The 62,141-nt window shown below is 44.3% G+C and overlaps 1 protein-coding gene across 4 annotated transcripts; it reads right to left on the reverse strand.

Annotated features, from left to right (window-relative positions):
• Positions 1-1,471: 1,471 nt before the first annotated feature.
• Positions 1,472-51,405, reverse strand: prodh2 (proline dehydrogenase 2). Of its 4 annotated transcripts, none has more exons than XM_031805123.1 (11): positions 51,333-51,405; positions 21,275-21,540; positions 20,360-20,550; positions 18,371-18,497; positions 17,601-17,672; positions 13,590-13,670; positions 10,827-10,970; positions 7,446-7,612; positions 3,058-3,168; positions 2,808-2,896; positions 1,472-2,076 (listed from the first exon to the last, which is right to left on the reverse strand). In XM_031805123.1, exons 1-11 carry the CDS (start codon positions 51,379-51,381, stop codon positions 1,895-1,897), a joined length of 1,479 nt encoding a protein of 492 aa, XP_031660983.1. In that variant the 5' UTR covers positions 51,382-51,405; the 3' UTR covers positions 1,472-1,894. The 4 variants fall into 4 exon arrangements, with proteins under 4 accessions (XP_031660983.1, XP_031660984.1, XP_031660985.1 ...); XM_031805124.1 differs by having other exon boundaries at positions 1,483-2,076; positions 21,275-21,719; positions 51,333-51,402; XM_031805125.1 differs by having other exon boundaries at positions 1,483-2,076; positions 21,275-21,716; positions 51,333-51,393.
• Positions 51,406-62,141: the final 10,736 nt, after the last annotated feature.

The following is a 62,141-nucleotide window of genomic DNA, read 5'->3' on the forward strand; positions in this document are numbered from 1 at the left end:
TTTGTAATTGTGGGGTATTGTGGGTAGATTTGGGTTAGATGTGTGGGTAGATTGATGAGGGAATGCACTGTATAGGACCCACCCCCCATCCTGGGATATGGATGCCTGATGAAGACCTAAAGGTCAAACCATAGTAACATTAAAATCACCTGGGAGCATGAAGAATCCAGCCACGCAGCCATTTTGTTATTTTTATAGACGTGTGAACAATCGTACTTACGCTGGAAATAGAATGCATGGAAGTGAATGAGAGAAAACAGACGGGGTCGCGAGCATCAATGGTGTCACAAGCCTATAGCACGTCTTGTTAGGCAGCTAGTTTATTTTTCTTGCATCTTCGCTGAGCAGTGCTGGTTAAATGATTTGTCAGAAATGGACTGTTTATGCATTGCTACTTCTGGAATTGTAACATGTACAATTAAAACGTGTCTATTTATTGATGATAAATTAAACTGCAAGCCTACATGATGTGTAGGCTAATCTCAGAAACCCAGAACTAAAGTCTTGCATAACTGACTCAGATGGTAGATTAAGTTGTGGGGGGAGTTTAGAAAAGCGTTAGAAAAGACACTAGAGCGAGGAGCAGAAGCAGCGTGGTAGCTCCACCCCCATCTCTCTGCAAGCTTCAGGCTATGGGCCAAATGTCCCCCTCCTCTTCAATCTGCACACAAGTGTTATGATAATGATAGTTTGTCGACACGTATGGTTTGTCTGGACTTGTGGCTAGATGGCGTAGGCCTTGCACCTCTATCCAGTTGTCACGTCAGGGACTACAGTAGTTGAGAACTGTACCATTTTAGCTAAGCCTAACCCTTTTCCTAACCCTAACCTCATTCTCCTAACCTGCTGCGTTAGTTCTCCTGATCTGCTATGTAAACAAACCATCAGTATCACCACACCGGATACTGTTCCACAACTTCCTCATTAGTCATCGCATCCCACAGTCAGATGCTATGGTACCATTTGTCCAAGAAAGAGTATGTGTGGGCTGGTAGTGGTTATGAAAAACAGGGTAGAAATGCATGAACGCAACAACATTCTACATTTATCAACTGGATTGGGTTTGGGAATTATGTATCACGTTGTCAATGTAAGTTGTTGACCGTGTGGTTATTGTTGATTACAGCCAACTGCCAGTTCAAACAAAGTGCATGGTTGTTAACGGTTTGAATGAATCCAATCTGGTCTAGAGATTGAGTGGGTTGTTTGTAGAAAGGGAATTAGAGAAATTGTTATCATCTAACTTACTTTACATTTTTGTATAGTTAAAACAAATGTGTATAGTTAAAACATATATTGGGCTGCAGCCTGCAGGTTCTGGTTTATCTGACAAATAAGCTACCGATTTGAAAACAATGCAACAGCCGACCTGTGTTGATTTCAATCATGTGCGTATAGACTAGGCAACGGCTGGAAATCTTGAGAAATTAAAATTCAGGTGTTTTAAATTAAAAAAATTAAACAATTGAAAAACATTTTACATAATTTGCTTATCCTTTATTGAAAAATCAGTAAAAAGTAGATGGCCTTTTTTAAATGATTGAATAAGTGTTTCAGTTTACTTCCTGAATTGACTGTCTTTAATGCAAATTTAGCCCACACCATCCCCGCTTCCCCGTCGTCCCTACCCCTAGCTTCCCCGTCGTCCCTACCCCTAGCTTCCCCGTCGTCCCTACCCCTAGCTTCCCCGTCGTCCCTACCCCTAGCTTCCTCGTCGTACCTACCCCTAGCTTCCCCGTCGTGCCTACCCTTAGCTTCCCCGTCGTCCCTACCCCTAGCTTCCCCGTCGTCCCTACCCCTAGCTTCCCCGTCGTCCCTACCCCTAGCTTCCCCGTCGTCCCTACCCCTAGCTTCCCCATCATCCCTACCCCTAGCTTCCCTGTCGTCCCTACCCCTAGCTTCCCTGTCTGAGCCCCTGCCGCAGCCTCCTGTGGAGCTCCAGTCTCAGGAGGTCTCTCTCCTTGCGGATGCCCTGCAGCACGGTACGGTTCTCCTGGGCACGGCGCACCAGGTAGGGCAGGGTGTTGTCCACCGAGCCATACGGCACCGACTTGTACACCAAGTAACCCTGCTGGGCTAGGGGGAGGAGATAGGGGGAGAGGTGGAAAAAAGAGACACAGAAGCAAAGGACAGAGAAAGACAGAGGGAAAGGACAAGGAGATAAAGAGAGGGGGTTGAGGGGACAGTGGGAGGACAGGAGAAAGAGAGAGACAGATGCAGGAGAGAGAGACAGAGAAAGGACAAGGAAGTTAAGAGGGAAAGGTTAGAGGGGATGGGTGGGGGAGAGGAGACAGAGAGGAGAAGAAGAGGGAGAGGTTATAGAGGATGGGTGGGGGAGAGGAGACAGAGAGGAGAAGAAGAGGGAGAGGTTATAGAGGATGGGTGGGGGAGAGGAGACAGAGAGGAGAGGAAGAGGGAGAGGTTAGAGAGGATGGGTGGGGGAAAGGAGACAGAGAGGAGAAGAAGAGGGAGAGGTTATAGAGGATGGGTGGGGGAGAGGAGACAGAGAGGAGAGGAAGAGGGAGAGGTTAGAGAGGATGGGTGGGGGAGAGGAGACAGAGAGGAGAGGAAGAGGGAGAGGTTAGAGAGGATGGGTGGGGGAGAGGAGACCGAGAGGAGAGGAAGAGGGAAGGATAAAGAGAGGCAGAGAAACAAGGAAAGATGGATATGTGAAGAAAAAAGTAAATATTGTGCACAACACTACCTTAATCTGTGTAGCTAAGCAAGGAAAGGCAGAATAGAGACTTGAGTTTCCTTGATGATACACTTGAATACAAGTTGCATTTGAAGGGAGAAAGGAACCTTACCGAGAGTGAGAGACACATGGTCACACATCCCCAACAGTTGTCCAAAACACACAGATCCACCATCTTTGTCTATTCCCAGCTCTCCCATCCTTAGGACAGATGTCACAATACCAATTCAATGTCATGTAATGCATGTGCTGCATTAGAGGCTTTACATAACTTTTACCTCTGGGGCTCTTGAGCCAAAAGAGGGTCCCCTAAATGGACAGGAATATCTCTAAATTTGAGGTAAAACATTTGTGAATCTTACCGTTGAACTGCACGCCTGACGGACTCCTCGTTGTGCGTGGCGACTATGATCCGATAGCGCTGAGGGTCCCGGGAGATGAGCTCCAGCAGGATGTCCAACGAGCCATTATAACTGCAGGAGCACAACAACATTATGGAGAGCCACAATGGCATGTTGTGACATGGCATTATCATATCAATGATATTTCTAAATGAACACATCATAACAAAAACATTCATGGTTAAAAACATTCCCAATAATCAATCCTTTTTATGCGAAATGTTCACTTCTGTTTCATGGATTTGAAAAGAAAAAACTGTTATAAGAGATATGGTGGAAACTCCCTCTAGTCCAGGCCAATCCAGTGCTTCATTTCTGCCGATTGTTCCGGTAGCATGGTGGTGGCAGCGTCATGCTCTGTGTGTAAGGGCCGGCGCTGGAGATTCGAAGCAGGTAGGGGGCGCTGACATTTAATATGGAACAGACAGGTAGCAAAACAGGAACAGTGCCAGCACATGGGTAAACAAGGACATATGACAACCAATGCTGCAGCCGGGAACAGAGCGGGGAACCAGACTGATATAGGAGGGGAATGACCCAGATGATTGAGTCCAGGTGAGTCCAATGAGCGCAGATGCGCGTGACTGGGAAAGGCAGGTGTGCGTACTGATGGTGGCAGGAGTGCGTAATGCTGGGGAGCCTGCGCCAAGGAGGGAGAGCGGGAGCAGGCATGACAGTACCCCACCCTCTAGAGGCGCCACCCGGCGTCCCACCTGGGCGAGCCTGACGGGCCGGCAGAGACACGGGCGCAGAGCAAGCCTAGTGGTTAGAGCGTTGGACTAGTAACCGGAAGGTTGCAAACCCCCGAGCTGACAAGGTACAAATCGTCGTTCTGCCCCTGAACAGGCAGTTAAACCCACTGTTCCTAGGCCGTCATTGAAAATAAGAATTTGTTCTTAACTGACTTGCCTAGTAAAATAAAGGTAAAAAAAAATAATAATAATAATTTTTTTAATGAAATAAAAAACCCGGCTGGGCGTAAACTGTAATCGCTGCCAAAAATGCTTAAACAAAGTATTGAGTAAAGGGTCTGAATATTTATGGAAATTATGTAATTTGAAAAAAACAAATAGTCCAGGTTTACACCAATCCAGTTCTTAATTTGAGGCAGAGGTTATTGGGAGGGCCAGTGGGGTAAGTAACTGATCTTGACACAGGTCTTGGTAGTGGTGGTCAGCTAGTGAAGAGGTTCCTACGTAATCACATTATGTAGCCTAGGCTAGTCGTCTCCCTACTGAATTTGAATTGTAGGAAAGCCAAATCAAAAATGGATAAGACAAGGCAATCGAGTTTGATGACATATTTCAAGTTCAGAAATTCAGAGAAAGATGTTGAATCGAACCCAGAACAAGCCAGAGAACTGTCAGTGGCAATGCCTTAGCTAGCAGCGCTGCTAATACCGGCAGTTCAGCATCACCACCGGCACCTCCACTAGCTCGTAGGCCTACTAGCGAGTCAGACTCAGTGGGCGAGGGAGGCGGGGAGTTAGGGGGATGGGGGCATCCACTGACAAAGTGCTCGAAGGAGGTGCAATTTGCAGTTTAAGAACAAGCAAATGTACAGTACCAGTCAAAAGTTTGGACACAAAAGACATCAAAACTATGAAATAACACATATGGAATCATGTAGTAACCAAAAAAGTGTTAAACAAATCAAATATATTTCATATATTTCATATTGGAGATACTTCAAAGTAGCTACCCTTTGCCTTGATGACAGTTTCATTCTCTCAACCAGCTTCATTCAGTAGTCAACTGGAAAGCATTTCAATTAACAGGTGTGCCTTGTTAAAAGTTCATTTGTGGCATTTCTTTCCTTCTTAATGCATTCGAGCCATTCCGTTTTGTTGTGACAAGGTAGGGGTGGTATACAGAAGATAGCCCTATTTGGTAAAAAACCAAGTCCATATTATGGAGAGAACATCTCAAATAAGCAATGAGAAATGACAGTCCATCATTACTTTAAGACATGAAGGTCAATCAATCTGGAAAACGTCAAGAACTTTGAAAGTTTCTTCAAGTGCTATGATGAAACTGGCTCTCATGAGCACCACCACAGGAAAGGAAGACCCAGAGTTAATTAGAGTTAACTGCACCTCAGATTGCAGCCCAAATAAATGCTTAACAGAGTTCAAGTAACAGACACATCTCAACATCAACTGTTCTGAGGAGACTACGTGAATCAGGCCTTCATGGTCGAATTGCTGCAAAGAAACCACTACTAAGGTACACCAATAATAAGAAGAGACTTGCTTGGGACAAGAAACACGAGCAATGGACATTAGACCGGTGGAAATCTGTCCAAATTTGAGATTTTTGGTATCAACCGCCATGTCTATGTGATACATGGGTTAACAGTTGATCTCTGCATGTGTGGTTCCCACCGTGAAGCATGGAGGAAGAGGTGTGATGGTGTGGTGGTGCTTTGCTGGTGACACTGTCAGTGATTTATTTAGAATTCAAGGCACACTTAACCAGCATGATTAAGCCACAGCATACCAGAATACCATAGCATTCTGCAGTGATACGCCATCCCATCTGGTTTGCACTTAGTGGGACTATCATTTGTTTTTCAACAGGACAATGACCCAACACACCTCCAGGCTGTGTAAGGGCTATTTGACCAAGAATGACATTGATGGAGTGGTGCATCAGATGACCTGGCCTCCACAATCACCCGACCGTAACCCAATTGAGATGGTTTGGGATGAGTTGGACCGTAGATTGAAAGAAAAGCAGCCAACAACTATCTCAGCATATGTGGGAACTTCAAGACTATTGGAATAGCAATCCAGGTGATGCTGGTTGAGAGAATGCCAAGAGTGTGCAAAGCTGTCATCAAGGCAAAAGGTAGCTACTTTGATTTGTTTTACACTTTTTTGGTTACTACATGATTCCATGTGTTTTATTTCCTCATGTTGATGTCTTCACTAGCATTCTACCATTTTGAAAAGTGTATAAATAAAGAAAAACCCTTGAATGAGTAAGTGTGTCCAAACTTTTGACTGGTACTGTATAACCCCTGACTTGTCATGTATAGTTAATAGTTGGGCTGTACAACGTGCAAGAAGGTAGGGAGCTCGAAAGGACTGGAGGGATTAAACTAGCAAAAGAGTGGGTGGGATGTATAGTAAATTAACATCCTAAACTTCAGAAGTAAAAAAACAAAACAACGAAGAGCCCTCAGAAAAAGGTTTTTGAACAAGCCTCGAACCAAGGCGCATTTGGTGGTAGCAAACCTTGTAGATAATGGCAAAGAGGACACCCACTCTGAGAAAATAGACACTACAGCCAGAGTCTTCAGAACAACCTTAGAAGGAGGCTAAAAGTTATAGCCACAGGCTCATGGCTTAGATTAAGACATTGACTGACAGGAGTTAAATGGACTTGACACGGGGAGAGTCATTGTGGGAGGTTTTGAAAACCAAGGTAGAATTTAATTTTTTCTTTACAAACTTGTTTGGTATTGTGAAGGTAATCTGAATGTGTGCTTCATATTATCACATAGGCAGGAGGCCTATATATTCTCATGTGTGTGTTCTGCTGTAGCCTACATTGATTTATTTTATTTGAAGTTCTGATATTGTGATATTTGTTCTACTGCGACATTGATGTCATGAAAATGATATGAAATTGGGCTCTTGTGAACCCCACAGCTGAGTGTGTTGCGGGTGTTCTGCAGTGTCGCCTAAAAATGTTGCCGTATGTTGATGTCTAGAAAATAAAGAATATAAGAAATTTGGACATGTCTAAGCCCCGCAGCTATACTCAAGTACGTGGGCATACTGCAGTGACATCTAAAATGCTTTGAATTAATCAGCACCTGTCCGTTTCACCACAATAGACAGCAGGCTACATGGATGTGTTCTCAATCTGCTACGCTGCCACGTTGTGTCTGACACTTTTTACCTCAATGTGGTCCCGGAACCTCAGAGCCCTCCAGATACTCCCCACCCCTCTCGCGCTCACTATGTGTTCCCGGAACCTCAGAGCCCTCCAGATACCCCCCCCCACCCCTCTCGCGCTCACTATGTGGTCCCGGAACCTCAGAGCCCTCCAGATACCCCCCCCACCCCTCTCGCGCTCACTATGTGTTCCCGGAACCTCAGAGCCCTCCAGATACCCCCCACCCCTCTCGCGCTCACTATGTGTTCCCGGGACCTCCCGATTTACAAATTAAGCACCGCACCGCACCAATGGTTTAATGCATGGGGAGGAGTGTATACACAGGTGCAGACTTGAGGAGAAATAACTGATTATTTGGACATTGGTTATTTGAATGTCGGGAGCACCACTCCGTAATATAACATCTTTCGTCACCCCAAAAACCGACATGGACAAGAGAGTTACCTGTCATTGGTGTGCTCCCAGGATTCGTGAACAGGTTCTGAACACCCCTCACTATTGGCCAGTTTCCTTTCTTTGTCCATGTACGCCCCTCTCACAAGCTTCACACCCAGACAGAAGGACTCGCTGATGGACAGGCGGACGTCCTCGAGCAGGAGAGACCGCGATTCCTGAAGGGAAAGGAAGACAGAGGGGGGAGAATCAGAGAGAAAGTAATGAAGGGCGAAACAGAGAGAAAGAGAGAAGACAAATTTGCAGGTATTGTATTAACCACAAGCACAATTACATTTGATAGGAAAAGCATATGGTAAAACGTGAGTAAAAGGTTGTTAAAAGGTTGGAGTCATTAAAACTAGTTTTTCAACCACTCCACAAATGTCTTGTTAACAAACTATAGTTTTGGCAAGTTGGTTAGGACATCTACTTTGTGCCTGACACAAGTCATTTTTCAACAATTGTTTACAGACAGTTTATTTCACTTACAGTTCACTGTATCACAATTCCAGTGGGTCAGAAGTTTACATACACTAAGTTGACTGTGCCTTTAAACAGCTTGGGAAATGAAAAATGATGTCATGGCTTTAGAAGCTTCTGATAGGCTAATTGAGACCATTTGAGTCAATTGGAGGTGTACCTGTGGATGTATTTCAAGGCCTACCGTCAAACTCAGTGCCTCTTTGCTTGACATCATGGGAAGATCAAAATAAATCAGCCAAGATCTCAGAAAATAAATGGTAGAACTCCACAAGTCTGGTTGATCCTTGGGAGCAATTTCCAAACACCTGAAGGTACCACGTTCATCTGTACAAACAATAGTATGCAAGTAAACACCATGGGTCCACGCAGCCGTCATACCACTCAGGAAGGAGACACCTTCTGTCTCCTAGAGATGAACGTACTTTGGTGTGTGAAGTGCAAATCAATCCCAGAACAACAGCAAATGACCTTATGAAGATTCTGGAGGAAACAGGTACAAACGTATCTATATCCACAGTAAAATGAGTCCTATATCGACATAACCTGAAAGGCCGCTCAGCAAGGAAGAAGCCACTGCTCCAAAACCGCCATAAAAAAGCCAGACTACGGTTTGCAACTGCACATGGTGACAAAGATCTTACTTTGTGGAGAAATGTCCTCTGGTCTGATGAAACAATAATAGAACTGTTTGGCCATAATGACCATCGTTATGTTTGGAGGAAAAAGGGTGAGGCTTGCAAGCTGAAGAACACCATCCCAACCGTGAAGCAAAGGGGTGGCAGCATCATGTTGTGGGGGTGCTTTGCTGCAGGAGTGACTGGTGCACTTCACAAAATAGATGGCATCATGAGGATGGAAATTATGTGGATATATTGAAGCAACATCTCAAGACATCAGTCAGGAAGTTCAAGCTGGGTCGCAAATGGGTCTTCCAAATGGGCAAAGACCCCAAGCATATTTCCAAAGTTGTGGCAAAATAGCTTAAGGACAACAAAGTCAAGGTATTTGAGTGGCCATCACAAAGCCCTGACCTCAATCCCATAGAACATTTGTGGGCAGAACTGAAAAAAGTGTGCGAGCAAGGAGGCCTACAAATCTGACTCAGTTACACCAGCTCTGTCAGGAGGAATGGGCCAAAATTCACCCAACATGTTGTGGGAAGCTTGTGGAAGGCTACCCAAAACGTTTGACCCAAGTTAAACAATTTAAAGGCAATGCTACCAAATACTAATTGAGTGTATGTAAACTTCTGACCCAATGGGAATGTGATGAAATAAATAAAAGCTGAAATAAATCACTCTCTACTATTATTCTGACATTTCACATTCTTAAAATAAAGTGGTGAGCCTAACTGACCTAAAACAGGGCATTTTTACTAGGACTAAATGTCAGGAATTGTGAAAAACTGAGTTTAAATGTATTTGGCTAAGGTGTATGTAAACTTCAGACTTCAACTGTAAACAGAGCATTGGGAAAGTATTCAGACCCCTCGACTTTTTGTTACGTTACAGTTTTATTCTAAAATAGATGTTTTGTATCCTCATCAATCTACACACAATACACCATAATGAAGAAACAAAAGCAGTTTTAAGATACCCCCACCCCCCCAAAAAAATCAAGTGGATTCAGACACTTTACTCAGTACTTTGTTGAAGAACCTTTAGCAGTGATTACAGCCTCAAGTCTTTTTGGGTATGACACTATAAGCTTGGCACACCTGTATTTGGGGAGTTTCTCCCATTGTTCTCTGCAGATTCACTCAAGCTCTGTCAGGTTGGAGGGGAGTGTCGCTGCACAGCTATTTTCAGGTCTCTCCAGAGATTTCAAGTCAGACCCCGGACATGAACCCGATTGAACATCTCTGGAGAGACCTGAAAATAGCTGAGCAGCTGGGCCCCTCAAGGACATTCAGAGACTTGTCGCAAAGCCACTCCTGCGTTGTCTTGGCTGTGTGCTTAGGGCCCAGCCCCTGTTGGAATGTGAACCTTCGGCCCAGTCCTACCTCCTGAGCACTCTGGAGCAGGTTTTCATCAAGGATCTCTCTGTACTTTGCTCCATTCATCTTTCCCTCCACACTGACTAGTCTCCCAGTCCCTGCCGCTGAAAAAAAAATCCCACAGCGTGATGCTGCCTCCACCATGATTCACCGTAGGGATGGTATTGGCCAGGTGATGAGCGGTGCCTGGTTTCCTCCAGAGTTGATGCTTGACATTCAGGCCAAAGAGTTCGATCTTGGTTTCATCAGACCAGAGAATCTTGTTTCTCATGGTCTGAGAATCCTTTAGGTGCATTTTGGCAAACTCCAAGTGGGCTGTCATGTGCCTTTTACTGATTGGTGGAGTGCTTCAAAGATGGTTGTCCTTCTGGAAGGTTCTTCAATCTCCACAGAGGAACTCTGGAGCTTTGTCAGAGTGACCATCGGGTTCTTGGTCACCTCCCCAACCAAGGCCCTTCTCCCCGATTGCTCAGTTTGGTCGTAAGTCCAGCTCTAGGGAGAGTCTGGTGGTTACAAAGCTTCTTCCATTTAAGAATGATGGAGGTCACTGTGTTCTTGGGGACCTTCAATGCTGCAGAAATGTTTTGGTACCCTTCCCTAGACCGGTGCCTCAACATAATCCTGTCTTGGAGCTCTACGGACAATTCCTTTGACCTCATGGCTTGTTTTTTGTTCTGACATGCACTGCCAACTGTTGGACCTTATATAGACAGGTGTGTGCCTTTCCAAATCATGTCCAGTCAATTGAATTTAACACAGGTGGACTCCAATTAAGTTGTAGAAACAAACAAGGATGATCAATGATAACAGGATGCAGCTGTACTAATATTTTGAGTCTCAGAGTCAGGGTCGAAAAAGTGAAGGGGTCTGAATACTTTCCAAATGCACTGTAAATCTGAAAACTAGACTACCTTAAGGTAACACTGGTAGGTGTTCCAGATCCAGGCGCCATCTTGGTTGAACTTCTTCATCATGGCCATGGTGACGAGTGAGAGGGCGGGGTTCATGTATGTATACTCTGCGTCGACCAGAACTCGCACTTTGTTGGCACTGGCCTGAGAATGAAACACATACAGCAATGAAACTTTGGTAACACTTTACCTAAAGTGATTCTTACGTCTATAATGTGTAGGCCAGGGCTCCCCAACCCTGTTCCTGGAGAGCTACCGTCCTGTAGGTTTTCAATCCAACCCCAGTTGTAATTAACCTGATTCAGTTGATCAACCTAATTATTAGAATCAGGTATGCTAGATTAGGGTTGGAGTGAAAACCTACAAGACGGTAAGCTCTCCAGGAACAGGGTTGGAGACCATGACCATGTAATTACAAAGCAGATAGTATGTTAGTACATGTGAATACAATGTTGTAACTACAGCTATTAATGAGTAGTTACATACATGTAACTGCCCAAATAAAGGAAACACCAACATAAAGTGTCTTAATAGGGTGTTTAATAGGGTGTTGTGCCACCATTAGCCAGAGCAGCTTCAATGCACCTTGTATTAGATTCTACTAGTGTCTGGAACTCTATTGGAGGGATGCGACACCATTCTTCCATGAGAAATTCTTTCATTTGGTGTTTTGTTGATGGTGGTAAAAAATACAGTCTCAGGCTCCGCTCCAGAATAAGTGTTCAATTTGGGTTGAGATCTGATAACTGAGACGACCATGGCATATGATTTACATTATTTTCATGCTTATCAAACCATTCAGGGACCCCATCTACTCAAGTGTTTCCATTATTTTGGCAGTTACAGTTGAAATCGGAAGTTTACATACACCTTAGCCAAATACATTCAATCTGTTTTTCACAATTCCCAACATAATCTAAGTAAAAATTCCTTGTCTTAGGTCAGTTAGGATCACCACTTTATTTTAAGAATGTGAAATGTCAGAATAATAGTAGAGAGAATGATTTATTTCAGCTTTTATTTCTTTCATCACATTCCCAGTGGGTCAGAAGTTTACATACACTCAATTAGTATTTGGGAACATTGCCTTCAAATTGTTTAACTCGGGTCAAACATTTTGGGTGGCCTTCCACAAGCTTCCCACAACAAGTTGGGTGTTTGTAGGCCTCGTTGCTCGCACACGCTTTTTCAGTTCTGCCCACACATTAAAATGAGTCCTATATCGACATAACCTGGAATTGAGGTCAGGGCTTTGTGATGGCCACTCCAATACCTTGACTTTGTTGTCCTTAAGCCATTTTGCCACAACGTTGGAAGTATGCTTGGGGTTATTGTCCACTTGGAAGACCCATTTGGGACCCAGCTTTAACTTCCTGACTGATGTCTTGAGATGTTGCTTCAATATATCCAAATATTTTCCCTCCCTCATGAAGCCATCTATTTTGTGAAGTGCACCAGTCCCTCCTGCAGCAAAGCACCCCCACAACATGATGCTGCCACCCTTTTGCTTCACGGTTGGAATGGTGTTTTTCGGCTTGCAAGCATCCCCCTTTTTCCTCCATACATGACAATGGTCACTATGGCCAAACAGTTCTATTGTTGTTTCTTCAGACCAGAGGACATTTCTCCAAAAATAATGATCTTTGTCCCCTTGTGCAGTTGCCAACCGTAGACTGGCTTTTTTATGGTGGTTTTTGGAGCAGTGGCTTCTTCCTTGCTAAGCGGCCTTTCAGGTTATGTCGATATAGGACTCATTTTACTGTGGATATAGATACGTTTGTACCTGTTTCCTCCAGAATCTTCATAAGGTCCTTTGCTGTTGTTCTGGGATTGATTTGCACTTCTCGCACCAAAGTACGCTCATCTCTAGGAGACAGAACACGTCTCCTTCCTGAGTGGTATGACGGCTGCACGGTCCCATGGTGTTTATACTTGCATACTATTGTTTGTACAGATGAACGTGGTACATTCAGGCGTTTGGAAATTGCTCCCAAGGATGAACCAGGCTTGTGGAGGTCTACAATTTTTTTCTGAGGTCTTGGCTGATTTCTTTTGATTTTCCCATGATGTCAAGCAAAGAGGCACTGAGATTGAAGGTAGGTCTTGAAATACATCCACAGGTACACCTCCAATTTGACCACATGCATTCAGACTGAGTTTATTTTATTTTTAAAGGGACAGTGCACATTTATCAACGTTTCACATTAATCAATTGACTTAAATGATGTCAACAAGCCTATCAGCAGCTTCTAAAGCCATGACATAATTTTCTGGAATTTTCTAAGCTGTTTAAAGGCACAGTCAACTTAGTGTATGTAAACTTCTGACCCACTGGAATTGTGATACAGTGAATTAAAAGTGAAATAATCTGTCTGTAAACAATTGTTGGAAAAATGACTTGTGTCATGCACATAGATGTCCTAAATGACTTTCCAAAACTATAGTTTGTAATTTGTGGAGTGGTTGAAAAACAAGTTTTAATGACTCCAACCTAAGTGTATGCAAGCTTCCGACTTCAACTGTATCTGTAGGTACAAGGGCTATTTAAGGTAAAGTTTTATAGACTCTTTTACATCTAACTTCATGACAGGAATATCATTGCATGTGGTAAAAAATATTACGGGGCACATGGTGCATTGAATTTAATGTGTAAAAGAAGATACACTACAGGACACATGGGGCATCTAAGTATAAAAGTATAAATACATGTATGCGGACAATATTTCTGAATTTATGAAAATGCATATTTTTTTCTCTCCATACCTCTCCCACTTTGTTGAGCCTCTGAAGGCCGCACAGGAAATGTGTGTTCTCGCTCTCCTGTAAACCGGGGAAGCTGATTGGCTGTGAGAAACAGGACCAGACAGTGGATCAGTCATCACTCTAGACCAGGTATTCCCAAACTACATAAAAATGTGATACACATAATAAGCCCAGCTAGCATGGACACTGACAGTTGTGAATCTGATGCAGCCGAAGAGCTACTGTCCCCTTACCCAGGAAAGCACCGAACAACAGACGGGGACATTGGACCATCGAAGACGCACAAATATGATGAGAACTACATTGATTTGGGGTTCACTTGGGAGTAGTACCTTTCCTCAGTGTGTGTTATATGTTCAAAAGTACTATCTCACAACTCGATGAAACCTTCACTCTTGCGCAGACATTTAGAAACAAAACATGCGAATTTGAAAAATAAGCCACAGGAGGTTTTGGAGTGAGAATTAAGACGACTTTTGAGTAGTAAGACATGTATAAAAGCAACAGATACCATTAATAAGAAAGGGGCCAGAAGAGTCTTATATGGTGAGCTACCGAGTGGCTGGGACAGGCAAGCCCCATACTATTGTGGAGGACTTAATTCTTCCTGCTGCCACATATATGGCTGGGATAATGCTGGGGGAAAAGGCCCATCAAACTATACAGACAATGCCTTCATCAAACAACAAAGTTTCACCACGCATCAGTGACATGGCTGGAGATGTTAAGAAACAATTACTGCTTCACATACAAGCCAGTGAATTCTATGTGCTACAGCTGGATGAGTCAACACACGTGGCGGGCCTGGCACAGCTCCTGGTATATGTCCGTTACATTTATGGGAGGTCAATTAAGGAAGATATCCTCTTCTGCAAACCACTGGAAACCAGGACAACAGGAGAGGATATTTTTAATGTACTGGACAGCTTTGTGACATCAAATGGACTTGGTCAAGATGTGTTGGTATCTGTACTGGTTGCACAAAAGACATACAGAAGTGCGCTGGTTATTGACATGTTTTTTTTTTTTAATTGAGAGACTAGCTTAAAGTTTTCTTTACTGACCATAATTTTCACTTGTCTGACCGCTTGCATGATGACAAGTTTCTCACACGACTGGCCTATCTGGGTGATGTTTTTTCTCGCCTGAATGATCTGAATCTAGAATTACAGGGACTCTCCGCAGCTATATTCAATGTGCAGGACAAAATTGAGGCTATGATTAAGAAGTTGGAGCTCTTTTCTGTCTGCATTAACAAGGACAACACACAGGTCTCTCCATCTTTGTATGATTTTTTGTGTGCAAATTACCTCAAGCTTACAGACAATGTCAAATGGGATATAGCGAAGCACCTGAGTGAGTTGGGTGCGCAATTACGCAGGTACTTTCCCGAAATGGATGACACAAACAACTGGATTCATAATTTTTCATTATTATCCAATATTTTGTATCTTCAAAGTGGTAGGCATGTTGTGTAAATCAAATGATACAAACCCCCCAAAAATCTATTTTAATTCCAGGTTGTAAGGCAACAACATAGGAAAAATGCCAAGAGGGGTGAATACTTTCGCAAGCCACTGTACCTATATGAGGGTGGATTCTCGGCCCTCACTAGCATGAAAACTAAATACAGACAAGACTGTGTGTGGAAAATGATTGAAGACTGAGACTTTCTCCAATACAACCCAACATTGCATAGTTATGTGCATCCTTTCCAGCACACCCTTCTCATTAACCTGTGGTGAGTAATTCACAATTTTCGATTAAAAAATTAGGTTTTATATGTAAGATGTTTAAATAAAGAGCAAAATGATTGATTATTATTATATTATTATTTGTGCCCTGGTCGTATAAGAGCTCTTTGTCACTTCCCACGAGCCTGGTTGTGACAAAAACTCACACTCATTCTTATGTTTAATAAATGTATCGTATAGACAAAAAGTCACACTCATTCTTATGTTTAATAAATGTATCGTATAGACAAAAAGTCACACTCATTCTTATGTTTAATAAATGTATCGTATAGACAAAAAGTCACACTCATTCTTATGTTTAATAAATGTATCGTATAGACAAAAAGTCACACTCATTCTTATGTTTAATAAATGTATCGTATAGACAAAAAGTCACACTCATTCTTATGTTTAATAAATGTATCGTATAGACAAAAAGTCACACTCATTCTTATGTTTAATAAATGTATCGTATAGACAAAAAGTCACACTCATTCTTATGTTTAATAAATGTATCGTATAGACAAAAAGTCACACTCATTCTTATGTTTAATAAATGTATCGTATAGACAAAAAGTCACACTCATTCTTATGTTTAATAAATGTATCGTATAGACAAAAAGTCACACTCATTCTTATGTTTAATAAATGTATCGTATAGACAAAAAGTCACACTCATTCTTATGTTTAATAAATGTATCGTATAGACAAAAAGTCACACTCATTCTTATGTTTAATAAATGTATCGTATAGACAAAAAGTCACACTCATTCTTATGTTTAATAAATGTATCGTATAGACAAAAAGTCACACTCATTCTTATGTTTAATAAATGTATCGTATAGACAAAAAGTCACACTCATTCTTATGTTTAATAAATGTATCGTATAGACAAAAAGTCACACTCATTCTTATGTTTAATAAATGTATCGTATAGACAAAAAGTCACACTCATTCTTATGTTTAATAAATGTATCGTATAGACAAAAAGTCACACTCATTCTTATGTTTAATAAATGTATCGTATAGACAAAAAGTCACACTCATTCTTATGTTTAATAAATGTATCGTATAGACAAAAGGTCACACTCATTCTTATGTTTAATAAATGTATCGTATAGACAAAAAGTCACACTCATTCTTATGTTTAATAAATGTATCGTATAGACAAAAAGTCACACTCATTCTTATGTTTAATAAATGTATCGTATAGACAAAAAGTCACACTCATTCTTATGTTTAATAAATGTATCGTATAGACAAAAAGTCACACTCATTCTTATGTTTAATAAATGTATCGTATAGACAAAAAGTCACACTCATTCTTATGTTTAATAAATGTATCGTATAGACAAAAAGTCACACTCATTCTTATGTTTAATAAATGTATCGTATAGACAAAAAGTCACACTCATTCTTATGTTTAATAAATGTATCGTATAGACAAAAAGTCACACTCATTCTTATGTTTAATAAATGTATCGTATAGACAAAAAGTCACACTCATTCTTATGTTTAATAAATGTATCGTATAGACAAAAGGTCACACTCATTCTTATGTTTAATAAATGTATCGTATAGACAAAAGGTCACACTCATTCTTATGTTTAATAAATGTATCGTATAGACAAAAGGTCACACTCATTCTTATGTTTAATAAATGTATCGTATAGACAAAAAGTCACACTCATTCTTATGTTTAATAAATGTATCGTATAGACAAAAAGTCACACTCATTCTTATGTTTAATAAATGTATCGTATAGACAAAAAGTCACACTCATTCTTATGTTTAATAAATGTATCGTATAGACAAAAAGTCACACTCATTCTTATGTTTAATAAATGTATCGTATAGACAAAAAGTCACACTCATTCTTATGTTTAATAAATGTATCGTATAGACAAAAAGTCACACTCATTCTTATGTTTAATAAATGTATCGTATAGACAAAAAGTCACACTCATTCTTATGTTTAATAAATGTATCGTATAGACAAAAAGTCACACTCATTCTTATGTTTAATAAATGTATCGTATAGACAAAAAGTCACACTCATTCTTATGTTTAATAAATGTATCGTATAGTGTGTGTGTGGCAGGCTTACAATGATGAAAAAAAAATACATTTGAGAGTGCGCTGACCCTGGTGCTAGAGGGGGTACACAACTGGAGGTTGAATGTTTGAAGGGGTACGGGACTATGAAAAGTTTGGGAAGCACTGCTCTAGACTTATAAATAGAGAGGCATCTGAACATCTCACAAAATGGCTCACCCACCTCTCCGTCCATGGCTCTGACTAGGAGGTCTAGGTCATACTGTTGTTCTGAGAGCAGGGTTGAAAGCTTCACCTAAGTACAAAGGGAAATGTGTCAACAGAGATCTGGGCCCGCATTTATCAAGTGCCTCAGAGTCGGATTTCTGATTCAGGATCGGTTTTGCCACTTAGATCATATTGAATTATATTATTATGGACAGGGAGGACCTGATCCTGATCCAATATCGTCCCTTTATTGGACGATATTGTTAATAAATAATAGAGAGCTAGTTATACACAAGAGCTAGAATGGTCCCAGACCTGTTTGTGCGCTTACAATTTCAGTCCTTGTCAAGGTAAACATTGTGTGTCATGACAACAAGAAGTTGGTATGATAGCACAAACAGACGGGCACTCAGGCTACACAGGAATGTAGTGTTTCTTGCTTAAACAATATCTTGCACAAGGACAGGAAGACAGCAGGGCTGGGGTATATGGGGTATATTCCATTTAAATTCAGTCAATTCTGGATGCAAACTGAAATTCCATGATTAAAATGTGGAACTGTATTGAAAGGGAATTGGCCCCAACCCTGCAGGATAGTACAATTAAAATGATGTAGTCTTTAAAGGTCTAATTAATACCATGATTACACACAATGGAGAAAGATTGTTTCAATAGAAAGGCATTCACTTACAAAAAGATGGAAGAAATAAACTTAACAAACAAAAAAGCATGAACTATGCTCCTCGCAGAGTAAAAGGGTTTTAGTCAAGTAAGTCATACACTTACACACAGCTCTGGACTGAGCAAGGCAGTGATCTTCAGCTGCATCATGGGATCTTTGCTCCATGCATTGCTATGGGACATGTCGACGCATTCCAACATGGACGCCAGGTTGTCGTTGTACCGTCGCTCCCTGTTGACAATTGATATTTGACCACATGCATTCAGACTGAAAGTTATTCCATATTTTTGTATTATTATTTGAATTTTGTTTTGCCCCTTTTCTCCCCAATTTCGTTATATCCAATTGGTAGTTACAGTCTTGTCTCAACACTGCAACTCCCGCCACAAGGAATCGCTAGAGCGTGATGGGACAAGGACATCCCGGCCAGCCAAAACCTCCCCTAATAAGGACGATGCCAATTGTGCGCCACCTCATGGGTCTCCCGGTTGTGGCCGGCTGCGACATAGCCCGGGATCGAACCCGGGTCTGTAGTGACGCCTCAAACACTGCGATGTATTGCCTTAGAGCGCTGCGCTACTCTGGAGGCCCTTCAATATTTCTGAATGAAAACAAACATTGAAAAAAGTTTAATAGATCTTTATCATCAATTTATGTAAAGTGCTGCATGAAACCCATGTAATTGCACTGCGTATGGTAGCCGAGCATTGCCAGCATAAAACCTTTTTCACACCACTGAGCCAAACTGAACTGAGCCTGGTTACATATCTTTAACTTATTTTGTACATAACATTTTTTTTTTCATTTAACAAGTCCGAAGAGCCCAACGTGAACGACATACTACTTTCCTGGGAACAGGCCCAAATCCCCGTCATTTGTGTGAAGAGACAATGGAGAAAAAGAGGACGAAGGTCAGGCTGCCTTCTGAGAATTCGTATGCGATCGAATAAACCTTCCGTTCTTCTAGCTAACGTGCTATCATTGGAAAATAAAATCGACGACCGACAAGGAAGATTAAACTACCAACGGGACATTAACAACTGTAATATCTTATACTTCACGGAGTCGTGGCTGAACGATGACATTATCAACATACAGCTGGCTGGTTATACGCTGTATCGGCAGGATAGAACAGCAGCCTCTGGTAAGACAAGGGGTGGCGGACTGCATATATGCAAACAACAGCTGATGCACAATATCTAAGGAAGTCTCAAGGCTTTGCTCACCTGAGGTAGAGCATCTGTTCCTAGAACGTCATTGTAAATAAAAATTTGCTCTTAACTGACTTGCCTAGTCAAACAAAGGTTAAATATTTTTTTTATAAATCTCGTGATAAGCTGTAGACCACAGTGTATACCTAGAGAGTTTTCAGCTGTATTTTTCGTACTACAACCGGCTCCGACGCTCGTCAGATGTGGCAGGGCTTGCAAAACAAAGGGAAGCACAGCCGCGAGCTGCCCAGTGACACTAGTCTACCAGATGAGCTAAACTACTTCTTTGTTCGCTTCGAGGCAAATAACACTGAAACATGTATGAAAGCACCAGCTGTTCCGGATGACTGTGTGATCACGCTCTTCCGCAGTCGATGTGAGTAAGACCTTTAAACAGGTCAACATTCACAAGGCCGCAGAGCCAGACGGATTACCAGGATGTGTACTGCGAGCATGCGCTGACCAACTGGCAACTGTCTTCACTCATATTTTCAACCTCTCCCTGTCCGAGTCTGTAATACCAACGTGGTTTAAGCAGACCACCATAGTCCCTGTGCCCAAGAACATTAAGGTAACCTGCCTAAATGACTACTGACCCATAGCTCTGCTACTGACATAGCAGGTCATGGCTCACATCAACACCATTATCCTAGAAACCATAGACCCACTCCAATTTGCAATAGACCCACTCCATTCTCCAATTTGCATTGCAAACTGCATTGTTGGTTAGGGGATTGTAAGTAAGCATTTCACCTGTTGTATTCTGCGCTTGTGACTAATACAATTTGATTTGATCCACAATAGTTAAACTATCCAAGCCCAGAAGTACAGTTTAGCACGCTAGTGTGGAAAGGGGTTTAACATAGAAATATGATGTCTAACCCAGTGCTCTCTCCCAGGTCCTCTTCAATGGGCACAGCCAGCATGGGGCGGAGTCCCAGGGAGCTCATCTTCTCCATGGAATGGGTGATCTCGCCCTCGCTCTCCCCGGCCACAAACTGAGCATATACAGAGGGCCGCAGGAACAGGGCAAACCCTCTTTTCCCGAGCAGAGTCCGCGCTACAGACATGAGCTGAGAGTGGGAGAAAGAAAGAAAGAAAGAAAGAAAGAAAGAAAGAAAGAAAGAAAGAAAGAAAGAAAGAAAGAAAGAAAGAAGAAAGAAAGAAAGAAAGAAAGAAAGAAAGAAAGAAAGAAAGAAAGAAAGAAAGAAAGAAAGAAAGAAAGAAAGAAAGAAAGAAAGAAAGAAAGAAAGAAAGAAAGAAAGAAAGAAAGAAAGAAAGAAAGAAAGAAAGAAAGAAAGAAAGAAAGAAAGAAAGAAAGAAAGAAAGAAAGAAAGAAAGAAAGGAAAGGAGAGGATGAGTGAGTCAGGTACAAATAAAGAGATAATTCTGTCTAGAGGTAAAGAGAGGGGGATATAAAAATAGGGTTAGGGTTAGGAGTATGAGAGGCAGAGAAAGAGTGGGCTCTGATTGACAGGGAGGGAAACCGAGACGGGCAAGCATACTTGACCTTTATACATTGACAGACACATTGAGTGCAACAGTGTAAGCATTTGACTGTCTGCACTCAATCACTTACTGATTGAGTTCCAAATGGCACTCTATTCCCTATATAATGCACAACTTTTGACCAGAGCCCTATGAGCCGGTGTCAAAAGTACTGACACTCACTCATTCACTCACTTCACCACTCACTCATTGCCCTCAATTCCTCTCTCTCTCATCCCTTCCCTGGTTCATACTGCTCATGTAGTGTATATCTCTTCTCCCCTCCCTCCCTCCCTCCCAGTATCTCACCTTCCCACAGTTGTTGACCAGCACTGGGACAGAGCAGAGTTGGAACACCCCTAATGCTCGGAGCAGTTCCCCAAAGCTCTTTACCCTGAAGGCGCTGGGGTCCTCAAAGTTCAACGCCACGGGGAGGGCGTCCGCTGCCAACCGCTCCACCGCCTTTGGGGCCGCAGTACCCAACAGCCTCAGCGACAGGAAGTGATGCAATGATGGGCGAAGCAGTGGAGACCTCATCATCGCTGATGGAGGGCGTCTGGATGGACCCGACGTCTCTGTAGATGTGTGTATGTGAACAATGTGCCTGTTAATATGTGTGTGTGCGTGTCTGTGGTGTGTTTACTTTCCTTGCTTGCGTAGTTGTGTTGACTCCCTTTGCCTTGACCGCTTGTTCAGCAGTCTGACAGGGTCACACATACATAAACAAGTGAAGATACCCTCAGCTGAGAACCTGCTGAAAGAGAAGAATGAGGGGTAGAGAACATGTCAACACATACAGATACAAGTAAACATTGACCATCATCACAGTACAGCAATTCACCATTTCTATCCAAGAGTAAACATTGACCATCATCACAGTACAGCAATTCACCATTTCTATCCAAGAGTAAACATTGACCATCATCACAGTACAGCAATTCACCATTTCTATCCAAGAGTAAACATTGACCATCATCACAGTACAGCAATTCACCATTTCTATCCAAGAGTAAACATTGACCATCATCACAGTACAGCAATTCACCATTTCTATCCAAGAGTAAACATTGACCATCATCACAGTACAGCAATTCACCATTTCTATCCAAGAGTAAACATTGACCATCATCACAGTACAGCAATTCACCATTTCTATCCAAGAGTAAACATTGACCATCATCACAGTACAGCAATTCACCATTTCTATCCAAGAGTAAACATTGACCATCATCACAGTACAGCAATTCACCATTTCTATCCAAGAGTAAACATTGACCATCATCACAGTACAGCAATTCACCATTTCTATCCAAGAGTAAACATTGACCATCATCACAGTACAGCAATTCACCATTTCTATCCAAGAGTAAACATTGACCATCATCACAGTGCAGCAATTCACCATTTCTATCCAAGAGTAAACATTGACCATCATCACAGTACAGCAATTCACCATTTCTATCCAAGAGTAAACATTGACCATCATCACAGTACAGCAATTCACCATTTCTATCCAAGAGTAAACATTGACCATCATCACAGTACAGCAATTCACCATTTCTATCCAAGAGTAAACATTGACCATCATCACAGTACAGCAATTCACCATTTCTATCCAAGAGTAAACATTGACCATCATCACAGTACAGCAATTCACCATTTCTATCCAAGAGTAAACATTGACCATCATCACAGTACAGCAATTCACCATTTCTATCCAAGAGTAAACATTGACCATCATCACAGTACAGCAATTCACCATTTCTATCCAAGAGTAAACATTGACCATCATCACAGTACAGCAATTCACCATTTCTATCCAAGAGTAAACATTGACCATCATCACAGTACAGCAATTCACCATTTCTATCCAAGAGTAAACATTGACCATCATCACAGTACAGCAATTCACCATTTCTATCCAAGAGTAAACATTGACCATCATCACAGTGCAGCAAGAGTAAACATTGACCATCATCACAGTGCAGCAAGAGTAAACATTGACCATCATCACAGTACAGCAATTCACCATTTCTATCCAAGAGTAAACATTGACCATCATCACAGTGCAGCAATTCACCATTTCTATCCAAGAGGCTGATAATGAGTATCCCTCCATACACACATTACATTTACTTTCCACTTGAATTAAAACTTTGACAATTGTACATTATTAGAAATCCATGCCTATTAAGTGAACTGTTCATTTACCCAAATGCGAGTAAACTAAGCCACAAATATGAATTGCTCTGATCGAGATTAGTGGTGGGCACCAATATCGATAATGTTTGATATTGATATGAGCAAGGCATAACGAATAGTTTTATGTAAAAAGCATAAATGAAGTCCAGTCTGGTGATAAAGAAAATATTTGTCACCACAGATGGTTTGTTTACATAGCAGGTTAGGATGATTAATGTGGTAGGTTAAGTGAATGAACATGGCAGGTTAGGAGAATGAGGTTAAGGTAAGGAAAAGGGTTATGGTTAAGGCGTCAGCATGCTTCAGTTCAGCTGGCGCCTGGCTGAACTCGGCAAGCCGAACCAAACGAGTGTAAGACCTTTGCTTGAGAAACGAGAAAAAATTGGCAATAGTACTGTTTTTCCATTTTGAGACACCGTAGCCAGTATACACTTCCGCAGAACTAAACTCAATAAATTAATTTTGACGTTTTTACTAAGATGTTTGGTGCATTATTTTTCAATGAACAATGTGCATGAAAATGAGTTGTCTCTCGTTGAATGACAACAAAGCCTTTATTGAAGAGTCTCTACTGTTGACCAATCACCAACAAAGGGGCGTAGACTTTCAGATTGCCTCCAGAAAAAAAATGATGAGCGCCTGAACAGTCAAAAATACCCTCACTGAAGTCCAAAACGAACAGAAACGTCACAAAATGTCGTCATAATATATGCACAAACTCTACTGAACTGTTTTGACTAGGAAGCATGAGGACGCCTTTAGGATTAGCTACAATGCTACATTTGTCAACAGCTGTTGTCCTCAACGCGATCACTAGATAGAGCGGTAGCCCTACTCCATCTAGCCACAACGGTAGAAACGTAAACAAAGCATCTGTGGCGACAAAATCATCAGTATCATGACACCTTCATGCACAAAACCCTCTCCCAGGCTCTCAACTTATCATACTTAATTGCCTGCTGATAGGTCATCAAAGGATGTCTCTCTGTTTCTCTCCAAATGTGAAGTTGAGCCATTCTTTACATTCAGGTCAAGGGAAATATTGTATTCTTTCTATAAAAAAAGATATCTACATATTTTTCAGGATGTTGTGTATCCCTGGAAAAAATCTGAATGAATTTAAACATAAAAGTTTTGAAAACATAGCTTGTCCAAAAAAAGTGATCTCTTGGCACAACTTACCCCGGATATGGGGTAAGTTGAGTATGAGGACAGGGTAAGTTGAGCGCCTTGGGGTAAGTGAGTGTTGGTGCTAGTAGGTAAAAGTTTAATTAACGGAGTGGGGTGTGGTATATTGTATATCTTAAATGTATGTCTACATTGAGATTGTTGGTTAAGAAAAAAATGTTAAATAAAAGTAACAATTAATTAAACAGCATCAGTAAAATAACAAGTGAGGCTATATACAGGGGGTACCGGTACAGAGTCAATGTGGAGGCTATATACAGGGGGTACCAGTACAGAGTCAATGTGGAGGCTATATACAGGGGGTACCGGTACAGAGTCAATGTGGAGGCTATATACAGGGGGTACGGTACAGGGTCAATGTGGAGGCTATATACAGGGTGTTACGGTACAGAGTCAATGTGGAGGCTATATACAGGGGTACCGGTACAGAGTCAATGTGGAGGCTATATACAGGGTGTTACGGTACAGAGTCAATGTGGAGGCTATATACAGGGGGTACCGGTACAGAGTCAATGTGGAGGCTATATACAGGGGGTACCGGTACAGAGTCAATGTGGAGGCTATATACAGGGTATTACGGTACAGAGTCAATGTGGAGGCTATATACAGGGGGTACCGGTACAGAGTCAATGTGGAGGCTATATACAGGGTGTTACGGTACAGAGTCAATGTGGAGGCTATATACAGGGTGTTACGGTACAGAGTCAATGTGGAGGCTATATACAGGGTGTTACGGTACAGAGTCAATGTGGAGGCTATATACAGGGGGTACCGGTACAGAGTCAATGTGGAGGCTATATACAGGGTGTTACGGTACAGAGTCAATGTGGAGGCTATATACAGGGTGTTACGGTACAGAGTCAATGTGGAGGCTATATACAGGGTGTTACGGTACAGAGTCAATGTGGAGGCTATATACAGGGTGTTACGGTACAGAGTCAATGTGGAGGCTATATACAGGGTGTTACGGTACAGAGTCAATGTGGAGGCTATATACAGGGGGTACCGGTACAGAGTCAATGTGGAGGCTATATACAGGGGGTACCGGTACAGAGTCAATGTGGAGGCTATATACAGGGTGTTACGGTACAGAGTCAATGTGGAGGCTATATACAGGGGGTACGGTACAGAGTCAATGTGGAGGCTATATACAGGGGGTACGGTACAGAGTCAATGTGGAGGCTATATACAGGGTGTACGGTACAGAGTCAATGTGGAGGCTATATACAGGGGTAACCGGTACAGAGTCAATGTGGAGGCTATATACAGGGGGAACCGGTACAGAGTCAATGTGGAGGCTATATACAGGGTATTACGGTACAGAGTCAATGTGGAGGCTATATACAGGGGGTACCGGTACAGAGTCAATGTGGAGGCTATATACAGGGTGTTACGGTACAGAGTCAATGTGGAGGCTATATACAGGGGGTTACGGTACAGAGTCAATGTGGAGGCTATATACAGGGTGTTACGGTACAGAGTCAATGTGGAGGCTATATACAGGGGGTACCGGTACAGAGTCAATGTGGAGGCTATATACAGGGTGTTACGGTACAGAGTCAATGTGGAGGCTATATACAGGGGTACCGGTACAGAGTCAATGTGGAGGCTATATACAGGGTGTTACGGTACAGAGTCAATGTGGAGGCTATATACAGGGGTTACGGTACAGAGTCAATGTGGAGGCTATATACAGGGTGTTACGGTACAGAGTCAATGTGGAGGCTATATACAGGGGTTACGGTACAGAGTCAATGTGGAGGCTATATACAGGGGGTACGGTACAGAGTCAATGTGGAGGCTATATACAGGGTGTTACGGTACAGAGTCAATGTGGAGGCTATATACAGGTGTTACGGTACAGAGTCAATGTGGAGGCTATATACAGGGTGTTACGGTACAGAGTCAATGTGGAGGCTATATACAGGGGGTACCGGTACAGAGTCAATGTGGAGGCTATATACAGGGTGTACCGGTACAGAGTCAATGTGGAGGCTATATACAGGGGGTACGGTACAGAGTCAATGTGGAGGCTATATACAGGGGTACCGGTACAGAGTCAATGTGGAGGCTATATACAGGGTATTACGGTACAGAGTCAATGTGGAGGCTATATACAGGGTTACGGTACAGAGTCAATGTGGAGGCTATATACAGGGTGTTACGGTACAGAGTCAATGTGGAGGCTATATACAGGGGGTACCGGTACAGAGTCAATGTGGAGGCTATATACAGGGTGTTACGGTACAGAGTCAATGTGGAGGCTATATACAGGGGGTACCGGTACAGAGTCAATGTGGAGGCTATATACAGGGTGTTACGGTACAGAGTCAATGTGGAGGCTATATACAGGGGGGTACCGGTACAGAGTCAATGTGGAGGCTATATACAGGGGGTACCGGTACAGAGTCAATGTGGAGGCTATATACAGGGGGTACCGGTACAGAGTCAATGTGGAGGCTATATACAGGGTGTACGGTACAGAGTCAATGTGGAGGCTATATACAGGGGTTACGGTACAGAGTCAATGTGGAGGCTATATACAGGGGTTACGGTACAGAGTCAATGTGGAGGCTATATACAGGGGTACCGGTACAGAGTCAATGTGGAGGCTATATACAGGGTGTTACGGTACAGAGTCAATGTGGAGGCTATATACAGGGGAACGGTACAGAGTCAATGTGGAGGCTATATACAGGGTGTTACGGTACAGAGTCAATGTGGAGGCTATATACAGGGTGTTACGGTACAGAGTCAATGTGGAGGCTATATACAGGGGGTACCGGTACAGAGTCAATGTGGAGGCTATATACAGGGTGTTACGGTACAGAGTCAATGTGGAGGCTATATACAGGGTGTACGGTACAGAGTCAATGTGGAGGCTATATACAGGGTGTTACGGTACAGAGTCAATGTGGAGGCTATATACAGGGGGTACCGGTACAGAGTCAATGTGGAGGCTATATACAGGGGGTACCGGTACAGAGTCAATGTGGAGGCTATATACAGGGGGTACGGTACAGAGTCAATGTGGAGGCTATATACAGGGGGTACCGGTACAGAGTCAATGTGGAGGCTATATACAGGGTGTTACGGTACAGAGTCAATGTGGAGGCTATATACAGGGTGTTACGGTACAGAGTCAATGTGGAGGCTATATACAGGGGTTACGGTACAGAGTCAATGTGGAGGCTATATACAGGGGGTACCGGTACAGAGTCAATGTGGAGGCTATATACAGGGTGTTACGGTACAGAGTCAATGTGGAGGCTATATACAGGGTGTTACGGTACAGAGTCAATGTGGAGGCTATATACAGGGGTTACGGTACAGAGTCAATGTGGAGGCTATATACAGGGTGTTACGGTACAGAGTCAATGTGGAGGCTATATACAGGGTGTTACGGTACAGAGTCAATGTGGAGGCTATATACAGGGGGTACCGGTACAGAGTCAATGTGGAGGCTATATACAGGGGGTACCGGTACAGAGTCAATGTGGAGGCTATATACAGGGTATTACGGTACAGAGTCAATGTGGAGGCTATATACAGGGGTACCGGTACAGAGTCAATGTGGAGGCTATATACAGGGGTACCGGTACAGAGTCAATGTGGAGGCTATATACAGGGGTTACGGTACAGAGTCAATGTGGAGGCTATATACAGGGGGTACGGTACAGAGTCAATGTGGAGGCTATATACAGGGGGTACCGGTACAGAGTCAATGTGGAGGCTATATACAGGGTATTACGGTACAGAGTCAATGTGGAGGCTATATACAGGGGTACCGGTACAGAGTCAATGTGGAGGCTATATACAGGGGGTACGGTACAGAGTCAATGTGGAGGCTATATACAGGGTGTTACGGTACAGAGTCAATGTGGAGGCTATATACAGGGTGTTACGGTACAGAGTCAATGTGGAGGCTATATACAGGGGGTACCGGTACAGAGTCAATGTGGAGGCTATATACAGGGTGTTACGGTACAGAGTCAATGTGGAGGCTATATACAGGGGGTACCGGTACAGAGTCAATGTGGAGGCTATATACAGGGTGTTACGGTACAGAGTCAATGTGGAGGCTATATACAGGGTGTTACGGTACAGAGTCAATGTGGAGGCTATATACAGGGGTTACGGTACAGAGTCAATGTGGAGGCTATATACAGGGGTACGGTACAGAGTCAATGTGGAGGCTATATACAGGGGGTACGGTACAGAGTCAATGTGGAGGCTATATACAGGGTGTTACGGTACAGAGTCAATGTGGAGGCTATATACAGGGTGTTACGGTACAGAGTCAATGTGGAGGCTATATACAGGGTGTTACGGTACAGAGTCAATGTGGAGGCTATATACAGGGGGTACCGGTACAGAGTCAATGTGGAGGCTATATACAGGGGTTACGGTACAGAGTCAATGTGGAGGCTATATACAGGGTGTTACGGTACAGAGTCAATGTGGAGGCTATATACAGGGGGTACCGGTACAGAGTCAATGTGGAGGCTATATACAGGGTGTTACGGTACAGAGTCAATGTGGAGGCTATATACAGGGTGTTACGGTACAGAGTCAATGTGGAGGCTATATACAGGGTGTTACGGTACAGAGTCAATGTGGAGGCTATATACAGGGGGTACCGGTACAGAGTCAATGTGGAGGCTATATACAGGGTGTTACGGTACAGAGTCAATGTGGAGGCTATATACAGGGTGTTACGGTACAGAGTCAATGTGGAGGCTATATACAGGGTGTTACGGTACAGAGTCAATGTGGAGGCTATATACAGGGTGTTACGGTACAGAGTCAATGTGGAGGCTATATACAGGGTGTTACGGTACAGAGTCAATGTGGAGGCTATATACAGGGGGTACCGGTACAGAGTCAATGTGGAGGCTATATACAGGGTGTTACGGTACAGAGTCAATGTGGAGGCTATATACAGGGGGTACCGGTACAGAGTCAATGTGGAGGCTATATACAGGGGTTACGGTACAGAGTCAATGTGGAGGCTATATACAGGGGGTACCGGTACAGAGTCAATGTGGAGGCTATATACAGGGTGTTACGGTACAGAGTCAATGTGGAGGCTATATACAGGGGGTACCGGTACAGAGTCAATGTGGAGGCTATATACAGGGTGTTACGGTACAGAGTCAATGTGGAGGCTATATACAGGGGTATACGGTACAGAGTCAATGTGGAGGCTATATACAGGGTGTTACGGTACAGAGTCAATGTGGAGGCTATATACAGGGGGTACGGTACAGAGTCAATGTGGAGGCTATATACAGGGTGTTACGGTACAGAGTCAATGTGGAGGCTATATACAGGGTGTACGGTACAGAGTCAATGTGGAGGCTATATACAGGGGTTACGGTACAGAGTCAATGTGGAGGCTATATACAGGGGGTACCGGTACAGAGTCAATGTGGAGGCTATATACAGGGGGTACGGTACAGAGTCAATGTGGAGGCTATATACAGGGGTACCGGTACAGAGTCAATGTGGAGGCTATATACAGGGTGTACGGTACAGAGTCAATGTGGAGGCTATATACAGGGTGTTACGGTACAGAGTCAATGTGGAGGCTATATACAGGGGGTACCGGTACAGAGTCAATGTGGAGGCTATATACAGGGTGTTACGGTACAGAGTCAATGTGGAGGCTATATACAGGGTGTTACGGTACAGAGTCAATGTGGAGGCTATATACAGGGGTTACGGTACAGAGTCAATGTGGAGGCTATATACAGGGGTACCGGTACAGAGTCAATGTGGAGGCTATATACAGGGGTTACGGTACAGAGTCAATGTGGAGGCTATATACAGGGGTACGGTACAGAGTCAATGTGGAGGCTATATACAGGGGTTACGGTACAGAGTCAATGTGGAGGCTATATACAGGGTGTTACGGTACAGAGTCAATGTGGAGGCTATATACAGGGGGTACCGGTACAGAGTCAATGTGGAGGCTATATACAGGGTGTACGGTACAGAGTCAATGTGGAGGCTATATACAGGGGTTACGGTACAGAGTCAATGTGGAGGCTATATACAGGGGGTACCGGTACAGAGTCAATGTGGAGGCTATATACAGGGGGTACGGTACAGAGTCAATGTGGAGGCTATATACAGGGTGTTACGGTACAGAGTCAATGTGGAGGCTATATACAGGGTGTACGGTACAGAGTCAATGTGGAGGCTATATACAGGGGTACCGGTACAGAGTCAATGTGGAGGCTATATACAGGGGTTACGGTACAGAGTCAATGTGGAGGCTATATACAGGGGGTTACGGTACAGAGTCAATGTGGAGGCTATATACAGGGTGTACGGTACAGAGTCAATGTGGAGGCTATATACAGGGTGTTACGGTACAGAGTCAATGTGGAGGCTATATACAGGGTGTTACGGTACAGAGTCAATGTGGAGGCTATATACAGGGGGTACGGTACAGAGTCAATGTGGAGGCTATATACAGGGGTTACGGTACAGAGTCAATGTGGAGGCTATATACAGGGGGTACCGGTACAGAGTCAATGTGGAGGCTATATACAGGGTGTTACGGTACAGAGTCAATGTGGAGGCTATATACAGGGGGTACCGGTACAGAGTCAATGTGGAGGCTATATACAGGGGTTACGGTACAGAGTCAATGTGGAGGCTATATACAGGGGGTACCGGTACAGAGTCAATGTGGAGGCTATATACAGGGTGTTACGGTACAGAGTCAATGTGGAGGCTATATACAGGGGGTACCGGTACAGAGTCAATGTGGAGGCTATATACAGGGGGTTACGGTACAGAGTCAATGTGGAGGCTATATACAGGGTGTTACGGTACAGAGTCAATGTGGAGGCTATATACAGGGTGTTACGGTACAGAGTCAATGTGGAGGCTATATACAGGGTGTTACGGTACAGAGTCAATGTGGAGGCTATATACAGGGGTTACGGTACAGAGTCAATGTGGAGGCTATATACAGGGGGTACGGTACAGAGTCAATGTGGAGGCTATATACAGGGGGTACCGGTACAGAGTCAATGTGGAGGCTATATACAGGGGTACCGGTACAGAGTCAATGTGGAGGCTATATACAGGGGTTACGGTACAGAGTCAATGTGGAGGCTATATACAGGGGGTACCGGTACAGAGTCAATGTGGAGGCTATATACAGGGGGTACCGGTACAGAGTCAATGTGGAGGCTATATACAGGGGGTACCGGTACAGAGTCAATGTGGAGGCTATATACAGGTGTTACGGTACAGAGTCAATGTGGAGGCTATATACAGGGGGTACCGGTACAGAGTCAATGTGGAGGCTATATACAGGGGGTACCGGTACAGAGTCAATGTGGAGGCTATATACAGGGGTTACGGTACAGAGTCAATGTGGAGGCTATATACAGGGGGTACCGGTACAGAGTCAATGTGGAGGCTATATACAGGGGGTACCGGTACAGAGTCAATGTGGAGGCTATATACAGGGGGTACCGGTACAGAGTCAATGTGGAGGCTATATACAGGGTGTACGGTACAGAGTCAATGTGGAGGCTATATACAGGGGGTACCGGTACAGAGTCAATGTGGAGGCTATATACAGGGGGTACCGGTACAGAGTCAATGTGGAGGCTATATACAGGGGGTACCGGTACAGAGTCAATGTGGAGGCTATATACAGGGGGTACCGGTACAGAGTCAATGTGGAGGCTATATACAGGTCAATGTGGAGGCTATATACAGGGGTTACGGTACAGAGTCAATGTGGAGGCTATATACAGGGGGTACCGGTACAGAGTCAATGTGGAGGCTATATACAGGGGTACCGGTACAGAGTCAATGTGGAGGCTATATACAGGGGTACCGGTACAGAGTCAATGTGGAGGCTATATACAGGGGGTACCGGTACAGAGTCAATGTGGAGGCTATATACAGGGGTACCGGTACAGAGTCAATGTGGAGGCTATATACAGGGGGTACCGGTACAGAGTCAATGTGGAGGCTATATACAGGGGGTACCGGTACAGAGTCAATGTGGAGGCTATATACAGGGGGTACCGGTACAGAGTCAATGTGGAGGCTATATACAGGGGGTACCGGTACAGAGTCAATGTGGAGGCTATATACAGGGGGTACCGGTACAGAGTCAATGTGGAGGCTATATACAGGGGTACCGGTACAGAGTCAATGTGGAGGCTATATACAGGTCAATGTGGAGGCTATATACAGGGTGTTACGGTACAGAGTCAATGTGGAGGCTATATACAGGGGTACCGGTACAGAGTCAATGTGGAGGCTATATACAGGGGGTACCGGTACAGAGTCAATGTGGAGGCTATATACAGGGGGTACCGGTACAGAGTCAATGTGGAGGCTATATACAGGGGGTACCGGTACAGAGTCAATGTGGAGGCTATATACAGGGGTACCGGTACAGAGTCAATGTGGAGGCTATATACAGGGGTACCGGTACAGAGTCAATGTGGAGGCTATATACAGGGGGTACCGGTACAGAGTCAATGTGGAGGCTATATACAGGGGGTACCGGTACAGAGTCAATGTGGAGGCTATATACAGGGGGTACCGGTACAGAGTCAATGTGGAGGCTATATACAGGGGGTACCGGTACAGAGTCAATGTGGAGGCTATATACAGGGTGTACCGGTACAGAGTCAATGTGGAGGCTATATACAGGGGGTACCGGTACAGAGTCAATGTGGAGGCTATATACAGGGGGTACCGGTACAGAGTCAATGTGGAGGCTATATACAGGGGGTACGGTACAGAGTCAATGTGGAGGCTATATACAGGGGGTACGGTACAGAGTCAATGTGGAGGCTATATACAGGGGTACCGGTACAGAGTCAATGTGGAGGCTATATACAGGGGTACCGGTACAGAGTCAATGTGGAGGCTATATACAGGGGTACCGGTACAGAGTCAATGTGGAGGCTATATACAGGGGTACGGTACAGAGTCAATGTGGAGGCTATATACAGGGGGTACCGGTACAGAGTCAATGTGGAGGCTATATACAGGGGGTACCGGTACAGAGTCAATGTGGAGGCTATATACAGGGGGTACGGTACAGAGTCAATGTGGAGGCTATATACAGGGGGTACCGGTACAGAGTCAATGTGGAGGCTATATACAGGGGGTACCGGTACAGAGTCAATGTGGAGGCTATATACAGGGGGTACCGGTACAGAGTCAATGTGGAGGCTATATACAGGGGGTACGGTACAGAGTCAATGTGGAGGCTATATACAGGGGTACCGGTACAGAGTCAATGTGGAGGCTATATACAGGGGGTACCGGTACAGAGTCAATGTGGAGGCTATATACAGGGGGTACCGGTACAGAGTCAATGTGGAGGCTATATACAGGGGTACGGTACAGAGTCAATGTGGAGGCTATATACAGGGGGTACGGTACAGAGTCAATGTGGAGGCTATATACAGGGGGTACCGGTACAGAGTCAATGTGGAGGCTATATACAGGGGGTACCGGTACAGAGTCAATGTGGAGGCTATATACAGGGGTACGGTACAGAGTCAATGTGGAGGCTATATACAGGGGTACCGGTACAGAGTCAATGTGGAGGCTATATACAGGGGGTACCGGTACAGAGTCAATGTGGAGGCTATATACAGGGGGTACCGGTACAGAGTCAATGTGGAGGCTATATACAGGGGGTACCGGTACAGAGTCAATGTGGAGGCTATATACAGGGGTACCGGTACAGAGTCAATGTGGAGGCTATATACAGGGGGTACCGGTACAGAGTCAATGTGGAGGCTATATACAGGGGTACCGGTACAGAGTCAATGTGGAGGCTATATACAGGGGGTACCGGTACAGAGTCAATGTGGAGGCTATATACAGGGGTACCGGTACAGAGTCAATGTGGAGGCTATATACAGGGGGTACCGGTACAGAGTCAATGTGGAGGCTATATACAGGGGTACCGGTACAGAGTCAATGTGGAGGCTATATACAGGGGTACCGGTACAGAGTCAATGTGGAGGCTATATACAGGGGGTACCGGTACAGAGTCAATGTGGAGGCTATATACAGGGGTACGGTACAGAGTCAATGTGGAGGCTATATACAGGGGGTACCGGTACAGAGTCAATGTGGAGGCTATATACAGGGGGTACCGGTACAGAGTCAATGTGGAGGCTATATACAGGGGGTACGGTACAGAGTCAATGTGGAGGCTATATACAGGGGGTACCGGTACAGAGTCAATGTGGAGGCTATATACAGGGGTACCGGTACAGAGTCAATGTGGAGGCTATATACAGGGGGTACCGGTACAGAGTCAATGTGGAGGCTATATACAGGGGTACCGGTACAGAGTCAATGTGGAGGCTATATACAGGGGGTACCGGTACAGAGTCAATGTGGAGGCTATATACAGGGGTACCGGTACAGAGTCAATGTGGAGGCTATATACAGGGGGTACCGGTACAGAGTCAATGTGGAGGCTATATACAGGGGTACCGGTACAGAGTCAATGTGGAGGCTATATACAGGGGTACGGTACAGAGTCAATGTGGAGGCTATATACAGGGGGTACCGGTACAGAGTCAATGTGGAGGCTATATACAGGGGGTACCGGTACAGAGTCAATGTGGAGGCTATATACAGGGGTACCGGTACAGAGTCAATGTGGAGGCTATATACAGGGGGTACGGTACAGAGTCAATGTGGAGGCTATATACAGGGGGTACCGGTACAGAGTCAATGTGGAGGCTATATACAGGGGTACCGGTACAGAGTCAATGTGGAGGCTATATACAGGGGGTACCGGTACAGAGTCAATGTGGAGGCTATATACAGGGGGTACCGGTACAGAGTCAATGTGGAGGCTATATACAGGGGGTACCGGTACAGAGTCAATGTGGAGGCTATATACAGGGGTACCGGTACAGAGTCAATGTGGAGGCTATATACAGGGGTACCGGTACAGAGTCAATGTGGAGGCTATATACAGGGGGTACCGGTACAGAGTCAATGTGGAGGCTATATACAGGGGGTACCGGTACAGAGTCAATGTGGAGGCTATATACAGGGGGTACCGGTACAGAGTCAATGTGGAGGCTATATACAGGGGTACGGTACAGAGTCAATGTGGAGGCTATATACAGGGGGTACCGGTACAGAGTCAATGTGGAGGCTATATACAGGGGGTACCGGTACAGAGTCAATGTGGAGGCTATATACAGGGGTACCGGTACAGAGTCAATGTGGAGGCTATATACAGGGGGTACCGGTACAGAGTCAATGTGGAGGCTATATACAGAGTCAATGTGGAGGCTATATACAGGGGGTACCGGTACAGAGTCAATGTGGAGGCTATATACAGGGTGTTACGGTACAGAGTCAATGTGGAGGCTATATACAGGGGGTACCGGTACAGAGTCAATGTGGAGGCTATATACAGGGGTACCGGTACAGAGTCAATGTGGAGGCTATATACAGGGGTACCGGTACAGAGTCAATGTGGAGGCTATATACAGGGGTACCGGTACAGAGTCAATGTGGAGGCTATATACAGGGGTACCGGTACAGAGTCAATGTGGAGGCTATATACAGGGGGTACCGGTACAGAGTCAATGTGGAGGCTATATACAGGGGTACCGGTACAGAGTCAATGTGGAGGCTATATACAGGGGTACCGGTACAGAGTCAATGTGGAGGCTATATACAGGGGTACCGGTACAGAGTCAATGTGGAGGCTATATACAGGGGTACCGGTACAGAGTCAATGTGGAGGCTATATACAGTACAGAGTCAATGTGGAGGCTATATACAGGGGGTACCGGTACAGAGTCAATGTGGAGGCTATATACAGGGGGTACCGGTACAGAGTCAATGTGGAGGCTATATACAGGGGTACCGGTACAGAGTCAATGTGGAGGCTATATACAGGGGTACCGGTACAGAGTCAATGTGGAGGCTATATACAGGGGTACCGGTACAGAGTCAATGTGGAGGCTATATACAGGGGGTACGGTACAGAGTCAATGTGGAGGCTATATACAGGGGGTACCGGTACAGAGTCAATGTGGAGGCTATATACAGGGGGTACCGGTACAGAGTCAATGTGGAGGCTATATACAGGGGTACCGGTACAGAGTCAATGTGGAGGCTATATACAGGGGGTACCGGTACAGAGTCAATGTGGAGGCTATATACAGGGGGTACCGGTACAGAGTCAATGTGGAGGCTATATACAGGGGGTACCGGTACAGAGTCAATGTGGAGGCTATATACAGGGGTACCGGTACAGAGTCAATGTGGAGGCTATATACAGGGGGTACCGGTACAGAGTCAATGTGGAGGCTATATACAGGGGTACCGGTACAGAGTCAATGTGGAGGCTATATACAGGGGTACCGGTACAGAGTCAATGTGGAGGCTATATACAGGGGTACGGTACAGAGTCAATGTGGAGGCTATATACAGGGGTACCGGTACAGAGTCAATGTGGAGGCTATATACAGGGGGTACGGTACAGAGTCAATGTGGAGGCTATATACAGGGGGTACCGGTACAGAGTCAATGTGGAGGCTATATACAGGGGTACCGGTACAGAGTCAATGTGGAGGCTATATACAGGGGGTACCGGTACAGAGTCAATGTGGAGGCTATATACAGGGGTACCGGTACAGAGTCAATGTGGAGGCTATATACAGGGGGTACCGGTACAGAGTCAATGTGGAGGCTATATACAGGGGGTACCGGTACAGAGTCAATGTGGAGGCTATATACAGGGGTACGGTACAGAGTCAATGTGGAGGCTATATACAGGGGGTACCGGTACAGAGTCAATGTGGAGGCTATATACAGGGGGTACCGGTACAGAGTCAATGTGGAGGCTATATACAGGGGGTACCGGTACAGAGTCAATGTGGAGGCTATATACAGGGGTTACCGGTACAGAGTCAATGTGGAGGCTATATACAGGGGGTACCGGTACAGAGTCAATGTGGAGGCTATATACAGGGGGTACCGGTACAGAGTCAATGTGGAGGCTATATACAGGGGTACCGGTACAGAGTCAATGTGGAGGCTATATACAGGGGGTACGGTACAGAGTCAATGTGGAGGCTATATACAGGGGGTACCGGTACAGAGTCAATGTGGAGGCTATATACAGGGGTACCGGTACAGAGTCAATGTGGAGGCTATATACAGGGTCAATGTGGAGGCTATATACAGGGGGTACCGGTACAGAGTCAATGTGGAGGCTATATACAGGGGGTACCGGTACAGAGTCAATGTGGAGGCTATATACAGGGGGTACCGGTACAGAGTCAATGTGGAGGCTATATACAGGGGGTACCGGTACAGAGTCAATGTGGAGGCTATATACAGGGGGTACCGGTACAGAGTCAATGTGGAGGCTATATACAGGGGGTACCGGTACAGAGTCAATGTGGAGGCTATATACAGGGGGTACCGGTACAGAGTCAATGTGGAGGCTATATACAGGGGGTACCGGTACAGAGTCAATGTGGAGGCTATATACAGGGGGTACCGGTACAGAGTCAATGTGGAGGCTATATACAGGGGGTACCGGTACAGAGTCAATGTGGAGGCTATATACAGGGGTACCGGTACAGAGTCAATGTGGAGGCTATATACAGGGGGTACCGGTACAGAGTCAATGTGGAGGCTATATACAGGGGGTACCGGTACAGAGTCAATGTGGAGGCTATATACAGGGGGTACCGGTACAGAGTCAATGTGGAGGCTATATACAGGGGTACCGGTACAGAGTCAATGTGGAGGCTATATACAGGGGGTACCGGTACAGAGTCAATGTGGAGGCTATATACAGGGGTACGGTACAGAGTCAATGTGGAGGCTATATACAGGGGTACCGGTACAGAGTCAATGTGGAGGCTATATACAGGGGGTACCGGTACAGAGTCAATGTGGAGGCTATATACAGGGGGTACCGGTACAGAGTCAATGTGGAGGCTATATACAGGGGGTACGGTACAGAGTCAATGTGGAGGCTATATACAGGGGGTACCGGTACAGAGTCAATGTGGAGGCTATATACAGGGGGTACCGGTACAGAGTCAATGTGGAGGCTATATACAGGGGGTACCGGTACAGAGTCAATGTGGAGGCTATATACAGGGGGTACCGGTACAGAGTCAATGTGGAGGCTATATACAGGGGGTACCGGTACAGAGTCAATGTGGAGGCTATATACAGGGGGTACCGGTACAGAGTCAATGTGGAGGCTATATACAGGGAGATGTGGATAAGAGACAGGCTATATACAGGGGGTACCGGTACAGAGTCAATGTGGAGGCTATATACAGGGGTACCGGTACAGAGTCAATGTGGAGGCTATATACAGGGGGTACCGGTACAGAGTCAATGTGGAGGCTATATACAGGGGGTACCGGTACAGAGTCAATGTGGAGGCTATATAGGGGGTACCGGTACAGAGTCAATGTGGAGGCTATATACAGGGGGTACCGGTACAGAGTCAATGTGGAGGCTATATACAGGGGGTACCGGTACAGAGTCAATGTGGAGGCTATATACAGGGTCAATGTGGAGGCTATATACAGGGGGTACCGGTACAGAGTCAATGTGGAGGCTATATACAGGGTGTTACGGTACAGAGTCAATGTGGAGGCTATATACAGTGGGTACGGTACAGAGTCAATGTGGAGGCTATATACAGGGTCAATGTGGAGGCTATATACAGGGTGTTACGGTACAGAGTCAATGTGGAGGCTATATACAGGGGGTACCGGTACAGAGTCAATGTGGAGGCTATATACAGGGTCAATGTGGAGGCTATATACAGGGGGTACCGGTACAGAGTCAATGTGGAGGCTATATACAGGGGTACCGGTACAGAGTCAATGTGGAGGCTATATACAGGGTCAATGTGGAGGCTATATACAGGGGGTACCGGTACAGAGTCAATGTGGAGGCTATATACAGGGTCAATGTGGAGGCTATATACAGGGGGTACCGGTACAGAGTCAATGTGGAGGCTATATACAGGTCAATGTGGAGGTATATACAGGGGGTACCGGTACAGAGTCAATGTGGAGGCTATATACAGAGTCAATGTGGAGGCTATATACAGGGGGTACCGGTACAGAGTCAATGTGGAGGCTATATACAGGGTCAATGTGGAGGCTATATACAGGGGGGTACCGGTACAGAGTCAATGTGGAGGCTATATACAGGGTATTACGGTACAGAGTCAATGTGGAGGCTATATACAGGGGGTACCGGTACAGAGTCAATGTGGAGGCTATATACAGGGGTACCGGTACAGAGTCAATGTGGAGGCTATATACAGGGTGTTACGGTACAGAGTCAATGTGGAGGCTATATACAGGGGGTACGGTACAGAGTCAATGTGGAGGCTATATACAGGTGGTACGGTACAGAGTCAATGTGGAGGCTATACAGGGTCAATGTGGAGGCTATATACAGGGGGTACCGGTACAGAGTCAATGTGGAGGCTATATACAGGGGTACCGGTACAGAGTCAATGTGGAGGCTATATACAGGGTCAATGTGGAGGCTATATACAGTGGGTACCGGTACAGAGTCAATGTGGAGGCTATATACAGGGTCAATGTGGAGGCTATATACAGGGGGTACCGGTACAGAGTCAATGTGGAGGCTATATACAGGGTCAATGTGGAGGCTATATACAGGGGGTACCGGTACAGAGTCAATGTGGAGGCTATATACAGGGTCAATGTGGAGGCTATATACAGGGGGTACCGGTACAGAGTCAATGTGGAGGCTATATACAGAGTCAATGTGGAGGCTATATACAGGGGGGTACCGGTACAGAGTCAATTGTGGAGGGCTATATACAGGGTATTACGGTACAGAGTCAATGTGGAGGCTATATACAGGGTACGGTACAGAGTCAATGTGGAGGCTAATATACAGGGGGTACTGGTACAGAGTCAATGTGGAGGCTATATACAGGGTGTTACGGCTACAGAGTCAATGTGGAGGCTATATACAGGGGGTACTGGTACAGAGTCAATGTGGAGGCTATATACAGGGTGTTATGGTACAGAGTCACATGTGGAGACTATATACAGGGTGTTATGGTACAGAGTCAATGTGGAGGCTATATACAGGGTGTTACGGTACAGAGTCAATGTGGAGGCTATATACAGTGGGTACCGGTACAGAGTCAATGTGGAGGCTATATACAGGGTCAATTGTGGAGGCTATATACAGTGGGTGCGGGGGTACCGGTACAGAGTCAATGTGGAGGCTATATACAGGGTCAATGTGGAGCTATATACAGGGGGGTACCGGTACAGAGTCAATGTGGAGGCTATATACAGGGTCAATGTGAGGCTATATACAGGGGGGGTACCGGTACAGAGTCAATGTGGAGGCTATATACAGGGTATTACGGTTACAGAGTCAATGTGGAGGCTATATACAGGGGTACCGGTACAGAGTCAATGTGGAGGCTATATACAGGGGGTACTGGTACAGAGTCAATGTGGAGGCTATATACAGGGTGTTACGGTACAGAGTCAATGTGGAGGCTATATACAGGGGGTACTGGTACAGAGTCAATGTGGAGGCTATATACAGGGTGTTATGTACAGAGTCAATGTGGAGACTATATACAGGGTGTTACGGTACAGAGTCAATGTGGAGGCTATATACAGGGGGAACCGGTACAGAGTCAATGTGGAGGCTATATACAGGGTGATACGGTACAGAGTCAATGTGGAGGCTATATACAGGGGGAACCGGTACAGAGTCAATGTGGAGGCTATATACAGGGTATTACGGTACAGAGTCATGTGGAGGCTATATACAGGGTGTTATGGTACAGAGTCAATGTGGAGACTATATACAGGGTGTTACGGTACAGAGTCAATGTGGAGGCTATATACAGGGGGAACCGGTACAGAGTCAATGTGGAGGCTATATACAGGGTGTTACGGTACAGAGTCAATGTGGAGGCTATATACAGGGTGTTACGGTACAGAGTCAATGTGGAGGCTATATACAGGGTGTTACGGTACAGAGTCAATGTGGAGGCTATATACAGGGTGTTACGGTACAGAGTCAATGTGGAGGACTATATACAGGGTGTTACGGTACAGAGTCAATGTGGAGGCTATATACAGGGGGTTCCGGTACAGAGTCAATGTGGAGGCCATATACAGGGTGTTACGGTACAGAGTCAATGTGGAGGCTATATACAGGTGGTACTAGTACAGAGTCAATGTGGAGGCTATATACAGGGTGTTATGGTACAGAGTCAATGTGGAGACTATATACAGGGTGTTACGGTACAGAGTCAATGTGGAGGCTATATACAGGGTGTTATGGTACAGAGTCAATGTGGAGGCTATATACAGGGTGTTACGGTACAGAGTCAATGTGGAGGCTATATACAGGGTGTTACGGTACAGAGTCAATGCGGAGACTATATACAGGGTGTTACGGTACAGAGTCAATGTGGAGGCTATATACAGGGGGTTCCGGTACAGAGTCAATGTGGAGGCCATATACAGGGTGTTACGGTACAGAGTCAATGTGGAGGCTATATACAGGGGGAACCGGTACAGAGTCAATGTGGAGGCTATATACAAGGGTGATACGGTACAGAGTCAATGTGGAGGCTATATACAGGGGAACCGGTACAGAGTCAATGTGGAGGCTATATACAGGGTATTACGGTACAGAGTCAATGTGGAGGCTATATACAGGGTGTTATGGTACAGAGTCAATGTGGAGACTATATACAGGGTGTTACGGTACAGAGTCAATGTGGAGGCTATATACAGGGGGAACCGGTACAGAGTCAATGTGGAGGCTATATACAGGGTGTTACGGTACAGAGTCAATGTGGAGGCTATATACAGGGTGTTACGGTACAGAGTCAATGTGGAGGCTATATACAGGGTGTTACGGTACAGAGTCAATGTGGAGGCTATATACAGGGTGTTACGGTACAGAGTCAATGTGGAGACTATATACAGGGTGTTACGGTACAGAGTCAATGTGGAGGCTATATACAGGGGGTTCCGGTACAGAGTCAATGTGGAGGCCATATACAGGGTGTTACGGTACAGAGTCAATGTGGAGGCTATATACAGGTGGTACTAGTACAGAGTCAATGTGGAGGCTATATACAGGGTGTTATGGTACAGAGTCAATGTGGAGACTATATACAGGGTGTTACGGTACAGAGTCAATGTGGAGGCTATATACAGGGTGTTATGGTACAGAGTCAATGTGGAGGCTATATACAGGGTGTTACGGTACAGAGTCAATGTGGAGGCTATATACAGGGTGTTACGGTACAGAGTCAATGCGGAGACTATATACAGGGTGTTACGGTACAGAGTCAATGTGGAGGCTATATACAGGGGGTTCCGGTACAGAGTCAATGTGGAGGCCATATACAGGGTGTTACGGTACAGAGTCAATGTGGAGGCTATATACAGGGGGAACCGGTACAGAGTCAACGTGGAGGCTATATACAGGGTGATACGGTACAGAGTCAATGTGGAGGCTATATACAGGGGGAACCGGTACAGAGTCAATGTGGAGGCTATATACAGGGTATTACGGTACAGAGTCAATGTGGAGGCTATATACAGGGTGTTATGGTACAGAGTCAATGTGGAGACTATATACAGGGTGTTACGGTACAGAGTCAATGTGGAGGCTATATACAGGGGGAACCGGTACAGAGTCAATGTGGAGGCTATATACAGGGTGTTACGGTACAGAGTCAATGTGGAGGCTATATACAGGGTGTTACGGTACAGAGTCAATGTGGAGGCTATATACAGGGTGTTACGGTACAGAGTCAATGTGGAGGCTATATACAGGGTGTTACGGTACAGAGTCAATGTGGAGACTATATACAGGGTGTTACGGTACAGAGTCAATGTGGAGGCTATATACAGGGGGTTCCGGTACAGAGTCAATGTGGAGGCCATATACAGGGTGTTACGGTACAGAGTCAATGTGGAGGCTATATACAGGTGGTACTAGTACAGAGTCAATGTGGAGGCTATATACAGGGTGTTATGGTACAGAGTCAATGTGGAGACTATATACAGGGTGTTACGGTACAGAGTCAATGTGGAGGCTATATACAGGGTGTTATGGTACAGAGTCAATGTGGAGGCTATATACAGGGTGTTACGGTACAGAGTCAATGTGGAGGCTATATACAGGGTGTTACGGTACAGAGTCAATGTGGAGACTATATACAGGGTGTTACGGTACAGAGTCAATGTGGAGGCTATATACAGGGGGTTCCGGTACAGAGTCAATGTGGAGGCCATATACAGGGTGTTACGGTACAGAGTCAATGTGGAGGCTATATACAGGTGGTACTAGTACAGAGTCAATGTGGAGGCTATATACAGGGTGTTATGGTACAGAGTCAATGTGGAGACTATATACAGGGTGTTACGGTACAGAGTCAATGTGGAGGCTATATACAGGGTGTTATGGTACAGAGTCAATGTGGAGGCTATATACAGGGTGTTACGGTACAGAGTCAATGTGGAGGCTATATACAGGGTGTTACGGTACAGAGTCAATGTGGAGGCTATATACAGGGTGTTACGGTACAGAGTCAATGTGGAGGCTATATACAGGGTGTTACGGTACAGAGTCAATGTGGAGGCTATATACAGGGTGTTACGGTACAGAGTCAATGTGGAGGCTATATACAGGGTGTTACGGTACAGAGTCAATGTGGAGGCTATATACAGGGTCAATGTGGAGGCTATATACAGGGTGTTACGGTACAGAGTCAATGTGGAGGATATATACAGGGTGTTACGGTACAGAGTCAATGTGGAGGCTATATACAGGTGGGTACTAGTACAGAGTCAATGTGGAGGCTATATACAGGGTGTTACGGTACAGAGTCAATGTGGAGGCTATATACAGGGTGTTACGGTACAGAGTCAATGTGGAGGCTATATACAGGGTCAATGTGGAGGCTATATACAGGTGTTACGGTACAGAGTAAATGTGGAGGCTATATACAGGGTGTTACGGTACAGAGTCAATGTGGAGGCTATATACAGGTGGTACTAGTACAGAGTCAATGTGGAGGCTATATACAGGGTCAATGTGGAGGCTATATACAGGGTGTTACGGTACAGAGTCAATGTGGAGGCTATATACAGGTGGTACTAGTACAGAGTCAATGTGGAGGCTATATACAGGGTCAATGTGGAGGCTATATACAGGGTGTTACGGTACAGAGTAAATGTGGAGGCTATATAACGGGTGTTACGGTACAGAGTCAATGTGGAGGCTATATACAGGGTGTTATGGTACAGAGTCAATGTGGAGGCTATATACAGGGTGTTACGGTACAGAGTCAATGTGGAGGCTATATACAGGGTGTTACGGTACAGAGTCAATGTGGAGGCTATATACAGGGTGTTACGGTACAGAGTCAATGTGGAGGCTATATACAGGGTGTTACGGTACAGAGTCAATGTGGAGGCTATATACAGGGTGTTACGGTACAGAGTCAATGTGGAGGCTATATACAGGGTGTTATGGTACAGAGTCAATGTGGAGGCTATATACAGGGTGTTACGGTACAGAGTCAATGTGGAGGCTATATACAGGGTGTTACGGTACAGAGTCAATGTGGAGGCTATATACAGGGTGTTATGGTACAGAGTCAATGTGGAGGCTATATACAGGGTGTTACGGTACAGAGTCAATGTGGAGGCTATATACAGGGTGTTACGGTACAGAGTCAATGTGGAGGCTATATACAGGGTGTTACGGTACAGAGTCAATGTGGAGGCTATATACAGGGTGTTATGGTACAGAGTCAATGTGGAGGCTATATACAGGGTGTTACGGTACAGAGTCAAAGTGGAGGCTATATACAGGGGGTTCCGGAACAGAGTCAATGTGGAGGCTATATACAGGTGGTACTAGTACAGAGTCAATGTGGAGGCTATATACAGGGTGTTATGGTACAGAGTCAATGTGGAGACTATATACAGGGTGTTACGGTACAGAGTCAATGTGGAGGCTATATACAGGGTGTTATGGTACAGAGTCAATGTGGAGGCTATATACAGGGTGTTACGGTACAGAGTCAATGTGGAGGCTATATACAGGGTGTTACGGTACAGAGTCAATGTGGAGGCTATATACAGGGTGTTACGGTACAGAGTCAATGTGGAGGCTATATACAGGGTGTTACGGTACAGAGTCAATGTGGAGGCTATATACAGGGTGTTACGGTACAGAGTCAATGTGGAGGCTATATACAGGGTGTTACGGTACAGAGTCAATGTGGAGGCTATATACAGGGTCAATGTGGAGGCTATATACAGGGTGTTACGGTACAGAGTAAATGTGGAGGCTATATACAGGGTGTTACGGTACAGAGTCAATGTGGAGGCTATATACAGGTGGTACTAGTACAGAGTCAATGTGGAGGCTATATACAGGGTCAATGTGGAGGCTATATACAGGGTGTTACGGTACAGAGTCAATGTGGAGGCTATATACAGGTGGTACTAGTACAGAGTCAATGTGGAGGCTATATACAGGGTCAATGTGGAGGCTATATACAGGGTGTTACGGTACAGAGTAAATGTGGAGGCTATATAACGGGTGTTACGGTACAGAGTCAATGTGGAGGCTATATACAGGGTGTTATGGTACAGAGTCAATGTGGAGGCTATATACAGGGTGTTACGGTACAGAGTCAATGTGGAGGCTATATACAGGGTGTTACGGTACAGAGTCAATGTGGAGGCTATATACAGGGTGTTACGGTACAGAGTCAATGTGGAGGCTATATACAGGGGGATACCGGAACAGAGTCAATGTGGAGGCTATATACAGGGTGTACCGGTACAGAGTCAATGTGGAGGCTATATACAGGGTGTTACGGTACAGAGTCAATGTGGAGGCTATATACAGGGGGTACCGGTACAGAGTCAATGTGGAGGCTATATACAGGGGGATACCGGAACAGAGTCAATGTGGAGGCTATATACAGGGTGTACCGGTACAGAGTCAATGTGGAGGCTATATACAGGGGGTACCAGTTGCGGGCGCACAGGCTAGTCGAGGTAATTGAGGTAACATGTACATGTAGGTAGAGTTAAAGTGACTATGCATCGATAATAAACAGAGAGTAGCAGCAGCGTAAAAGAGGGTTCTGGGTAGCCCTTGATTAGCTGTTCAGGAGTCTTGTGTCTTGGGAATAAAAGAAGAAGCCTTTTGGATCTAGACTTGGCGCTCCAGTACCACTTGCCTTGCGGAAGCAGAGAGAACAGTCTATGACTAGGCTGGCTGGAGTCTTTGACAATTTTAGGGACTTCCTCTGACAGCTTTACCTACCCTCACCACCTGGGGGCGGCCCGTTGGGAAGTCCAGGATCCAGTTGCAGAGGGAGGTGTTTCGTCCCAGTGTCCTTAGCTTAGTGATGAGCATTGAGGGCACTATGGTGTTGAACACTGAGCTGTAGTCAATGAACAGCATTCTCACATAGGTGCTCCTTTGTCCAGGTGGGAAAGGGCAGTGTTGATTGCAATAGTAGAGATTGCATCATCTGTGGATCTGTTAGGGCAGTTTGCAAATTGGAGTGGGTCTACGGTTTCTGGGATAATGTGGTTGATGTGAGCCATGACCTGCCTTTCAATGCAGGTCATTGGTAATCATTTAGGCAGGTTACCTTAGTGTTCTTGGGCACAGGGACTATGGTGGTCTGCTTAAAACATGTTGGTATTACAGATTCCGTCAGGGACAAATTGAAAATGTCAGTGAAGACAGTTGCCAGTTGGTCAGCGCATGCTCACAGTACACGTCCTGGTAATCTGTCTGGCCCTGCGGCCTTGTGAATGTCGACCTGTTTAAAGGTCTTACTCACATCGGCTACGGAGAGCGTGATCACACAGTCATCCGGAACAGCTGATGCTCTCATGCATGTTTCAGTGTTACTTGCCTCGAAGCGAGCATAGAGGTCATTTAGCTCGTCTGGTAGGTTCGTGTCACTGGGCAGCTCGTGGCTGAGCTTCCCTTTGTAATCTGTAATAGTTTGCAAGCCCTTCCACATTCAACGAGGATCGGAGCTGGTGTAGTACGATTCAATCTTAGCAAAACAGTCCTGTAAGTTAGCATCTGCTTCACTGGTGCATCCTGCTTCAGTTTTTATTTGTAAGCCGTGTGGAAGGACCACCAGGGAGCAGGCTGTGCCCACTGATTGTAGCCCAGGCCACCTGGCGGCACTAATCACCTATTCTCTTCCTCCTACATAAGATATACGGGAGAACCAGTGGTGCATCCTGCTTCAGTTGTTATTTGTAAGCAGTGTGGAAGGACCACCAGGGAGCTCGTGGTAAAAGGACATGATGATTCTCCAAACGGAGGACTTACTTGACAGACGAGAGGCGAAAGGAACGGACTAACTCTTGGGAATGGCAAACACTGATTCTCTCCACCACCAGAAATGAGCTCTCCACGAACGTATAGTTAAGACGGTGACACACTCTTGATGTACGTTATAGTTCAGTTACTTTGTTTTCCTTTAAAGAAGATGCGTGTTATCCTTTTGAGATCATCCTTGGTTGTGGGAGAAGAAAAGATACCTCCATTGAGAACTCTGTTCTATGTTCTGCTCCCGACTCATTTATTCCATCTTTCCGCTTTACAGCAACAGACAAAAAATACTTGGTCCGCTCACAGCAGGAATCAGGAGGATAGAATTATGGTCAGATTTGCCAAATGGGGGGCGAGAGAGAGCTTTGTACGAGTCTCTGTGTGTAGATTAAAGGTGGTCTAGAGTTTTTTCCCCCTTTGGTTGCACATTTAACATGCTGGTAGAAATTAGACAAAAATCATTTAAGTTTCCCTGCATTAAAGTCCCCGAGCGCTGCCTCTGGATGAGTGTTTTTCTGTTTGCTTATGGCGGAATACAGTCTTAGTGCCAGCATCGGTCTGTGGTGATATGTAGACAGCTACAAAAAATACAGATAAACTCTCTAGGTAGATAGTGTGGTCTACAGCTTATCATGATATACTCTACCTTAGGTGAGCAAAACCTTGAGACTTCCTTAGATTGCATGCACCAGCTGTTGTTTACAAAATACATAGACCACAAACCCTTATCTTACCAGAGGCCGCTGTTCTATCCTGCTGAAAGAGCTTAAAACCCGCCAGCTGTATGTTGTCGTTGTTCAGCCACGACTCGGTGAAACATAAGATATTACAGTTTTTAATGTCCTGTTGGTAGGATATACGTGCTGGTAGCTCTTCTATTTTATTATCCAATGATTGTACTTTGGCTAATAGGACTGATCACCATTGGCAGATTACCCACTCGTCGTTGGATCCTGACAAGGCACCCCAATCTTCATCCCCGATATCTCTGTCTCTTTCTCCTGCGAATGACGGGGATGAGGGCCTTGTCAGGGGTCTGTAGTAAATCTTTCCCATCCAACACTTTAAAGAAAAGGTATTCCTCCAGTACGGGGTGAGTAATCGCTGTCCTGATATCTAGAAGATCTTTTCAGTCATAAGACACAGTGGCAGAAACATTATGTACAAATAAGTTACAAATAACGCCAAAAAAAAAAAAACGCCCAATTGGTTAGGAGATCGTAAAACGGCAGCCATGTCCTCGCGCCTCTCCGGAATCTTGCATAAATGTTCAATTGGGTTGAGATCTGGAGACTGAGACAGCCATTGCATGTGGTTTACATGCCCATCAAACCATTCAGTGACTACTCGTGCCCTGTGGATGGGCGAATTGTCATCCGCGCCCATCAGGATAGAGATGATTTACCACAGGTTGAATGTGATCCCTCAGAATGACTGTGTATTTACTGACATTTACCTTGCCCACTAAGGGGTTGAGTGGACCTAAACCATGACAGGAAAATCCACCCCATACCATAACAGAGCCGCCAGAACCCTCATTTACTCAAGTGTTGCCCTTATCTTGTCAGTTACTTGTAGATTTCTCTGTTTAATATCACTTACCCTTCCATTTCTCTACCAATTGTCTGGGACAGGGACGTTGTTTCGATGTGCCAATTCATAGGCAAGATCTCTGCATTTGAGGCTACAAAGACCATGAAACTGGTCTGCGAGATTCGTGATATGTTTAGCAAGCTCAGACTCCATGTCATCAGATAAGACCAGTATGCCTGTGCTACTCTATCATAGCCTCTCTTTCACACAGGTACTTCTTCTTTACATTTTTTGTCAATGTACCTCTTCAGTGTCAGTCTGTTTTTTCAACCCTTGCTTCTGCTCAAATGGATTTCTTCTCTCATTTCCTTGGCTGCTCTGTCAAGAACCTCGAGGGGGGCTCGACCCCTGCTTGCTTTATGCATGCCCCATGTATACATTTGTATACATGGGGCATGATGATGTCTGCTCTGTAACAATAATGCAGTTTTGAATTCATATGTATGACACATTGAAAGATTACTACGCATATTATGCATAAAACTGACGATGTAATCAAAGCAAACATACCCCAAAGCAAACATTCTGACTAGATTAGCCCACATAGCTGCAAATATGCTCTTTCATGCTAGGTTTAGAGCACACATGTCCAACTCATCCCATGGAGTGTCTGCAGGAACTCCCCTCAGACACTAGGCCCTGCATGGAACGAGTTTGACAGCCATGTTTTAGGGCGTCATATTGTAGCTTATAGAGACCCCAATTGATGTATAAAATAATCTTCTACTTTGGTTTAGATGAAACCTATAACAAATTAATTGGACTTTGTGAAATCTGTTTTTTTTGGACCTAGGTTGCTAACCACAATTTTCCATGTGGTTTCTTCCTTCACAGACTTCAAATGAAATGATTACCTCTTCCTAAATATTTGCGTATGGTTTCCGAGAAACAAGGTGTGGCTCAACTAACCCTTTGGATCAACTTACCCCACTTTCCCCTACTCTGTGTGCCTCCATTCTCTCCCTCCTTATACCTCCCCTCCAGCCCTCTGCTGTAAACTCCCATTAACACTATTTAAGTGATGCTGACTTACTAAGAAGTATTACTCAATCTATGACGTTTGTGGTTTTTGTTGCATCATTTTGCTGATTCGGAACAGTAAGATTGCACTTGAACATCAGGCGAGTACTAAGATAAAACCTGATGTCCATATACTGTACATAGTAGTGAGTGTTGAACTGCAAAAAGACAATTTTATCGTTGTGGAGTAAACCACACGACACCATGTCCAGATGAAGGAGAAACTGTTTTCTAAATTGTTAACAGTGTAACCTGCACTGTTTCTGTAGGGGAGACCGGGGACAGTTGTAACGCATTTTGGAGTTTATTAAAATTGTATTTATTCTAACACTGTTTGATGTAGAGAGTTGTACATTTCACAAAGGCAAGTTACATTTATTTGCCTGCTAACTATTAATATAGTTTAGACACCTGTGCTAAATGTGGAATTTTTACATTTCTGTCTTAACCCGAAAAGTCCTGATCTTACAAATGACCCCAATAGCAGGGTTATTAGTGATGCTATATGGGACAGTTGCAACACTTGAACATAAAAAATATATTAACATTAATTCAGCAATGTTATGATTTGAAACTTATATGTGGATGAAAACACACTAAATTGAATTTTAAAAAAATTTAAAAACACTTTTAGGCATGTCACTCAGTAGAAAAATGCATATTTTGTATAACAGTAGTACTCAAACACAATGTAAGAATTTGACATTTTTATGAGGTATTATCTTAGTTGCACTGCCACAGTTGATTTAAAGGGAAATTTGATATGTGAATGTCTATATACTATAAAATGGTATTTTTAATAAAACCAATATCAATATTGTATCAATAAAATGCAAATCTAAATAAATATATATATTTTTTTATAGGTGCCCATCGCTAATTAAGACCAAAACAGAAAAAGCAAAGGAACCCTTACCATATATCCAGAGTACACGGTCTGTCACCAGTCGATTGACACATTTCATCTAGAGGGAGGTTCTATGGGGGTGGACACAGACGTGTTGTACCATTTATTGGGTAACTAGCCAGTTAATGAGTGGCTAACTTGAGTAAACATCAGGTTCACCTCGGAGAGCACAAATAATTGGTGTCAAGTCCACGTTGGATCCAAATTGTAATTGACACTGATTTCAAAGGGCTTGACAAGCCCACGTTGGATCCCAAAGTATCAGCAAAACCTTACAAATCAATGGTTGTAGAGGTAATGTCAAGCCCACGTTGGATCCCAAAGTATCAGCAAAACCTTACAAATCAATGGTTGTAGAGGTAATGTCAAGCCCACGTTGGATCCCAAAGTATCAGCAATACCTTACAAATCAATGGTTGTAGAGGTAATGTCAAGCCCACGTTGGATCCCAAAGTATCGGCAATACCTTACAAATCAATGGTTGTAGAGGTAATGTCAAGCCCACGTTGGATCCCAAAGTATCAGCAATACCTTACAAATCAATGGTTGTAGAGGTAATGTCAAGCCCACGTTGGATCCCAAAGTATCGGCAATACCTTACAAATCAATGGTTGTAGAGGTAATGTCAAGCCCACGTTGGATCCCAAAGTATCAGCAATACCTTACAAATCAATGGTTGTAGAGGTAATGTCAAGCCCACGTTGGATCCCAAAGTATCGGCAATACCTTACAAATCAATGGTTGTAGAGGTAATGTCAAGCCCACGTTGGATCCCAAAGTATCGGCAATACCTTACAAATCAATGGTTGTAGAGGTAATGTCAAGCCCACGTTGGATCCCAAAGTATCGGCAATACCTTACAAATCAATGGTTGTAGAGGTAATGTCAAGCCCACGTTGGATCCCAAAGTATCAGCAAAACCTTACAAATCAATGGTTGTAGAGGTAATGTCAAGCCCACGTTGGATCCCAAAGTATCGGCAATACCTTACAAATCAATGGTTGTAGAGGTACTGTCAAGCCCACGTTGGATCCTAAGTATCAGCAATACCTTACAAATCAATTGAAGTAGTAGTTCCATCTCAGACAGACAAGTGAACGATTTCAGAGCTTGTAATGAATTAAAACAGCACTAGTCTCTCTGCTGAGGAGTAACCCCAATGAAATTGATATCCAAAAATGAACCCACATGTTTCTACTCACTGGTTTTCTATGAAGATAAATGCTTTTCTCAAAGTGCATTGTTACTCCAGTTATTAACCACAAAAGTAACTAAAAGTTGCAATCTGTGATGGCTACATACATTTTTGTACATTGATAAAATTGACACGGTATAATTGACTCGACAACAACCAATATAAAAATCTTTGACCTCGATCTTTGAACTCGATTAACAGGAAATCATTCAAAATCTCATAGACCATTTGTGTAGCTATACCACTTGTGGCAATATGTTGTTTTATTCATATTGTATAAGCCAGGTATTTTCTCCTCTCTGCTCATTTTGGACCAACTCAACTCTTTTCAACCTTTTGCCGAACCCCAACTTCTCCTCTGCCCCCCCCCCTTTCCCAGACCAAGAGAATGGCAACCACCCAAAATAAAGTAAAGATGGCTTCTCCTCTGCCCCCCCCCCCCCTTTCCCAGACCAAGAGAATGGCAACCACCCAAAATAAAGTAAAGATGGCTTCTCCTCTGTCCCCCCCCTTTCCCAGACCAAGAGAATGGCAACCACCCAAAATAAAGTAAAGATGGCTTCTCCTCTGTCCCCCCCCCCTTTCCCAGACCAAGAGAATGGCAACCACCCAAAATAAAGTAAAGATGGCTTCTCCTCTGTCCCCCCCCCCTTTCCCAGACCAAGAGAATGGCAACCACCCAAAATAAAGTAAAGATGGCTTCTCCTCTGTCCCCCCCCTTTCCCAGACCAAGAGAATGGCAACCACCCAAAATAAAGTAAAGATGGCGTTCTTGCCTGTCAACATTGCAGACCCCTGCTAGAACTCACAATGCTTGGTGTTTAACTTATCAGCTACCACTTCATATGACATAGCAATTTGATGCCCGACTACAGTAGTCGGGAAGGAACTTGACCAGTAGATCATAGAGGATGTTGGGAAAACCACAGATGTTAGAATTACCCAGAAATGGCAGAGAGAAAGGGACAGGTGTTAAACAGATCGTAGTTTAGAGGAGTTGGAGGAAAAAGACTTTGCCCCAAAGTAGACCAAGCCAACTGTCCCAGAGGAAAATATTAACTCAACTGCCTTGAATAGTGGTGTGTGTTCAGTTCACCTCAAAGTTTGCTATGTTCCATGACAGTTCGTACTGAACGACATGTTTCCCCATAATGCACCACCAGTCAACAGCCTTTGATGTGTTTGCACCTGTTCAGGAGTGAAAGTATATTTAATTTCCCTGTACAGAACATTTCTTACTTTGTGCGTGCACCAATTTTTGGGGGGAGGGGGCCTAAACATAGAATTACACATAGAAACTCCATTAATTGAATAGGATATCAGGACCTAATAGTAAAGATTTGTCATTTAACTTTTAAAATGGACTGGCATTAACATAACCAGTCATGTTTTCATCTGATTGACAATCACTTCAAAAAGCCCCTGTAAGCTTGCTCACATTCATTCACTAAAATAACTCCTGCATCCATACTGTGCTGCTTTCAAAGAGTGGGACTATAAGAAATCCCGCTATGCCCTCTGACGAACCATCAAACAGGCAAAGTGTCAATGCAGGACTAAGATCGAAAGACATCACACCGGCTCCGACGCTCATTGGATGTGGCAGGGCTTGCAAACTATTACAGACCACAAAAGGGAATCACAGCTGCCCAGGGAGACAAGCTTACCAGACAAGTTAAATTCCTTGACTTGAAGCAAACATAAGTAACACTGAAGCATCAGCTGTTCTGGGCGACTGTGATCACGCTCTCCATAGTTGATGTAAGTCCTTAAAAACAGGTCAACATTCACAAGGCCGCAGGGCCAGACGGATTACCAGGATCTATTCTCCAGGCATGAGCTGACCAACTGGCAAGAGTCTTCACTGACATTTTCAACCTCTCGTCTGAATCTGTAAAAGCAACATGTTTCAAGCAGACCACCATAGTCCCTGTGGTGCATAAATGACGAACGACCCGTAGCACTCACGTCTGTAGCCATGAAGTGCTTTGAAAGGCTGGTCATGGCCCACAGCACCATTATCCCAGAAACTCCAGGCTCACTACAATTTGCATACCGCCCCAACAGATGATGCACTCTCTATTCAAGTTCCAGAGGACGTTGGGGCAAACCTTGCCTAGTCTGAATACCTTATTCAGAGGATTGTTTTTTATTAATGCATGCCAAACTTCAAAGTGTGGTAACATGTTGAAAACCAACTGAACAGACAAATAGAATGGGGAAATTAATGTGTGCAGAAAAGATTAAAGCAGTGAAAGTGTACATACACTAGATGCTGTAGTAGTTACCATTACCTGACGATGTGTGTGTACATACACTAGATGCTGTAGTAGTTACCATTACTTGACGATGTGTGTGTGTACATACACTAGATGCTGTAGGCGTTACCATTACTTGACGATGTGTGTGTGTACATACACTAGATGCTGTAGTAGTTACCATTACTTGACGATGTGTGTGTGTACATACACTAGATGCTGTAGGCGTTACCATTACTTGACGATGTGTGTGTGTACATACACTAGATGCTGTAGTAGTTACCATTACTTGACGATGTGTGTGTGTACATACACTAGATGCTGTAGGCGTTACCATTACTTGACGATGTGTGTGTGTACATACACTAGATGCTGTAGTCGTTACCATTACTTGACGATGTGTGTGTGTACATACACTAGATGCTGTAGTAGTTACCATTACTTGACGATGTGTGTGTGTACATACACTAGATGCTGTAGGCGTTACCATTACTTGACGATGTGTGTGTGTACATACACTAGATGCTGTAGGCGTTACCATTACTTGACGATGTGTGTGTGTACATACACTAGATACTGTAGGCGTTACCATTACTTGACGATGTGTGTGTGTACATACACTAGATGCTGTAGGCGTTACCATTACTTGACAATGTGTGTGTACATACACTAGATGCTGTAGGCGTTACCATTACTTGACGATGTGTGTGTGTGTACATACACTAGATGCTGTAGGCGTTACCATTACTTGACAATGTGTGTGTGTACATACACTAGATGCTGTAGGCGTTACCATTACTTGACGATGTGTGTGTGTACATACACTAGATGCTGTAGGCGTTACCATTACTTGACGATGTGTGTGTGTGTACATACACTAGATGCTGTAGGCGTTACCATTACTTGACGATGTGTGTGTGTGTACATACACTAGATGCTGTAGGCGTTACCATTACTTGACGATGTGTGTGTGTACATACACTAGATGCTGTAGGCGTTACCATTACTTGACGATGTGTGTGTGTACATACACTAGATGCTGTAGGCGTTACCATTACTTGACGATGTGTTTGTGTGTACATACACTAGATGCTGTAGGCGTTACCATTACTTGACGATGTGTGTGTGTACATACACTAGATGCTGTAGGCGTTACCATTACTTGACGATGTGTGTGTGTACATACACTAGATGCTGTAGGCGTTACCATTACTTGACGATGTGTTTGTGTGTACATACACTAGATGCTGTAGGCGTTACCATTACTTGACGATGTGTGTGTGTACATACACTAGATGCTGTAGGCGTTACCATTACTTGACGATGTGTGTGTGTACATACACTAGATGCTGTAGGCGTTACCATTACTTGACGATGTGTGTGTGTGTACATACACTAGATGCTGTAGGCGTTACCATTACTTGACGATGTGTGTGTGTACATACACTAGATGCTGTAGGCGTTACCATTACTTGACGATGTGTGTGTACATACACTAGATGCTGTAGTCGTTACCATTACTTGACGATGTGTGTGTGTACATACACTAGATGCTGTAGGCGTTACCATTACTTGACGATGTGTGTGTGTACATACACTAGATGCTGTAGGCGTTACCATTACTTGACGATGTGTGTGTGTACATACACTAGATGCTGTAGGCGTTACCATTACTTGACGATGTTTGTGTGTACATACACTAGATGCTGTAGGCGTTACCATTACTTGACGATGTGTGTGTGTGTACATACACTAGATGCTGTAGGCGTTACCATTACTTGACGATGTGTGTGTGTACATACACTAGATGCTGTAGTCGTTACCATTACTTGACGATGTGTGTGTGTACATACACTAGATGCTGTAGGCGTTACCATTACTTGACGATGTGTGTGTGTACATACACTAGATGCTGTAGGCGTTACCATTACTTGACGATGTGTGTGTGTACATACACTAGATGCTGTAGTCGTTACCATTACTTGACGATGTGTGTGTGTACATACACTAGATGCTGTAGTTGTTACCATTACTTGACAATGTGTGTGTGTGTGTACATACACTAGATGCTGTAGTAGTTACCATTACTTGACGATGTGTGTGTGTACATACACTAGATGCTGTAGTCGTTACCATTACTTGACAATGTGTGTGTGTGTGTACATACACTAGATGCTGTAGTAGTTACCATTACTTGACGATGTGTGTGTGTACATACACTAGATGCTGTAGTCGTTACCATTACTTGACGATGTGTGTGTGTACATACACTAGATGCTGTAGTAGTTACCATTACTTGACAATGTTTGTGTGTACATACACTAGATGCTGTAGTAGTTACCATTACCTGACGATGTGTGTGTACATACACTAGATGCTGTAGTAGTTACCATTACTTGACGATGTGTGTGTGTACATACACTAGATGCTGTAGTAGTTACCATTACTTGACGATATGTGTGTACATACACTAGATGCTGTAGTAGTTACGATTACTTGACGATGTGTGTGTGTACATACACTAGATGCTGTAGTAGTTACCATTACTTGACAATGTTTGTGTGTACATACACTAGATGCTGTAGTAGTTACCATTACCTGACGATGTGTGTGTACATACACTAGATGCTGTAGTAGTTACCATTACTTGACAATGTTTGTGTGTACATACACTAGATGCTGTAGTAGTTACCATTACTTGACAATGTTTGTGTGTACATACACTAGATGCTGTAGTAGTTACCATTACTTGACGATGTGTGTGTGTACATACACTAGATGCTGTAGTAGTTACCATTACTTGACGATATGTGTGTACATACACTAGATGCTGTAGTAGTTACCATTCCTTGACAATGTGTGTGTACATACACTAGATGCTGTAATAGTTACCATTACTTGACGATGTGTGTGTACATACACTAGATGCTGTAGTAGTTACCATTCCTTGACAATGTTTGTGTACATACACTAGATGCTGTAGTAGTTACCATTACTTGACAATGTGTGTGTGTGTGTACATACACTAGATGCTGTAGTAGTTACCATTACTTGACAATGTGTGTGTACATACACTAGATGCTGTAGTAGTTACGATTACTTGACAATGTGTGTGTGTGTGTACATACACTAGATGCTGTAGTAGTTACCATTACTTGACAATGTTTGTGTGTACATACACTAGATGCTGTAGTAGTTACCATTACTTGACAATGTTTGTGTGTACATACACTAGATGCTGTAGTAGTTACCATTACTTGACAATGTTTGTGTGTACATACACTAGATGCTGTAGTAGTTACCATTACTTGACAATGTGTGTGTACATACATTAGATGCTGTAGTAGGTACCATTACTTGACAATGTGTGTGTACATACACTAGATGCTGTAGTAGTTACCATTACCATTACCATTGATCTCCAAGGTGGCATAGCAGTTCAGACGTCTTTTGTCCTCGTCTTGTCGTGTCCTGTATATATACAGTGCCTTGCGAAAGTATTCGGCCCCCTTGAACTTTGCGACCTTTTGCCACATTTCAGGCTTCAAACAAAAAGATATAAAACTGTATTTTTTTGTGAAGAATCAACAACAAGTGGGACACAATCATGAAGTGGAACGACATTTATTGGATATTTCAAACTTTTTTTACAAATCAAAAACTGAAAAATTGGGCGTGCAAAATTATTCAGCCCCTTTACTTTCAGTGCAGCAAACTCTCTCCAGAAGTTCAGTGAGGATCTCTGAATGATCCAATGTTGACCTAAATGACTAATGATGATAAATACAATCCACCTGTGTGTAATCAAGTCTCCGTATAAATGCACATGCACTGTGATAGTCTCAGAGGTCCGTTAAAAGCGCAGAGAGCATCATGAAGAACAAGAATCACACCAGGCAGGTCCGAGATACTGTTGTGAAGAAGTTTAAAGCTGGATTTGGATACAAAAATAATTCCCAAGCTTTAAACATCCCAAGGAGCACTGTGCAAGCGATAATATTGAAATGGAAGGAGTATCAGACCACTGCAAATCTACCAAGACCTGGCCGTCCCTCTAAACTTTCAGCTCATACAAGGAGAAGACTGATCAGAGATGCAGCCAAGAGGCCCATGATCACTCTGGATGAACTGCAGAGATCTACAGCTGAGGTGGGAGACTCTGTCCATAGGACAACAATCAGTCGTATATTGCACAAATCTGGCCTTTATGGAAGAGTGGCAAGAAGAAAGCCATTTCTTAAAGATATCCATAAAAAGTGTCGTTTAAGTATGCCACAAGCCACCTGGGAGACACACCAAACATGTGGAAGAAGGTGCTCTGGTCAGATGAAACCAAAATTGAACTTTTTGGCAACAATGCAAAACATTATGTTTGGCGTAAAAGCAACACAGCGCATCACCCTGAACACACCATCCCCACTGTCAAACATGGTGGTGGCAGCATCATGGTTTGGGCCTGCTTTTCTTCAGCAGGGACAGGGAAGATGGTTCAAATTGATGGGAAGATGGATGGAGCCAAATACAGGACCATTCTGGAAGAAAACCTGATGGAGTCTGCAAAAGACCTGAGACTGGGACGGAGATTTGTCTTCCAACAAGACAATGATCCAAAACATAAAGCAAAATCTACAATGGAATGGTTCAAAAATAAACATATCCAGGTGTTAGAATGGCCAAGTCAAAGTCCAGACCTGAATCCAATCGAGAATCTGTGGAAAGAACTGAAAACTGCTGTTCACAAATGCTCTCCATCCAACCTCACTGAGCTCGAGCTGTTCTGCAAGGAGGAATGGGAAAAGAAATTGGTCTCTCGATGTGCAAAACTGATAGAGACATACCCCAAGTGACTTACAGCTGTAATCGCAGCAAAAGGTGGCGCTACAAAGTATTAACTTAAGGGGGCTGAATAATTTTGCACGCCCAATTTTTCAGTTTTTGATTTGTTAAAAAAGTTTGAAATATCCAATAAATGTCGTTCCACTTCATGATTGTGTCCCACTTGTTGTTGATTCTTCACAAAAAATACAGTTTTATATCTTTATGTTTGAAGCCTGAAATGTGGCAAAAGGTCGCAAAGTTCAAGGGGGCCGAATACTTTCGCAAGGCACTGTATATATTTACAACTTTTTCACATACATTTTATTTTTATTTTCCATCAACTCATCTTCAAAACACTCTCCTGCAACCCGCCTCACCAATGTATATTTATAAAAAAGTATTATTTACCTCAGATCTGTAATCCTCCAAGAAGCTAGCCAGAAACTCCAGGAGGCTGGCCTGAAACTAGCCAGTAGCTAATCCAGAAGCTAGTTCAGAAGCTAGTTGGCTCCTTTACTGGCAAGTCGTTGGTGTTCAGCTAACCACGGTTTGTGGTCATCGGCTATCCTTTGGCTCGAAAGTCTATCGCCAGTTCTGTACGGCGCAGCGCGGCTCGGAGCGGAGCATACCGGACCAATTTTTCTCTCCATGTCCCTGGATTTCGACTGCTCTCTGGACATTCATGCCCGGATCTCACAGCTAGCTAGCTGCTATCCGTGTGACTATCGGCCTTCGTCGATTCCGGAGCAAACATCAATTGTTCCGGAGCTAGCAAGCTCCGTCAATCACTCCTGAGTTCCATCAATCGCACCTGGGCTGCATTCGCCTATCCGGACCCGTTTTGCTGCCTTCGCGGAGCCCCACCGGGCCTTCACAACTGGACTGCCGACGTTATCTACCCGAAGGAGTTATTCGGCTGGCTCCTCCGTCGCGACGTTACCTGAACGCCCATCTGCGGCCTGCTAACCGTTAGCTGTCTTACCGGCTGCTATCTGAATAGACAATCGGACAATTTATTTATTTTTATTATTATTATGTTTTCTTCTTGGGCCTCTATAACTATATCTATTGTTTTTATTTTTGTTGTTGTTGTGTGATTTGGATTGATCCCCTCTACCACACGGAACCCCACTAATCTACTGACGGAGCGCAGGAGGTGGCTAACAACAGACCTCCATCCTATGCTAGCTTGCTACCGATGCCCTGGCTAGCTGTCTAAATCACCAACCAACCTCTCCACTCACCGGACCCTTTTGATCACTCGACTAAGCATGCCTCTCCTTAATGTCAATATGTCTTGTCCATTTCTGTTCTGGTTAGTGTTTATTGGCTTATTTCACTGTAGAGCCTCTAGTCCTGCTCACTATACCTTATCCAACCTATTAGTTCCACCACCCACACATGCAATGACATCTCCTGGTTTCAACGATGTTTCTAGAGACAATATCTCTCTCTTCATCACTCAATACCTAGGTTTACCTCCACTGTATTCACATCCTACCATACATTTGTCTGTACATTATACCTTGATGCTATTTTATCGCCCCCAGAAACCTCCTTTTACTCTATGTTCCAGACGTTCTAGACGACCAATTCTCATAGCTTTTAGCCGTACCCTTATTCTACTCCTCCTATGTTCCTCTGGCGATGTAGAGGTGAATCCAGGCCCTGCAGTGCCTAGCTCCACTCCTATTCCCCAGGCGCTCTCTTTTGACGACTTCTGTAACCGTAATAGCCTTGGTTTCATGCATGTTAACATTAGAAGCCTCCTCCCTAAGTTTGTTCTATTCACTGCTTTAGCACACTCTGCCAACCCGGATGTTCTAGCTGTGTCTGAATCCTGGCTTAGGAAGACCACCAAAAACTCAGACATTTTAATTCCAAACTACAAGATAGACAAGATAGAACTGCCAAAGGGGGCGGTGTTGCAATCTACTGCAAAGATAGCCTGCAGAGTTCTGTCCTACTATCCAGGTCTGTACCCAAACAATTTGAACTTCTACTTTTAAAAATCCACCTCTCTAAAAACAAGTCTCTCACCGTTGCCGCCTGCTATAGACCACCCTCTGCCCCCAGCTGTGCTCTGGACACCATATGTGAACTGATTGCCCCCCATCTATCTTCAGAGTTCGTGCTGCTAGGCGACCTAAACTGGAACATGCTTAACACCCCAGCCATCCTACAATCTAAACTTGATGCCCTCAATCTCACACAAATAATCAATGAACCTACCAGGTACCTCCCCAAAACCTTAAACACGGGCACCCTCATAGATATCATCCTAACCAACTTCCCCTCTAAATACACCTCTGCTGTCTTCAACCAAGATCTCAGCGATCACTGCCTCATTGCCTGCATCCGTAATGGGTCAGCGGTCAAACGACCTCCACTCATCACTGTAAAACGCTCCCTGAAACACTTCTGCGAGCAGGCCTTTCTAATCGACCTGGCCGGGGTATCCTGGAAGGATATTGATCTCATCCCGTCAGTAGAGGATGCCTGGATATTTTTTTTAAATGCCTTCCTAACCATCTTAAATAAACATGC

This window comes from Oncorhynchus kisutch, linkage group LG25 (assembly GCF_002021735.2).
Source record: "Oncorhynchus kisutch isolate 150728-3 linkage group LG25, Okis_V2, whole genome shotgun sequence".
Lineage (NCBI taxonomy): Eukaryota > Metazoa > Chordata > Actinopteri > Salmoniformes > Salmonidae > Oncorhynchus > Oncorhynchus kisutch.

Coding starts and splice junctions, on each gene's coding strand:
- prodh2 (XM_031805123.1), bottom strand. CDS start 51,381: ATGAAATGTGTCAATCGACTGGTGACAGACCGTGTACTCTGGATATAT. Junction 13,671..17,600: donor TCAGAGCCATGGACGGAGAG/GTGGGTGAGCCA, acceptor TGTTTCTCACAG/CCAATCAGCTTCCCCGGTTT. Junction 10,971..13,589: donor GGCTCAACAAAGTGGGAGAG/GTATGGAGAGAA, acceptor TTTCATTCTCAG/GCCAGTGCCAACAAAGTGCG.